Raw genomic sequence first — 72,089 nt, 5'->3', positions numbered from 1 at the left:
CAATCGTTATGCATGGTAATGTATTCATTACACTTAAAAATAAGTAGAGGATGCTCGGAAAATAACTTTAAATGTCCAAATTGTATGATATATTAGTTTGTAGTTGAATAATGAACGATCTGGGTACACATGATTGATAACTGGTAGTGAAGTATGACAGTAGATTAATTATCCAAAACTGGCTCTCACAGTAGATATCGATTGTGTGCGATCAAGCGATACCTACAAGCGATATCTACATTGTGGATATCGCAACAATTGAACCGTCATAATGCTATTACATCATCAGTTAATGACCTCATAATGTTTTGACATCGCTAAGAACACAGCTGACAATGCTATGACGTCACAAAGTTGATGACGTCACAAATGCTGACGTGACCTCCTCACTGCTCAAGAAGAATACATTGCCATTTCTTACAAATTTGATGTCAAGAATTAACATAACGGGTATCAGGGTAGGGTAGGGTAATAGGGGGTGGGGTACTCAGGCAGAAAAATTTGACCCGTCCCAGCCCTACTTAGTAGTCAATCACTAAAAATATACTCTTCAAATAAAGAAACTTGACATGCTGTTTTGGAGTTTACTTACTGAGTGCTTATAACTGATTCAAACATGACATCATTGCTCAGTTACAGTAAAATCATCACTTTTCAAATTTCCAAAACATGAGTATCCAGAAAGTGTTTGGTAAATCCACAGAGGGCTATCAAAGCCACTCGGTCAGAGTAAAATGTCAGTATCTGGTGTGACCACCATGAGCCTCGATAACAGCTTGGCAGCGGTGACCCATAGAAGAAAGGAGATGCCGAATGCTGTCTTGAGGAATGTGATCGAGAAGGCCAAGGTAACAACTGAACATTGTTTTGCTGGAGGAAGACCTGTCAAACACGTGCAGCGTGAGGTCGAGCATTGTCATGCTCCAAAGTTCACGTTGATGTAGGGAACGACGTAACGTTGAAGTGGTCTTCTGGCAAAAAGTTTGGCTTTCCATAGCCAGTTGCGCACTGTCTGGTCGGAGATTCGGCGCAGCCCAGGGATTTGGATTGTTGCGGATGATGCGTCCGTGGTGTTTGAACGACAATGTCTCAACCGGATCACGCGATCCTGGGTGGAGGTGGCAGGTAGACCTGACCTGGGTCTGTCATTAACACTCCCAGTATTTTTGTATCGGGTCCATAGGTTTGAGATGGTTTGTCTGGACACGCTGAAGTTTCTTGCCACATCATGCTGCGATGTCCGTCCTTGTAACGGCCGATGGCGTTGTGCCGTTGAGCTTCTGTCAGGCTTTTCATTCTCTTGTCGTCCATAGTGGCTCAAAGCAATGCATGTGGAGAACCATTGATGTGGCTTTTTAAAGCCTACAGTCTTAGGCTTCAGCTCAGGGTGATGATGCTCGTGCATTTCATGTAGGGTGCGTTTTAGCGATTCACAACAGACGTGAGTGTAACGTTACGTTTTCGTTAAACGTTTCTTTTTTCAAACGTTTTGTCGTCGGCAACCATTCCCCCACAGGCTGGGATTCAGCATGGATAGGTTTGTGTCAAATATTTTCCTAAAATTCAAATTTGTCCTATGTCAAGTTTTTAGTATAGTATATTGGTCTCGCTTAAATTAGTAGTCGGTCATTTTATTATGTTAGTCTATTTATTATGTCTTAGAAACGATTCCCAAGTCCCAAACATAGGGGAATAAAGTATCATTTCACTGTACTATAATTCATAAAAGGATTATTGAAAGCTAAAAAACTGGTTGGGATTGACTTTTTACTGAAGTTACTTTTACAGATTTGAACCAATATCAACTCACAACAAATTCATGACCAGATACATATACAGCAGATGTTGACACTGTTTTATAACGTGGGGGTGTCTGATTATGATAAATATGGAGTAGCATGTATAATGTGAATGACAACTCCCCCCTAAAATTTAGGTACAAAGTATAACCCTCTTGCATGTCAAGTACAAAATCAATTTCCCCAGTACAAAATTGACACCCCACCCCCAACAACAAAATGGTCTCCCCACAAAAATCATAAACCCCACCCCACCCCCAAGCCATAAATTATGAACGGTCCCTTACGTACATAATAAATTTGTAATATCCGTTGTGGGATTGACAAGGTTAGGTAGGTATATCAAACAGATATTTATCATCAGACGCATATATACAACCAAGCGCAATTTGAAAACATGATGACTATATGAACCTTTCATTCACAATTATTAAAGCTGAAATACAGAAATGTACCCTGGCCATAATCAGAATACAGAAATGTACCCTAGGACGATTCCATTCTGCATTGTGGAGTTTTCTTGATCGGAACTGTCACACTGTTGTATTAGATGCATTTGACTGCGTTATATAAGAGCATACACAGTATAACGAATATTTCACGGTGCACAACGTACACCACTCGTCGTTTAGGGTACCGGGTACGTTTCTGTAGTTTGACTTTGTTTAGGGTACATGTCAGTATACAGAAACGTACCTGGGGTACATATCTGTAGTACCTGTGCCGACAACGACCCCTTCAGCATTATTAAAGGAGAGCGATCTATTCGGTATGTTTGTGAAACGTCTCAACCGTATAGTCGAGCTTCACAAGCAGATAAAGCAATCCGCACCGCGGGTTATTGACCACCTATAGCTGCTGTACAACGGTCATTTCTATAGCCAAACTGGTCCAAGGTCGAAACCCCAGGCTCACATGGGCAAAAACGTGCCCGCTGCCTGGAGCTGTCGTCATTTTCCGCCAATCGTGCACAAGGTCACATGACCATAGTTTTGGATTCTGATTGGTTGAACCTATAGTGGTAAGAACACGTACAGTCTGTTGAGGGTGGAAGGATACGCTTGCGGAGACAGAAAACTCGCAAAAATGGCAAATTACGGAATGTTTAATAGCGGGTTGACCCTCAAGGCACTGCTAGAAAACCCCGAGCTTCAAAGCCCACCAGTAGCAAACAGTGAGTATTACTGCCAGTTGGTGTGTGTGTGTCTACAAGATCGACCTGGTTTACATCTCCTTGCCCCTTCGCTCATGTGTTATGACAGTGGTGTATAAATGATATATTCTCACAGATCGATGTACTTCGGTGTGTGTCAGTTTCAGCATTCAAAGCGGTTCACATTTCTACGCAACATATACTACAAGGGGTTCCTACTCTTCGGATCCGGGAATGAATTTGCAATTTTGTTTAGTTGTTTACATTCACACTTCTGCCAACGTGACTTGGGACGGATATAGGTCATAACAGTGCACATGTACCCTAAAGGGTATTGCCCGATGGGAAACTTCATACCTCTAACAGCGTACTTTCAAGGAGAGAGATTACTGTATGTCTTCCCGTGACCAAGAACACTGCTTCTCTTTATTACTAACATCAGTGGTATGGTTGTGTTATCATGGGGTAGCGCTGTACGACCCATATATTGACCTATATAGTCTGTTTGCAGTGACAACGTACCGATGAATTTCACGTTAAACAAAAACGTAAATCAAATAAAGTGAAATTGGAATTGCGAATCCTCATGATTATACCTTGCCAATTGAACATTTAAATCTCAGAATTTTATTCAACTTAGGATAAAAGTTGTTTAACAAACGGTCATAGTTTCAAGTCGCTATTATTGGTTTGTATTACAAGGGGGTATGCACCATTTTCAGTGGTGCATTCAGATTGTGACAGAAAAAGCTCACGTTACAACATACCACTACATGCCACCAAGGGCTGCCATCTAAGAATATAGGCCTTTGCAGTTTATTCCAGTCGTAATAAGCAGATAAATCGACTTAGTGGCTTAGCGGATTGCATATTATTATATCCCAGTTGTGTGAATTAATCGTCCAGCTGTGAATCACTGGAGTTTCGGGTCCAGATTTGGATTATTTCGGCAGAATATTGCAGAGTCTTGCCAAGAACAAACAAGTAACAAGTGTGTTATCTTTTCACTTGTTCTATCAACTTAGTTTATTGTTGAAACTAAAAGAAGGAATAAAATGCTTTAAGTACCTGCCTACCGGTACCTATCTCCCACATGACTGTCAAGTATTTTTTTAATGAACTATACATATAAAGAACATTTTTTTGCTTTCTGTCCTGGTCACTTACTATGTATTTTTGGGGTGATGCGGTAGCCTTTAGTAGTGGTTGAAGGGTACAATGTGTGTTGTACCGATGATCGAAAATAATCGAAAATCGATTGAAAGAAGGATTAAAAATAATGATCGATTGTCAAAAACATATTTTCAACATGTTCAATTAATCAGAAATTTTGTTGTTTCAGTATAACGCACTTGAATGAAGTGAACTAACCATTAAATTTGACGAACAAACATGCGCTCAACAGCTTAAAGCTATGCGCATTGTAAAATATTGACCACTATTATTGTTTAATTACCATTCCAGTGTCATTCTTGCATGCGTGCATTTCACTGCATGACAGGATTAGTTATTAAAAAAAACCTAAAAATTGGTGATTACATTAAAAATGTATATATTTCGATTATAATCAATAATTGTTCACCACAATTCCTCCGATAATCGATAGTGGATTTGGTTTCCGATTCCCACATGAAGTACAATGTGTGAAGCCCATACCAGTGTGCCCATCCATGATATTGCTAGAATTACTGGTAAAAGCGGCGTAAAACCATACTCGCTCACTACTATGTATTTTGTTAAAATGCTCATGTCAAACTGTGGTTGTAAAAGACTAGAATTTGTGATCCCTTTGTTTGAGCATGTTTAGTAGTCCTGCCTGGCACAGACAGAAATGTCTTCTGTGTATAATTACATATTTATTCTATCAGTTTCATTGTATTCCCGTTAATTATAGTTAATGCCTAATCATGCTAATTGAAGCATTGAAATTAGTTCAGAGTTTTAACCACCCTGCTACTTAGTACTAGTCAATGAGGACTACGATTATTGGATTTTCGTTTGTCCTTGGCTCAATTTAGCTGTCTTCGACTTGCAAACTAACATTGAAACACAGGTTGATGATGATGAGGGCAAGTAAATATTTTAGGGTAAATTCCATCCTTGCACTGGCACAAAAAATGGAGACGTGTGGAACTGTGATGGTCAAGCATGTCACTTATCATGTTCATGATGATATGTGTCAAATTATGGCCAATGCAGGGTGCGATTTAGTTTGCCTTGAAGAGATTGCACCAGGTGCAACCTGATAGATAATTTTGGTTGCACTTTTAAAAAATTGGTTGCAGTCCAAAGTATTATAAGAAAATAGGTATCTTACCAAATTTAGGAGAACTGAAGAGTAACTTATGCACTGTGCAACAGATTAATTTATTCCTATTTTCATAATAAAACTTTCAATGAGAGAAAGACCATAAATTCACCTTTAAAAAGATTTAATGAAATAAATGAACATCTTAAGTTTCGTTATTAACACAGTTTATTATGCACTGGGTGCAACCTGCTGGTAATTGTTACTTGCACCAGCTAGAGAGTAACTTGCAAAGGTGCATCCTGTTAATGGCTAAATCATACCCTGCCTATATATCATGATATGTGTCATATTGTGACCTATGTATCGTGAAATGTGTCATATTGTGACCTATGTATCGTGAAATGTGTCATATTGTGACCTATGTATCGTGATATGTGTTTCACGAGTTTCGTATAATTATGTTATGAGACCAAGTGTGGTATTTTATTTATTACCCATGTCTGACAAGCATTAAATTGACAAAATAGTGTATTTTTGTTATTTTTATGGTTTCAAACCGAAACCGGTTTCATAAAGAGGTTGCGGAAGAATTTTGTTCTGTAGTACACTTTTTGCATGATGTCACACTGTAATGATGTCACTGTGCCTTGCTCGTCTGCCCCCTTGGTCACCGACGTCACGATGCATGTCAGTTGTCATCGCCTCGTACAGCTTCCTACATTAAACTACTCTGTAGCACCCCGTTTCTTAGTTCGCATTTGCTTCACTCGGCTAACATCACTAGTGGAAACATTGCGTTTATGTTTTTCAACGGATATAATGTCTCAGACTCACAATTAAACAGCGATACCGCAACGTTCGTAATGTTTACTTCCCACAATGCATATAAGTTATAGAATGAATGAATTCACCTGTTTTTTATGAATGAAAAAGTAGTTCCGTCACAACGTGACCTAATTGAGAGATCATCGATTATCCAATCAAATCGTTAGAATCTCAGGTCAAGTCATTATGACACAGGTCAACGCGACAATCAAGTGACGTACGAGATCAGTATGTTACTACCAATAGGTTGACCACGTGGGTAATAATGTGACCTATGTATCGTGATATGTGTCATATTGTGACCTATGTATCATGATATGTGTGATATTGTGACCTATGTATCGTGATATCTGTCATATTGTATCTATCACAGAAAATAAATAATTATTGCAATATTTTCAATTTGAAATACAAGCCAGTACTCATCACTAGTACTGACAGACTTGAAATGTTAGTTGGCAGAGCATGATCTCAGATATTGGTTGCTTGCAGAGCTACAGATAACTCTTTGGGTCATTGAGTTATGTACTCGCTTCTGTTCATCTCAATTTGGTATCCTAATTTTCCTTTGAGTGACCAAATAAATTGTACTCATTTCACTCTGGCTCAATTGCCATTTTCCATTAATTTTTTAAATATAATAAAGTTTAAATGTTATTGTTTGTTATTTATATTTGATCTGTAATATGAGAAACGCTAAGAAAGACTGCAAGTTGTCAAGTTCATGTCCTGAATTAGAACTTCTCAATATACCTCAGTTATTTTATCTATCCACACGTACACAAGCTAAGATTTGATATTTTTGTGTGTATGCATGCAAGATAAAATTTATTGAGTATTTACAAAAATTCAAGCATACTTGTACGCAACAGTCTTAATAGGAATTGAGTTTTCACATAAATATTTACGTAATTTACGCAGATACGCAGCTTATCTGTACCTCTGTGGTTGGTTGGTAAGTTGGTTTGTTGATAAACACCACTCTCAGCAATATTCCAGCTAACTAGCGTCGGCCTGTAAATAATTGAGTCTCAATCCAGTGATCATCAGCATGAGCATCGATCAGCAATTTGGATACGATGACATGTGTCAACCAAACCAGTGAGCTTGGCCACCCGGTCCTGTTAGTCGCCTCGTATGACATGCATGGGTATCTGAAGACCAATTCTTCCCCGGATCTTCATGGGTAGAGCTCAGATATTACTTGCTTGTGAGGTGTAATATTTGTTATTCAGTAAGTTGTCAGTTAAATTGTAAATATATTGAGCATGGTAAGTAAGTAGGAGTATGGCGTTGAAAGGCGGTTTGTAGAGTGTGCTGTTTCCCAAAGTCAGTTATGTCCCACATTCTGTCATGATACGAGGGTTGTCATCAACATACCCACGGTGCCTATCAGGTCAAACAACATTATATTTTTGTCCATGAAAATCAATCCTATTTGAAGATTCCGATACAAGAAAATGTTAAAATGATCAGAACACACATTGGATGATCTAAACATGTAAAAGGTTTAACATCATGCTGATGGAGGTGGGGCAGCCTAGTGGTTAAATCATTGGCTCAACATGCCAAGGCCTGGTTTCAATTCCCCATGGGTACAGTGTGTGAAGCCCATTCCTGGTGTCCCCCGTCATGATATTGCTGGAGTATTACTAAAATCAGGGCTTGACATTCACCCAAATTCCTGAACAAGACCACAGGACCAGTAACTTATAAAAATCACTGGTCCTTACAGATTCTTACTGGTCCTGCCAAGGGACTCTTATTGACAGCCTTAAATTTCTACTAGACCGTCGGGATAGCACTTATCACTGTCCACATATAGCACTGGTCCTGTCAACATTTTTTTTACTAGACCTGGGCCAGTGGGATAGCATGAATGTCGAGACCAGTAAAAGCGCTGTAAGTTTAACATCCAACTCACTAACATGCCCATGATAATTTGGTATGTAATTTTGAACCATTTTGACTGTTTCAGCAGCAGAGAAGGACAAGAAAGTTGGCAAAGATGGCATGTATGATTCTGGGTCAGCCTTCCTTGGCCCAAACTTGTGGGACAAGACCTATGACAGTACAGACTTCAACTTGGAGTACATGGATCTGGATGAGTTCCTTTCCCGAGAATGGCATCCCGATCAATCTGGACAATGTCTTGAATGGGACTGATGTGACTAGTCCTGAAGCGTCCAAGAGCCCACCCAGTAATGGCCAGCGGAGCCCCAAAGCATCACCTTTGCCCTTTGTATCACGATCACCTCCGCCGAGTCAGATTCAGCCATCGCCGAGTCAGATTCAGCCATCGCCGCAACCGTCTCCACTTCCATCACCTCCACAGTCACCGCCACAGCCCGTGACCCCCGTTGCCACGTATGACAACCTACCAGCATCACCTGCATCAGGTATCTGTTGTGTGTAGCTGCATCGTCAGAAATGGACTGAGATAAAGGGGTTAACATCTAAAACCCATTACGACCAGCATAACTTGCTGGGGACTTATCCTGGAAATTCCTGCAATGTCTTGAAATTAAGATGAGGGAGTCATGTCATCACTGTTAATAATGAGATTTATCTCGGATTCATAACCAGGTGCCATTGCCTGACAAATTGGAATTTTTACATATTCCTATTTTCATAAATTCTCAGAAATTGGGAATATTAAGTTCTTTGGGGCAATTTTTACTGTTGCTTGCTGCAGATTTGGGATCTGTGGGCCTCAGCAATTCCAGAGGATTCTCTAAAATATCTAAGATTTGGGGAGTTTTGATTCAAATGCAAATCCAACAAAATAAATTATGAACAGTCCTTAGGAGATATTTCAATTTGGGTTTTCCTCCCACAATAAGCTCATACACAATAACGCCACTGGAATACAGTTCAAGGTGGAGTTAAACCACTCACCTGTATCAAGTCATAGAGTTCCTGATCCTCTGCAGCCACTAAGATGTATATTACATCCTTTTCAGCTCTAGCAGAAAGTAAGCTTGGTGAGTCGAAGGCCCCTGAATCGCCCCTGTCGAGTGAGTGTCAGCCTAAAGTAGACTTTGAGCTTTCACCTACTGATTTGGCTTTGGTGAGCATACCAGGTGTGTATGTTATTTCTGACCAATGTTTTCCTACTTTGTAGTGACCTCTTCAACAGCTTACAGTCCTGTAGGAAGTCCAGCTGCCAGTCCTAAATCTATTGACTTTTCTGTGTCTCAAGATGATTTGACTCTCGTTAATGTCGAAGGTAAAACAGATGCATTTTATCATGGTTGCTTTATGCTTTAGATTATGAGATGAACTTTGTTTCTATGGTAAGACATGGACAATAAATAGTCTGTAGGTCAGAGACTTTGGAACAGCCGGAAGGAATAATAGGTTTTGTACAAAGCGTATATATGTATATAACAACTGGGATGGGCGGGCTTGACAGGTTGTATGATAGTCATTATGTGTATTCCTGTACCAGTGTGTACCACGATAGGCATAATGTATAACCATGGGTCTCCAATTTAGGGAGAAGATGTCACAAGACCATTTACTGAGTTCTGAAGATTGTTTCTACTCTTTTGTTTGTTTAAATATCTTTTTGTTGAAAATCCCTTATTTTCCTCACTTGTGAAAATGCAGGCGACCCTGTCAACATTATTCTGTAGGCCGTTGTACCCTTTATCTGGGAGTTCTGTACAAACATCTGGGAGTTCTGACAGAAAATCCCATATTAAGACATAAGAACGCTAATCATGACAGAAGAACTCAGATCATGACATAAGAACCCATATCATGACATAAGAACCCATATCATGACATAAGAACCCACATCATGACAGAAGAACCCATATCATGACAAAAGAACCCTCATCATGACATAAGAACCCATATCATGACAAAAGAACCCTCATCATGACATAAGAACCCATATCATGACATAAGAACTCATATCATGACATAACCCACATCATGACATAAGAACCCATATCAAGACATAAGAACCAATTCATGACATAAGAACCCATATCATGACAGAAGAACTCATATCATGACAGAAGAACCCTCATCATGACATAAGAACTCATATCATGACAGAAGAACTCATAGCATGACATAACCCACATCATGACAGAAGAACTCATGTCATGACATAAGAACTCATATCATGACATAAAAACCCACATCATGACAGAAGAACCCACATCATGACAGAACTCATATCATGACATAAGAACTCATATCATGACATAAGAACCCATATCATGATATAAGAACTCATATCATGACATAAGAACCCACATCATGACATAAGAACTCATATCATGACAGAAGAAGCCATATCATGACAGAAGAACCCATTTCATGACAGAACTCATATCATGACATAAGAACTCATACCATGACATAAGAACCCATATCATGACATAAGAACTCATACCATGACATAAGAACCCACATCATGACAGAAAAACCCATATCATGACTTTTGAACTCATATCATGACTTTTGAACTCATATCATGACAGAAGAACCCACATCATGACAGAAGAACTCATATCATGACAGAACAACTCATACCATGACAGAAGAACCCATATCATGACTTAAGAACCCATATCATGACATAAGAACCCATATAATGACATAAGAACCCACATCATGACAGAAGAACCCACATCATGACAGAAGTCATATCATGACATAAGAACTCATATCATGACATAAGAACCCATATCATGACATAAGAACCCATATCAAGACATAAGAACCAATTCATGACATAAGAACCCATATCATGACAGAAGAACTCATATCATGACAGAAGAACCCTCATCATGACATAAGAACTCATATCATGACAGAAGAACTCATAGCATGACATAACCCACATCATGACAGAAGAACTCATGTCATGACATAAGAACTCATATCATGACATAAAAACCCACATCATGACAGAAGAACCCACATCATGACAGAACTCATATCATGACATAAGAACTCATATCATGACATAAGAACCCATATCATGATATAAGAACTCATATCATGACATAAGAACCCACATCATGACATAAGAACTCATATCATGACAGAAGAAGCCATATCATGACAGAAGAACCCATTTCATGACAGAACTCATATCATGACATAAGAACTCATACCATGACATAAGAACCCATATCATGACATAAGAACTCATACCATGACATAAGAACCCACATCATGACAGAAAAACCCATATCATGTCTTTTGAACTCATATCATGACTTTTGAACTCATATCATGACAGAAGAACCCACATCATGACAGAAGAACCCACATCATGACTTAAGAACCCATATCATGACATAAGAACCCATATGACATAAGAACCCATATCATGACAGAAGAACTTATATCATGACAGAATAACCCATATCATGGCATAAGAACCCATATCATGACATAAGAACTCATGTCATGACATAAGAACCCATATCATGACAGAAGAACTCATATCATGACAGAAGAACCCATATCATGACAGAATAACCCATATCATGACATAAGAACCCATATCATGACATAAGAACTTATATCATGACAAGAACCCATATCATGACATAAGAACCCATATGACAGAAGAACTTATATCATGACAGAATAACCCATATCATGACATAAGAACCCATATCATGACATCAGAACTCATATCATGATATAAGAACTCATATCATGACAGAAGAACCCATATCATGACATAAGAACCCATATCATGACATAAGAACCCATATCATGACAGAAGAACTTATATCATGACAGAATAACCCATATCATGACATAAGAACTCATATCATGACATAAGAACCCATATCATGACAGAAGAACCCATATCATGACATAAGAACCCATATCATGAAATAGGAACTCATTTCGAACACATTTTAAGATGTGAGAATGTGGTTACTGGGTAGGTAAGTACTATGAAACTTGCATTAGTTCCGACCTGGACAGGCTTGCCGCATGCATGCTGCTTTGTCAGTGCAATAATCCTCAATAGGGCATTAAAGACCATTTCACGTCCTCAACGTGTGTTTGAATACCAATTAACATAACAGATCATGGGATTCATGGTACTTCTCTTTTTTGTGTCAGGTCAAGAGAACTTCGATCCTCGTAAGAGGGCATTTTCAGAGGAGGAGTTGAAACCTCAGCCAATGATAAAGAAATCAAGAAAGGTAAACCCAGCCTTTTTTATTAGTGACAATTAAATGTCAAATTAAGTGTACAAGTTCTTTGATTGTGTGATCTGGGTTATTGATTGTGTGGCCTGATAAGTTGACTGTATGTGCCAGTCGGTTGATTATGTGTCCTTTGCCGGTTGATTGTATGATCTAGCGGGTTGATTGTCTGAATTAGCCTGTTTATTGTATGATCTACCTGGTTCATTGTTTGACCTAGTTTGTTGATTGTTTGACCCAGTTCGTTCATTGTGTGACCAAGTTGGTGGAATGTGTGATCTAGCACTTTTATTGTGTGACTCGTTAGGTCACCTGAAAGCATTAGTGTATGATTACCCCTTTGTCAACCTGGTCAGATGACCTGACCACGTTTTGGAGTGTATGCTTACTTCTTCAATATTTCTTAAATTTCACACGTTTTTATCTCTTCATTTTAAATAATGTTATTTTGTTTCAATGTTATTTCATTGCAATTTCCAGATCTTTGTCCCTGACGACAATAAGGACGACAAGTACTGGTGTCGGAGGAAGAAGAACAATGTGGCAGCTAAACGGTCCCGGGACGCCAGGCGCATCAAGGAGAACCAGATAGCCATGAGAGCTTCATTCTTGGAGAAGGAAAACTCAGTTCTTCGCACCGAACTTGAAAAAATTAAAAAAGAAAACTCACAATTGAAGCACTCACTGGCCAAGTACGAGCCTGGAAAATCATAAGTATGATGAGAGAAAGCTGATCAGTCTCTGCGAAGATTGTACAGTGTTGAGTGATTGGTTGTGGATGTGTCCACTGTATGATGCTGTGATGAGGAGGATGGCGTGAGACTGTTGGTCATCAGTGCTTAACCTCACGTGGTGAGCTAGTTCGACACAGTTTCAGACGAGTAGCTGTTACACGTTGTGCCTTGTCTTGTTGTTTGTTTCTTGGCCTCTCAAGTGCATCATCATTCCAAGAGTACATGTTGCATTAAACATAGCCACTACAGTTCAACATTTACCTTGTGGTTGATATTTTATTCTGTTTTTCTTGTGTATAGTGCTTGATTTGTGTTAAGAAGAGACACAGCTGTAATTTGGGTGTGCATAGTACACATGGAATGAATTTTTATGGACATTTCTCAACCAAAACACAAGTTTGTGTTTTTTGTCAACAAACCAGAACTGAAGTACTCATGATAGTTCTGTCACTGCCTTGGTTTGAAAATTATTTATCTGTACTTAATATATTGTATTAATTTCATTCAAGATATGTTTATTAAAAAAACAACCATGATGACATCACCAGTACTGAAACTCAAACAGCCAGAGTGTGGTTAACAATTTTCTTCCAAAACAAGGAGGGTGAATATTATACACAAGAAAAAAAGGTTTGATTTACGGATTGTTACATCAAAACTTCACGATCATGGTAAAAAATTAAATAACAGCAAGATTCTTCAGCTGATGCCATGATATAACTGACTTCCTGTCCAAGGTAACCATGGTTACTGAAGTCCATATCTTTTGTGCAATTTGTATTCTTAATTTCCTTTTATTCGTACCATTTTGCCGCTTAGCTAATATAGTATGACACTGTGTTTCCATTGCTGAGAGTACATATGGCGAATGTGGGTCTCTTACAGCAATAATTGTATGATGCTGTGTAACTCGAGGTTGTGGAATGTGGCTTTAAGATAGACTCCACACACTGTGTGAACCCTATCATTGAAACAATGTGTGGAGCAGATACCACATGGGTACAGAATATAAAAGACTTTGCTTTTAACATATGTTATCTCATCTCTTAATGGTTTGTTTCCCACTTTGTCAAACAAGGCCATTACGTGATGTGTTGGTTAAGAAAACGACTAAAATTGCGATCAGCTGTATGTATTCATGGCGATGGAGGAATATAGTGTACACAATCCGTTAAGTGGTGATTCAATGGAAGATCAAAAGATTAGTTGTGCGACAAGCAGCACCATCTGTTATGTGATCTAGTTATTGTTATCTTGAAAACATTGAAAGCAGAGTAATCTGTGATCTATGACTATTTTTGTAGTTATAAAAAAGATGTCCAATGTTCAAATATGAATATGCATGTACTGCCAGTAATGTGTGTCACATTAATTGCCACGCTTGTGTTTAGCCATAGAACTATGTCAGTGTTCATGAATAGCGTCTGACCCTCTGACAAATCCGGCAGATTCGCCGATGGTCTGGTGGAAGTCTACCACCTGCCGGCCCCAGTGTCCGACTGTATATTTCACAATGACTTTGACTGAAGTTGTCGTATGTGACACATCACACTTGTTTGCTGTTTACAAATTTTACGTTTGTAAATAATTTCAATGCCACTTATAAGAAGTGTTAAATCTGAAATGTGTGTTTAATTTTTGTTCTATGGGTCCTGTGAATTTTCAGTGGGTCAGACAGACCTCTGAAACTTACAGGATGCAATGCCCTGTTACTTGGAAACACCTTTCGTGAACACTGCTATGTTGCATTTGGATGTATATATTTCAGTCGCTGACAACGACTTAACAGGGATTATTTTGATTTGATTTGTACTATCCGGTCCAGTTGGTAATTGAATAAATAATTTATGAGTGATATCTTGGTATTTGATTCACTAATTAGGCAGTATTTGATGCATTTGGCCATAAACCCAAAAAGAATTCAGCAACCAACTACCAGTTTTTGATAGGTGGATATAATGGGTTCAATGTAGTGTTGAATCAAGTGTTGTCTACAGTTATCTATGGCAGAGATTAGATAAGCAGTCTCTGAAATTATTATAGGTGGCATACATATATTTATAAGAAATGGTGTGAAGTTAATGGATTTTAAAACATATAAACTTGTGTGCCCAATTTGCATGAATCCTGTATTAGGATATATTCATGCACATATTTTGTGGTTCTGACTCCATAAACACAAGACTGTATCTTAGTCAAGCCTTAATTAAAACATTTTCCTGTCTAGGTTTGTTGAAATATACTTTTGTAATTCATGAACTACGTGTTTTGACTATGATTTAAACAGGGCTACAGATAAGGGACGTATCGGCGTATGTACGGATAAAAAATATACACGATACGGTAGGAAATAATTTAGAAAACGTAGCAGATACACACCCCAGCAATTGTGTACGGTCTTAGAATCACTTACAGACATATTTATCTGAAAAAGTATTGTTTAATTGTTTATTGACCGTTTACACCAGAGTAGCAATGCTGTCATGCATATATGAAATGAAGCACAAGTTTAATGATACACCATTAAATTCCATTCAGTACTCAAAATGTACTCTTATTGTTTTCCAGTACTCATATATTGAAAAAATAAGGAGTATGTACTCCTGATGTTGAAAAATTATCTGGAGCCCTGATTTAAATATTATCTTAACTTTTTGCTGTTAAATGATTTGTTAGGATTGAAATGTTTGAGAGTGCCTGTGGCCATCAAACAACATGACCACATCAATGTTTTCAAAATGAACCCGTTTCATCTGCATAAGTAATGAGGAACTGACCATTATCACCCACTCACTCACTCACGGGAAATCAAAAAGTGTTTTATTGAGACATAATGAACTATGCTGTTTCTTGTTCTTGCTGGTTAAGACAAGTTAAAAGACGAATAAATGGCATGCATTCATTTATATGTTTTGAAAATATAGATATTATTTTTCTCTATTGTAAGCATGAATGCAGAAGATTTGTGATTAAACTGTGTTCCAGTTAAATTTTTGAATTTTAAGAAGTATATAAAAATATATATAGTATACAGTTGTCATTGATATTTTTGTTCAGTGTTCGTGGTAGCCATTCATTTTAATGTATAGAAGTCATGTGAAGAATGATTCATTAAAAATGAGCCTCTCCTTGTTGACAAAGGGAGTTGTTTGGTCAGGCGGGCATTATGAGAGTTATAGACTCCGACAAGGATCTTCTCTACCCCCTGCTTATCGTTACGTTCTCCAGATATGTGTTGTATGCTACATAGGATATGTGTTTGCTGTTACATATTCTATTTTTCATGGAAATGCTGTCCTTTGTCTTTCTTGACATAATATTTTTCTCTTTGGCCATATATATTTTCTTAGCTGGTTTACAGACTAATTGACCAATAAAACAACAAATTAAAAAACCTAAATTATTTTGACTTTCATTCTTTGACTGTCTGACAATTAGATAAATAGAAAAAGACCTTGAGATTAAATCACAGTTTGGAAGAAAGGTGTGAATAATGTGTGTAAAATCTTTATTCTCATTATGAAATCTTCTGTATCTTGCCATGTTAAAACTTTATTTTCATCTTTTTGTAGAAGGCAAATCAGGATGTTTATGTGTGTTTTTTTCTGACAACCTTGATTGAATTTTAGGCCAACATTTTGTAAACCAACTAATAAATAGGCCTTGTAGACATATCATTTTTATTGTTTTGTTGTTTTGTGAAATATTTCTTTAACTTGATGTATACTTGGTACATTTGTTGTCTGTTAGCATTTGAGGGTGACAGTTCTCGTAGGGGTTGATCACATAAGAAAAAAAGATTAATTTCACTCAGCATAAACTCCAACACTGCAATTGAACAATTTGGGATTAATCTATTTCCGATAAGATTTCTATGTATTCAGAACCTTTCCCAGTTTCAAGTCATCACAAGGAACTGTGTATGTGCTCTGTCATTCAGTTGTTATGATAAAGAGATCTTATCACATCACTATCATTCACATATGTTTATCATTAATGACACAGCATTCTACACCTTAGTGTGTTCCTGTTGCAGTGTAGTTGTGGTACATTGGTTTCATCTCCACTCTAGTGGTGTAATGTTACGGCAGTGCAGTATTGTACAGGTTTGTTTTAGAACCCTTGTAATCCATACATAAGATAGAGTTAAATGTTACATTGATCTAAAATCAACAACTGAAACTGTTTCAGAACCAGTTGATGCAGATTCTCGTGTAGTTCCTGGCTGGTTATGAATAGAATCTGCCGAGTGCTCCCAAGACTTTGTTTCTCCACTACAAGTTCCCATTTTGCTACCTGAACATTTGGAAACATATGCAGGGCTGTAATTCACCTGCTAAATGGGAAAGAATATAAACTATGAAATAAAACTAATGTATTGGGATACCGTATTGCACGCATATCATTGGCATACCTGTCATATCACAGCATCATGGTATTGTCCCTCTAATGGACTTACTTGTATGGTAGATTGATGCAGAGAAATGGTTACATTTTCTTGATCAAACACACAGACTTCAGAAATTTGCTCTTATAGCAGATTTAACCATCATTTTATCTAAGCCTTGACATTCGAAGAAGGAGAAGGGGTACTGGGTGTGTAGATTTTAGTAAAATGCATTGTACAGGATTACGGTTGATCAAAGTAATGGTTGTCGAAACTTGGTCTTGGCCCTTACAAATATGAATCTAAAATTCCTTGGCTTAGATTAATCTTTTCAGTCAGTGGTATGAAAAAAGTCTTATCTGTTTTTTTTTACTTAATAATTTAGATCAGTATGTCTGTAATTGCCCCCTCTCAAATGTAACTCATGAAGTAAGAACTATTTAATTGGAAAAAAATAACATGGGTTGTCATACAGAACCTGATTTACGAAGCTACCTGATTTATCGACTATATCCGTCTATTGCAGTATATCATCTAAGATTCTGTCACTATGATCATTTTGATTTGTGTGTATAGTGAAATAATGTTGTCAACTCTCTATAGTCATGGAGTGTCCATTAGCATAATGTTCTAAGCATACATATTTAATACTAAAGCAATATAATTTTGGAAAAATAGCTAATTTGAATATTTGTAAAATGTTTAGATATCTTTGAAAGGTCATCACTGAGAGAAAAGTAGAGAACAAAGAAAAGAAATATCTAAATATATAAATGATAGTTATGTAATGAGTCTTATGCCAAGATAGTTCCCTTCAACATGTTTTATTGACCTTTCAATCTATGGAAATATTCTTTTTAAGAGTTGCTCACATTTTTTGTTGATTTGTGTATATATTGATATTATGTTGTCAATAAACACCATGTACTCATGTGTCATTTGTATGTACTTTGTATTTATTGGGAAATAACAAAATACTATGATTCACTTGCACGCACTAGTCCGTCTCAGTCCATGAATCACATTATTTTGCCTACCGCCGAGCCCTCCCTGCAATGCTAAAGCCCTAAATAAAGCAAGTTGAGATTTACCCCAGGTTCTGAATCTCCCATCTCACTGAGGCTCCTTTTCAATTTAAATGTGATTATTTGTTACTATCAAAATTTAATATATTCAGGTACTAAGTGTTGTCTATCACATGCACATATTCATTGAATTGAATGGTATCCCTTCATAAATTCAAGACATTATTTGTGATTGCTGGAATTAAATTTAGAGTTTTTTTTGTGGGTAAAATGCAGTGTCTTTACTTGAAATTGGGTGTGATACTTAAAATGTAATATATCCACAAGGGACATGATAATAACATTCTAATATATATAGTTATTTAATAGTGATATGGTCACTAGTCATGAAAGATAACTGTCAGTGGTGGGAACAAGTGTGAAATTTTAGGTTCATTGGTCAGAGGTGTCGGAGGAAGTGTTTATAATGAAGGATGCACTTTGAAAGAATTTACATGGTCTAAAGTGCAATACATCCTTGATAATCTCCAGGGTATACGTTACGATCACTCTCCACTATACCCTGGATGTGTCCACGGTTTGGCCTGATAATTATATTACCTCCCTTTGCTGGCTCCGCATTCTCACAGTAGCCAATCAGCTAAGCCACCGTTACATCCAAGCTTGCCAGTGTCAACAAAGATAGCGGTCGCAGTCTCGAAGGTTTGTTCTCAGTGCCACTCAGACTTTTTGGGAAATAATACAGACAAATTAACAGTTCTGAAACTTAAAAAATATATGAAAGAACTCTTTCAGAGTACCTTCTGCATCAATTGTGTTGCCAAGTTTAAACGGTTAGATAATTTAAGAAGCGAAAGTGAGTTGTGATTGGTTCACTCAACTTCCCAGCGTAGACACCTGATTGGATAAAATGCCAGCCAAGGGAGGTAATAAAATCATCAGGCCAAGCCGTGGATGCATCCAGGGTATAGTGGAGAGTGATCGTAACGTATACCCTGGAGATTATCGAGGATGAAGTGCAATAGTGACAATTGATAAATTTAAAATATGTTTGAGCCCACCAAGGTACATCTAAAAAATTCTTAAACGCAACTGAGTACTTGAGAATAAAAAGAAGATGTAACCCAGAAAAATCTCTATGTTCATCAAATATCATCTTCTAAAATGCCAATCAAGCATGCAACTGAATAAAATGTGAAAAATGCAAGTAGACATAGCAGGCAAAAATTAAACTTCGCCCTGTGATTTCTGAGATATCGTAATTTAAAAGATGTCGGCAAAGGTCAATGGGCTTTGACATGTAACTTCCCTTTTTGTCCGATGAATTGTACACCATTTGGTGCCCTTTTGGAGTGGATTAGCAGAGACTTCAGCAGGAAATAAACTGATGGCACAGACAGGAATAATATATGTTGTATTACCCGTTTCCTTACTCAGGGCCAACAGGTCAAAGGAATTTTGCACTTGTACCTAAACTAATCAGGTACTTCTGATTGCTTTCTTCCATCATCAAAGTGATGGAGTGTCTTCTCCAAGGGACCACATACCATTTTGTGTTTCCTTACTTTTGCTGTTGTTTCCACACCAGGATTCCAATATTCACCACTCCAAGTAAAGTGGCCATGAGTGAGAACATTCCTTAATTTCTTTTGACTCGTGTAGTTCATGTTCAGTGAGTGCATGTGGACTTTGGTGGCTGCCAGACAGACAACATCAAACAATTTTTAAGTATAATTCTTGCTCTTTATCTTTTTGATAACTTACAAATAAATTATGGATTATCTACAATTGATTTCACATATATACAAAGGTAAAAATGAGACGATGAGTGATTGACACAGTATACATTGCATGGTAAAACATGAACAACTAAATAGAGTCCCCGAAGTAACAGGAAAGGTACATTATCACACATCTCAGCTCTAAACAAGAGAAACATCACACAAATACAGTAAAAACACATTGGATCTTATGACATTTGACACAACACTTGTCCATGTCTAGTACTTTATTATGAAACGAGTAAAAGTAAAATTAATGGTAATTTGGGGGATGAGTGAGTTTGGTTTTACACCGCTTTTAGCAATATTCCATCAATATGGCGGGGACACCAGAAATGGGCTTCACACATTGTACCCAAATGAGGATTCGAACCCTAGTCTTCAGCGTGACAAGCACATGCTTTACCTACGGCCCCATTTGGGGGAATGATCAAAGCTGTGTAGGTTTGTATGGTATATGAAATCAGCAATTAAAGGTTTTACGTTCTTTATTGGTTTCTCGTACTAATTCCACATGTTTACTTGTTTTTGGGACCACTGAATGTGTTTAAAATACCATCTGGAAAAGGTGAAAGGTTTACCTGTTACAAACTGACCTCTGCAGTTTACCATTATGAACTTTATCATATATTACTACGATGAAGTAAACCATTTGAAACAATGATTTAAGCTCCACTGCATCCAGTTGAGATCCAACAGGACCTGTAGGTTGTTTATTGTACTGGGGCCTGAGCAACAAAATGTTTGTAGCTCTATACCATTCATATGCCTGTGATAAGTTATAGTGTTACGATAGGTCGTAACATTACGAACATGTGGTGGATTGGGACCCTGGTCCTTTGGACCCTTGACAACTTGGACAGCATCATACACATCAGGAGCAAACTGGCACCTTGCTTCAGGAATCAATTAAAAAGGCTCAGTAGGCCAGTAGGATATTACTAATAAATTAGTTCAACTATTGCTTTCATCAGGTGCCAGAAAACCAAGAGTTGCAGTTGACTTAACATTGCCTAAACCACAGAAATTCATATCATATTAATCAGGCATCAACACTATGAATAATGTGACATTTTTGCACCAACATTAACAGATTAGAATCTGTTCTAAATTCTCGTCATTCTGATGGCATGCAAATATGTATTCTACCTAATACATCATTTTTGTAACGCCATTAGAATATATTTGAAATTCTCTCATAATAATGACACACGAATCTTAATTTTGATATAGAAATGGATTCGAAGTGATGTTTCTGTTGTTCAAATGAAGCATTCCTATTGCAGAAATACTACAAGTACAATATGTCTGTCATCAGATAGTAAACATGATAACAAAGGAATTTCATTATTACTTGAGACAGCTGAATCAAATCAGAATTTTGAATTCAAAATAATTCATTAACACAAAGTTTATTTCTATAACAAGTTATGCTTTCAAAATGTACAAACAAAAATAATTGATATAACTGCCATTTACAACAGATCTGTAAAACAACAATTTCCAAGGTGAAAGCTGTTGAGAAAACTACATCTACCCATGTGAACAGTGTGCATAACAAGGAAGTTAAATAACCATATTGATCCAGTCCCTGTGTAACCATGGTAACACATCACATGCTCCTCACACCTTTCTATTACTCAAATGTGCAGCTGAGTTCCTGTAGATCATGAGACACTAATTCAGATCTTTCAACTGAGATAATCTTTAATACTGAATAGCAGATAATATTTAATACTGAACAGAAAAAAACAACCCCCAAAACATTTTCAAGGTTAATAAAGTGATATCCTAGAGGGAGTAAGTTAGTGAAAATGGGACTTAATCCCTGACAGAAATGAAAGATATTTATCACAAGGATATGTTCATGATAATCATCAACTATGCTCATCTACACGTGAATCTCGTTCTCGTTTCCTTGGTAGCCGTCAGAGCTAGTGTTGAGTTCATTGAAACAAGAAACATACTCAGGCCAAACGTGCATGTCACATGATGGCAAAGGGGAGATAATTTGCAAATGTTTGCCTCCAATGTTTACAGATCAGCAGTGCAACACCTGAAATATTTCTGAAGTCTGGATCAGAACCATTTCACTTTGCAAGCCACTCTGCTGGGAAACTAGAGTGGTTTTCAAATACTTTAAAAAACAACAACAGTCAAGTGAGTATCATTTCCTCAAAGCTTAAGTGTCAAAAGACAACCATGTACTTCCAGTCCTTTGAGGACAATGAAAATCATCACTTGAACATCTTAATGTACCTAAGGATTGTACAAATCAAAGTGTGACTAAAACTGGTCATGGATGTTCCAACCATGTTTCATAACAACTTCAAACATGACCTTGACCTTTGAAATACAATGCTACAACACCTCATTGGTTGGGTGGTATAGATGCATGCAGACATATGGTTGTAATTTTGTTAACATTAACATTATTTTGTTATCACTTTAGTTAACAATTTAAGACAGTGAGCCTCAGGTTCTAGACACAGACTGTAATCAGTCTTGTCTTTTATCATAGCTACATACACAGTCGTAAGTTAAAAGTCATAAAAAAGGTATATGGATAAATGCCACAACGGAATCGGACAACATGAAGATGTTCTGGTGATTTGATGACTGGTGCATGACGTAAGCAAGTTATCACAGTAAACATTGGCCAGAGGTGTTGTCATGGAGATCCAGCCGCGTCAGGAACCGCTGTTCCATGTGTACTGCAGTCTGGCTGGTGGGTTTCAGTGCGCCAGAACTGTGGCTAAAGGCATTCTCCTGGAACTGTTCCCATAGCAACACTGCCTTGAACACAGCCAGGGCGAATGCCCCTGACAATAGTCACTGGAGCAATGTCTCCAGTTCGTTTTCCTTTCGCTTCCTGCAATGGAAAGTTAGTCTAATGTAAAACCAATGCTTTAGAACAGGAGGTGCAGTTATATTCTGAAAATAATGCCATCTTAGACAGTGGTCAAATGTAACATGTTATAATTGGGATTACACTTTCTCAGTAAAGTACAGATATTGTTGGGCACAGGGTATTCATTGCCATGTACCATATTGACATTTACTAGACTATTCCCGATATTTAGTTAATTCATTTTGCTCATTATTAGACAAACAGCATGAAGTGCATGACTTGAAGTGTCATTGAGTGAGATTGACCCAATATTCTAGCAATACTACAGCTAGTGACACCAGGGTGGGTTTCACACAGGGTACCCTTTAGGGACATGAACCCATACCTCAAGCATGATGAGCAAACACTTAAACCATTAGGCTACCAAGCACCCTGACACAGCTTTGGACAGTATTTCAGCCATATCATGCCTGTTCATCATGGGAAGAAAGCCCAAACGGGTTCAGAAAGTAGACGTCTGCCTCTCCAGTCAAACCCCTCAGCTATGGTGTACACAATCCTAGGATGAAGTCAGGGAATCTTGGTTTCAAACCAATGATGATCATACCATCTCTTGAATTTTTTATCCATTACTTACTTCTTTGAACTTTTTGGCCTGTTGGCAGTTTTGGGTCTTCCAGATTTAGATCTTGCAGTTTTTGGCCTCATGGCCTCTGCAGCACCTTCTGCTGTGTAGGCGAGATACACGTGGGACAAGTCCACTTCCTGGAACTGTAGTCACAGAAGATTGTCAGTCAATGGATACCTTGTGCAGTATTTGGTATGGACGAACGTCCACATGGCTGGTAGGTATGTATGTCACATATTTACAGTGCATATTGTCTGTCTAGTTCACTATTTGGATATCTAGAGAAACAAAACTGTTGTTGACATGTACATGAGTTTGTTTATAGTTAGTATGTGTTCATCCCAATATATACAAATACTGACGTAATCCAGCTCCATATACTGTCACATATTCTAACCACATCATCCATCTTGCAATGTGTTCTTTTGCTGAGTTCATTATTGATAACTTAGGCTAAGTACATTACATCCTCGACCGCCTCCGTGGTATAGTGGTTAGAGCGTCCGCCCGGAGAGCGGAAGGTCGCGGGTTCGATCCCCGACCGTGTCATACCAAAAGACGTTAAAATATGGTACTTGTTGGTCCCTGCCTGGCGCTCGGCATTAATGGGTACAACAAGGACTGGTCAGCTCAGAGTCAGTATAATGTGTCTGAGTGGGGTATTCATGCTTCACTGCGGCATGGTATCTCAGTGGACTAGCACTATAAAACCAGCTTAAGTCTGGGCTAGTACAAGCAGCCGCACATACACATACACACGCATGCATGTCGTCATATGAGCGGAATATTTTCAAGCACGACGTTAAACCCAATTTCACCTCACTTCACCTCACACTACGTCCTCCCATTCCTGCAGGGATGGCAACAGGAAAATCTATTTTTAGTGGCAAACTTAATATTGTGTCATCGAGTTTTGAGGGTTTCTCAATGGATTTAGACGATTCACTATTGAACAATCTAAATAACATCTGCGGAAATATGCAGATCAGCGGAAAATTGCCATCCCTGTTCCTGTCCAACAAGACTGCCAGCTGTAGCACTACGCCCCACAGATAGCTAGCACTACTGACCTTTTCCTTCTCCTTCTCTGGCTGTGGTGTCTGTTTTCTCATGTTGTTGCCGGTGTAGGCCACACACCGCAGCTGCCACTCGCCAATGTCATCGTTCCAATGGACGTGCTGCTCTATCATTTCCTGAAAGAAAAAAAATCAAAGTATGGATTATCTGTCCCTGTGGATTTTCTTATCCCAAGACTTGATTTTACAGGAAGATGTCATATAACAATTTTCCTTACATGGAGGTGTAATGATAGTGGGAGTGTGGCTCTACAAACAGTATACTCATGAAAATCTGTTAAAAATGGTCTTCAGCAACCCATGCTTGTTGTAAGAGGTGACTAACGGGATCGGGTGGTCTGGCTTGCTGACTTGGTTGACACATATCTGATTATCATCGTATCCCAATTGCGTAGATCGATGCTCATGATGTCAATCACTGTATTGTTTGGTCCAGACTGCTGCCATACAGCTGGAAAACTGCTGAGTGCAGCATCAAACAACAAACAAACAAACAACAACAGTATGTCCCAAGCACTGGCGGTTATGTTCCGTGACTGACTGCTTGTAGTTGACTATTGTGTGTTCATAACATCAACCACTGGTTGTCTGCTCCTGAATGGATTATTTACATGCTAGCCTAATACATATGACTGCAATAGCAATCAGCTGTGCACACGCTTTCCTGGCGAACAAGTTCAAACATGCACAATAATATAACGGGATGAATTCTGACGCAGTCGTCAGTAAAATATAATACAGAATACTATTATTTAACCCAAAGAAATACATCCTAGCATTGTGTAATTTTATTTACAGTTTTTTATAAAATTTATATAATCAACACTAACGTTATACGGACCCTCATGAACATGGTAAGCACATGGAATGGGGTAAAATACGGAAGCCATTTAAATTCACACATTTTTACCGATGTAACTGTAAACTAGCAGTCAATAGAAAACGAGGCGGTAATCAGTTCGTGATTGTTGAATGGGGTAAAATAAGCAAGCCAGTTTGTTGCTACAATAAATATGATATTTAGAGAAGCAAAATATATTATGCATTTTCTGTCAACTACACTTCGTTTCGATCCATGAGAAGACACAATATATATGACCGTGAATTCTTTGAATAATGTGGACCAAAGTTATAATTATTGGTAACTGCCAGTTGTCTGTGGTCTGTGTTTGCCGCAATTAGGACCCCATCGCGGGGGATCGACATATGCACGAAACATACCATTTTGACACTGATTTTAAGGGTCAAGTTTGGGGGTCGTCTTATCCATGGGGTCTTCTTATAGACGGTCATATACGGTAGCTGGAATATTGCTGCAATCAGTGAAAGATCAATACAACCACAAGCACTATAACAGTATCACCAATGAAGGCTGCTGACCTGGTATTCGGCTGGGATAAAGCTGTCGATGATGGTCATGTGAAGTTTGAGTTCTCGACTCAGTTGGCGGACATTTTCCAGGAGTCCTTCCATCTCCCTCTGGTGTTCCTGCTGCATGTCTGCCAGCTGAAACACACGCACAAACATTACACATACATTTCATGTTACACACAAACATATTACATAAATCACACACACACACACACACACACACACACATTATGTACAGTCACACCTCGTTAATACGAACACTTTGGTTTTTAAAAAAACCCGTTCGGATAGTGAAACGTTCGTACTGCTGAAACCACAGTATATGCACCGAGTTACGTCCCCTTGATACAACTACAACTTAAATAAAATTATTTTTGAATGAAAATGCAAGCTTACATTTATAACGTCCAGATAAACCACGAAAGAAGCAAAAACTATGGCGATTTTTTTCCATTTGTGACATGTCATAACATGCCCGTGCCTTTTTCTTTTATATTTTCATTTTACGTCATCAGAAAAATTATTATAAAAAGATTTCTTAAATAATATGTATGGTCGCCTATTTCCCGATATCATGCGGATTCCGGCTCGGTAACATGACATAACAACGGAAAATACCTGCGTTTTCAAAGCATCGTTATGAATAACATGGGAGGCCGAATCATTTGATGTCGGTATCGTTAAAGCTCTGGAACATGAACAACATCACTGAACCCTTGCGAGTATTTTCACAGTTGTAAGAAGCGATTTTATTGGATACAAATTGGTTTCTCATGACGCTTTTTCACTACAGTCTGCTATAAGGGCCGTGATTGGTCAAAATCAGACACGTGACCTAAGGCAGCCAATCATATTACGGTAATGGATACCGTCCTGGTAAACGAAAACTTTTAGATTTAGATGAAGGTTTTGGGTAAAATAATGCTATTTTGAACATATTAAGCAAAATGCGCTACCTATCACGTAAATTATGGAACTTATTGGACGTGTCGTGGGTGGGTTATGACCTGTTACAAAACTGCTTCATGTATATATTTTGTTGATTTTATTCATTAGTTTACTGAATTTATTTAATGAATTCCTCGAAACATCGTTACTTTTGCTCTTTGACAATGTTATTGTGGACCCGCTGCCGAAGCATGTGTCCGAGTCGCTAAGTCGCTAAACAAACAACGTGTCACTTTGGGTGGACCAGTCAGCAGCGCGGTCAACTTCAATCGTTTGGATTAACGCAGCTGTTTACAACGTAATTAGTCCAATCCGTTCCGACTGACCAGCGTTCGGAGGCGGAAACTGAATCATCGGATTAACGAGGTGTCAATTATATACAATATACAGGGAGATGATTTGGTGCCCAGTGAGTAGCGTTCGGAAGTCGGTGGATTCGGGATTAACGAGGACCGCGGCCTGACTGTATTACACTGACACACGCAAACACACACACACCATATCAACACTCACATTACATAATACACACATTAAGTATTACAAAACCTCACCACAGACACACATTACACACAACACACTTGACATTCTGTTAAGGAAAGGTGACAAGAAATGGTGAAACATCACGATTTATTTTCACAATAAAGTGAAAGTTAACACATGATGTTAAGGCTGATGACTTTCCAGATAATGACCGACCTCTGACTTGGCCTGCATTAACATGGTCCAGACTTTCTTCAGCTTGCGAGACTTGCCCTGTGCCTCCTCCTGGAGGTTGGAGTACTTCTCCTCGATGTCCAGCCGCTCTTGCTGTAACATAAACCATCTCATTAGGGACCGTTCATAATTTATTGGGGGATGATGATGATTTTTATGGAGAAGCATGTACAATGTGAATGACACCCTCCCAAAAAAATTTATGCACAAAGTTAGCGACCCCCCCTGCATGTCATGTACAAAATCAATTTAAAAAAATATTACTTTATGGACAAAATTGCTGATCTTCCCCCCCTCCCCAAATCATCAAAAGCTCCCACCAACCAGCCATAAATAATGAATGGCCCCTTCCTGACAGACTTACTTACTGTGTGTGAAATAGTCTTGAAATACTGAATACACAATATTGATCTACAGAAACGGATAACTTTTATATTCTGATCAGCAAGGGGTGCATAAAACCATTTCTGCTAAAATTTCAGAAATCAGTATTGATAGGATATTTCAGGGACAGAAGATTTGCTGGCCACAGTCAGCGGGCACGAAGCTATTTAGCATAAGGTTAGTGTCAGACTACACACCTCATTACACCAGTCAACAGATCAGTGCAGGGCATGCATCATTCTGAACTTCCTGGGGAGGATCCAAGTTTTACAAGCCAAGCTGCCCATTTGGTGGTAGAAGACTGTATTCACTGTACCCTCTTGACTTACCAACATTTACACCATAATCAAAGACACTTGCCCAATTTGTGATCACAATGGACTAAAGCCTAAAAAACGCTAATGATTCATATTAGAAGGGATGTCAGTGCTCCAAAATGAGCACCATAAGTTACTGCAGCAGAAGCTTCCTCTCACCTCCTTCTCCTCCAGCTGCTTACGCAGGGTGTCCTCAGCCTCCTTCCTCTCATCCAGTTCCCGGGCACTCTCTTCGAGGAGACGCTCTTGCTCCTCGGCCTTCTCCAGCAGGTTTTCCCCACCAACGATGATCTTCTTCTCAATGGCTGACAGTTTCTGGGTTAGCTGGTCCTGCTCTTCTCTGTCAGACAGACAGACAAGAAATTCATTTTAAAGCTTCATTAGAAAATAGTCAAAACTTAAGAATGGGTACACCACAAAAGTTATCCAAGATTCCAAACTAAGTTCCCTCATCAGTTTGGGATGACTTCTTCAGGCAAACAAGCAAGACTTATATTTCCCCTGAGAGGTTGACTTAATATTATTATTGTTGATGGCATACCCTATACCAGTGTGGACCCAACAAACCAGTGACTGACATTATGAACAACAATCCACATCCTCAGGGTACAATGACACATTATCATTTGAATGAGTTGATTGTTTGTTGTTTAACGCCGCACTCAGCACTATTCCAGCTATGGTGGCGGTCTGTAAATAATCGAATCTGGACCAACCAGACAATCCAGTGATCAACAGCATGAGCATCGATCTACATAGTTGGGATAGACACATTATCAACTGTCACTCCATTAAACCACCTGTTATTCTAACCAGAAATACCCACAAATATATTTTCAATCAGAACCTCGAATCACGTGTCAGCAGGTTATGGGCACAATCTTATCCAAAATGTCTGACAACCATCAATGAACATGATAGGATCACTAGAAATCAGTAAGGGAATCTGTCATTTCAACAAGCTGTGGACTCACTGGTATTTCTTGAGCTCAGACTCTTTCTTCTCCAGGTCCATCTTCACTTTGTTCCTCTCCTCCTCGGCCATGTCTTTCTTTGACTCCAGCAGCCGACGGTCCTGCTCGATGCGGGCCTGGATCTCCACCATCTTCTCCTTGGACAGCTTCTTGCCACCTACAGCAGACAACCACATACATATATATCAACTATTCGCTGAATCGAGGCCACAACCAATGTGACAGGATACTAGCGTATGAGTGAAATGAAAAAAATTACAGTTAGCTAACAAAAATTACAAAAGCAGATAAATCTTTTAAAGACTTCAACTACTCCTTTCAACACATGTACATGCTTTGTATTTAGCACATCATGAAAGAAAACTAGAACACAATGGGACACGTTGATCTCTCTTCTTTCTGTAAAATGGGAATGTCATCAATACATATTATTCATTCCGAAGCATTTAAGTAACATGGACTACTGATGGCAGTTCTTATTCCAAGTAGAATAAATAAGAGAACCTCTTTTCAATGCTGTGACTGAAGCCTAAAAAGCTCCAGAAAAAGTCATCAGGTTTGTTTGTATGGCTAGAAAATACAGTGATTGATACTGAGAGCATTGATCCCATTGGAGTGTGAGGACAGGCTATCACCCAAGTCACTGAGTCTGACAATCCTGAATAATTTAGTTACTCTTAGAATCAGCACAGGTTGCTGGGATCTATTCTAACCCTGAATCCCCACAGTAGGACCAGCACAGGTTGCTGGGGACCTATTCTAACCCTGAATCCCAACAGTAATAATAATAATAATAATATAATGTCCATTTGTATGGCGCCGTTTCTACACACTAGTGTATGTTCATGGTGCCCCATGTGTACAGCTAAATAAATGCAGCAATTGTAGAAGTCACTCGTAATATTTCCTGAAAAGATGGGTCTTCAATGAGGGAGGTTGCTGTTTTGATGGTTATGCGAAGACTGTTCCACAGTGAAGGAGCAGCATAGCTGCTACAGTAGGACCAGCACATGTTGCTGGGGATCTATTCTAACCCTGAATCCCCACAGTAGGACCAGCACAGGTTGCTTGGGACCTATTCTAAGCCTGAATCCCCACAGCAGGACCAGTACAGGTTACTGGGGACCTATTCTAACCCTGAATCCCCACAGTAGGACCAGCACAGGTTACTGGGGACCTATTTTAACCCTGAATCCCCACAGTAGGACCAGCACGGGTTGCTGGGGACCTATTCTAACCCTGAATCCCCACAGCAGGACCAGTACAGGTTACTGGCGACCTATTCTAACCCTGAATCCCCACAGCAGGACCAGTACAGGTTGCTGGGGACCTATTCTAACCCTGAATCCCCACAGTAGGACCAGCACAGGTTACTGGGGACCTATTTTAACCCTGAATCCCCACAGTAGGACCAGCACGGGTTGCTGGGGACCTATTCTAACCCTGAATCCCCACAGTAGGACCAGTACATGTTGCTGGGGATCTATTCTAACCCTGAATCCCCACAGCAGGACCAGTACATGTTGCTGGCGACCTATTCTAACCCTGAATCCCCACAGCAGGACCAGCACAGGTTGCTGGGATCTATTCTAACCCTGAATCCCCAAATCATGTTGTCAAGGGGACCATGAAATGTGTCAACTACTCTACAACCATCATCAATACATCATGGGTTTGTATACACCTACAGTCAAATCCCGATGAGTCGAATCGCTGGGGACCAAGTAATAAATTCGACTTATCGATGTATTCGAGACATAAGTATGCCTATGAGGGTAGAAAAAAAGATGATCCAGTCCTTATTTCTCAGCCTAAGCATTTGTTTATTTCTCAGCCTAAGACATTTGTTTATCTAATGATTTCCATATATCTACATAGTTGGGATAGACACATTATCAGTTCAGTCTGATTAGCCACCTAATCTGCCTTTTGAACTCACCCATTTTCAATCAGAACCTCCGAATCCGCGTGTCCAGCTTGGGTTAAAGGGCACAATCTTATCCAAAATGTCTGACAACCATCCGAAATGAACATGATAGGATCCACTAAAAGAAATCGAAGTAAGGGGAATCGTCATTTCCGGGCGCAGAAGAGGGGCTGTCGGACTCACTGGTATTTCTTGAGCTCAGAGCTCTTTCTTCTGCCAGTTATCTTCACTTTGACATATATGGGCCATGTCTTTCTTTGACTCCAGCAGCCCGGCCGGTCCTGCTCGATCAGGGGCCTGGATCTCCACCATCTTCTCGCTTGGGCAGCTTCTTGCCCACCTACAGCCAGACAACCACATACATATATGATCAACTATTAAGCTGAATCGAGGCCAATGACCGAAAGGTGACAGCAGCTACTGGCGTTAGTGAAATGAAAAAAATTACAGTTAGCTAACAAAATTACAACTTCTAAATCTTTTTAGACTGACTTCCTTTCAACACAGTGTATGCTTAGATTGCTGTTACGCACACATCATGAAGAGAAACTAGGACCACAATGGGACACGTTGATCTCCTCGTCTTTCTGTAAAAGTGGGAAATGTCATCAATTACATATTATTCACATTCCGGAAGCATTTACAGTAACATGGACTACTGATGGCAGTTCTTATTCCAAGTAGAATAAATAAGAGAACCTCTTTTCAATGCTGTGACTGAAGCCTAAAAAGCTCCAGAAAAAGTCATCAGGTTTGTTTGTATGGCTAGAAAATACAGTGATTGATACTGAGAGCATTGATCCCATTGGAGTGTGAGGACAGGCTATCACCCAAGTCACTGAGTCTGACAATCCTGAATAATTTAGTTACTCTTAGAATCAGCACAGGTTGCTGGGATCTATTCTAACCCTGAATCCCCACAGTAGGACCAGCACAGGTTGCTGGGGACCTATTCTATCCGTGAATCCCCACAGCAGGACCAGCACAGGTTAGTGGGGACCTATTCTATCCCTGAACCCCCACAGTAGGACCAGCGCAGGTTGCTGTTAACCTATTCTAACCCTGAATCCCCACCGTAGGACCAGCACAGGTTGCTGGGCATCTATTCTAACCCTGATTCCCCACAGTAGGACCAGCACAGGCTGCTGGGGACCTATTCTAACCCTGAATCCCTACAGCAGGACCAGTACAGGTTGCTGGGGACCTATTCTATCCCTGATTCCCCAAATCATGTTGTCAAGGGGACCATGAAATGTGTCAACTACTCTACAGCCATCTTCAATACTTCATGGGTTTGTATACACCTATGTTCCTCCATCAGCTGACAATACATAAAGAAAAATTGCAGTGTTGCTGCTAGTATTAACCAAAGAATCAAGAAATGTCTTAGATCCAGTGGATGAGACCTATTCCCCTCTCCCTGGCCAACTACCCATGACCCATGGATCATTTCCTTGCTAGGCAAATTGTGGGGGAGAGAAATGTCCAGGGGAATTATGTGGAAAATAGCCGGGGCAATATACTAGTATGCCTACATGTTTCACAGCATAGTGGTATTTTCTCCACAAAGTGCTTCAATTTTTGGCGGTGGCAGGGTTCACACAAAGTCCACCCATGGGGAAGGGATCATTAGTGGAAAACAAGGACTCATGATACCACAACACCTCATATTGGCCCAGTATGACAGGTGATGGAAGATACAGGGTATATATACACCCACAAAGTAGTGATGATGCTCTACAATATGACACATGTAATGTTACAAGGGAGATAATCACCCCGGCATGAGCAGGCATTGAGACATGCAATCATCCCATAGGCCTTAAGGTCTGGGAATGTGTGGCGTTACTCTATGGGCACTGATGTATGGGATACCTTGGGAATCTGACCATGCTTATCCTTTACTGAATGATAAAACATTAATCTAATTCACACAACACAATGCAAAACAGATATATTTGATGTCTAACAGAAGTACATCTTATCAGAACCACCTCCCAAAGTGTGAACACAATACTTTCTATCCACAGAACAGACACTACCAAACACACACCCATCACAATCATAAATAAACTCCTACACATGAGGCTACAATAAACTATTACATTCTCATCCTTTTTTTCAGAAAATGTAATGAAAGAGAAAATTCATTTTGTAGTTTTTTCTTCAAAGGCAAACAAACTTCACTCTCAAGGCAGTGAAACAGAAAATGTTGTTCATCAACAATCCACCAAATGGTCAAATGTTATGTTGTTATTTTCTATAATATGACATTCAAACTACTTCATATGAAGCTTGTATACATCAGGTTAACACAAACGAATTGATTCTCATTGTAAAAAAGACAGCACTTCACCAAAATCTGTGTACCAAACAGCTAATATTTTCAACATACTTTCTCCATTGTACCATTCTCTTCCCACAGAGGTTACTTCTGTCATATCTTCCTACGTAACCTCTGTTCTAATACGGCCCTTTCATGGTGTGAGCGTTCAAGACTCGTGATTGGAGGCAATCAGATTTAGTTGTGCAATCAGCGACGTTGTTTCAAAAGTGATCATTTGCAAGGCCTCGGTAATTTCCGTATGCTTCGAGAAAAATATACCTCTTCCCCTGCGCAATGCGCAAACGTTTCTTCTAGACAGAACTCAGTCATGTTATGGCGGATCAGTGGCGTCTCCATCACCCTCGTTGACAACGGACAAGCTAGCCATTAAACGTCTTGTGTGAAATATCAACACAAGTCCCCGGCAGATGGGGGATATTTGTGGCCCCACATTTGCTTGTGTTAGTCAAGTTGGATCTAAGTCGATGTAACACGTGTTCTGATTGGATAGAAAGAAGGGAGATAATTCGTGTTGCGATCTTTTGCCGCTAGGGGATTTTACGAGAACCGGGAAATATGGCCGTATAAGAACAGAGGTTCGTAGGAAGACATGACAAGTAACCTCTGTGGGAAGAGAATGCCATTGTACATGTCCCAACTGAAACTACATGCACTTTAATGGTTGAATAAATCTACGATATTTACACGTCACCAAACCATCCCTCATGCCATCTAAACTGGAGACATTCCTGTGTAAATACTCACTTGCATCTCCACCTGAGCAGCATGGACAAGTAGATAAAAGGGTGTTACCATGGTAACAGAATAAATATGAACTACAAATAATCCTACACATATGAGAGACCTGGCATTCATTGTAACCATTACTTTGAGATACCAACCCCAGTCAAAGCTTTGGAGTAGTTAACAAAGTATAAAAGTGTAATTTAATGTTAACATGTTAACGTTACCTATGTCAACAGTAGCATGTGGCAGGTTTTAAATTGAACATTTTCATTAAGAGAATTAAGAGAAACATGTCGTTTCACTGGTACAAATTCATCAGTTGATACTTATAAACTCAATCTTTTCAGAAAGTCAGGGTAATGTTTTGGGTGCAAAGCTGGTTTCTGTGTAAATGCAATTTGTTCCTTGTCTGCAAGTGGAAAGTGTAAACTAAAAGTGAAATTTTCAGCCCAAAATTGTAACTGGCACATCAAAATTGCATATTGTAACTGCAGCATGTGCAAACAACTTCTGAGAGTATTTGTCTGAACAAGGTGAGGTGAAATTGGGTTTATCGTCGTGCTTAAGAATATTTCGCTCATTAGACGACGTGCATGTGTGTGTATGTGTATGTGCGGCTGCTTGTACTAGCCCAGACTGAAGCTGGTTTTATAGTGCTAGTCCACTGAGATACCATGCCGCAGTGAAACATGAATACCCCACTCAGACACATTATACTGACTCCGAGCCGACCAGGCCTTGTTGTACCCACTAATGCCAAGCGTCAGGCAGGGACCAACAAGTACCATATTTTAGCATCTTTTGGTATGACGCGGTCGGGGATCGAACCCGCGACCTTCCGCTCTCCGGGCGGACGCTCTAACCACTACACCACGGAGGCGGTTTTGTCTGAACAATGTCATCTGGATGATCGTGGTATCCACACATACTTTCACCATCTGAGCTTTCGGAGCCTATAGGTTTGAGATCATCATTGCAGGAAGATGAAACAAATTTAAGTTAAATTACATGAGAGATTTGTCTAACTTTTGTTCGGACAGTAATTCAGTGAAGAAAACAGTTTCAGCTTAATCACAAGTCTAAATAATTGAAAATCAGCACTTTAAACTGATGGACCCTATACAATTAGGCCACTTGAGCTTCTTTGCGCTGACCAGATCGGCCGAAATATGAATATGATGTAATAATGAAGATAGGAAAACATACCTCTCTTCTTCCGCCTTCGCCTTGTTCCTCCTTCACTAGGCTCCCCGTCATCGTCCTCCGAATCATCCTCACTTTCCCCCCTCCTCATCTGTCACACCTGCCGACCAATGAATTATACTCTGTGACAGCTAGCTGGTGAGTGTATGTCGTAGTGTATGCCGTACACCGCAAAATATTAGTGCTGGTTATCGCAATAATCAGATTGATTATCGGAGCTGAGTAATCGATCAATAATCGATTGTAATCATAAATCCCATCACAAACCCATGTGGGCAATAACGGGACACAATCGTAACATCAATCGATAAAGAGCACGATCAAGACAATCGAGGATACTTTACACTGAGACACACACGAGAGTTGTTTACAATGCAGTTTTATGAGACAGGAAACAAACAAAAAGAAACTTTCTGAAGTTTAATGTTATTTTTCAGCTTTTATACATATCGATTAGTCTCCCAAGTTCATTGCTGACACAAGCAAGATCAATCAATTGACTGATTACTGATCAATCGTTCCAGCACTACAAAATAGCATAGAGCAACACAAACAAATCTTGGCACCCAACATATTCTCTGAGGTTTACGCCAGACAAACATGAGGTTGATGAAGTGAGCATCAATTCAATTGTCAAGATTGTGGCAATAGAAACAAATGAAACTAAGTCTGATATAACAAGTAATTAAACGAGCCAGTTCAAGATTCATATCACATTAAATCCTCAGAGAATAAACAGCAGCCTACCATCCTCCAGCTGTTTACGTAGTTCATCAATCTCCTTCTGGAACTGTCTCAGCAATGCATCCTTGGGATCTTCATTGATCTTGGCTCTGTTCTTGATGTTCTTGGCTCTGTTGGCATATCTGAGGGTGCTGATACTCTCATCATAGTTGTAGTCAGCTGGGCCGATGTTGGCCACCTGCAAGACAGTTCGGTTTGAAAAAAAGTTTGTTTGGATTTAAGAAAATTCATGACATGTACAGTACCAGTCATTTAAACACTGTCTGTGTAGTCATCGGCTGTGCGGTCATCCTGCTACACCGAATATGCGAGTGAATTGTAACAGGACTGGGACATACCATGACAGTTTTTGAGTTTCCTCCGAGAGAATCCTGGAGTAGTCGTGTCAGTTTGGAGTTCCTGTAGGGGATGTGACTACTCTTTCCATCTACAAGTGCAGAAATAACATTTCCCAGAGTGGAAAGAGACAGGTTGATCTTCGTAGCCTCCTTCAGGCGCTGACCAGTGGCGCCTGTTTTGGACTGTCTCTCAGAACCCTGAAAATGATAATACACTTCATACATCAGGATTCAAATGTAGAAATTGCGTGTTGTGTGAAATACTAAGGGAGATAATGTGGTAAAACAATGAATTACCTCCCTTGCCTAGTCTGAGTCTCTACGTCTATCTTGTGACGATGTCAATGTTATGTTCAAAAGGTTTAACATTCTTGGACAACTTCGGTTAGAAACACAAAATTAAGAAGTATTACGTCAGTTCATATAAATAATCACGAAATAATCATCAAACATTTGCACTGCTTTCATCAGCTTCCACAACAAATTGTATTCCTTTCTTTGGTCCCCCCTGTTTGAATTAACTTTGAATTCTAAATACGTTAAAGGTTATTCCCAACAAAACATCTAACCTCACAAACATCTTACCTCACAAACATCTTACCTCACAAAAATCTTACACAGTTAAAACTTAGAAACTGCCTTTTGGATGTGTAACAGCAACATCTTTCTTTTTACTGAAAATGCCCCCAAACCATTGTTTTCAGGCATAAATCTTCAACTTACAGCTAAATCAACAAGGTGAAGTTTCCCAACACGGACATGCTGTTGTCCGTCTGCTCCCTTCTCACTGCACTCGATGGTGACAGTGAAGATGGCATGGGACCTGGAGCTGTGCTGGTTCATGTTGGTGCTGCCTACAACCCCTGGAGACAAACAAAGTATAATAAACAACCCAGGGAATAGAGCTGTGACGATATATCGTAGTATCGATAATCGTGATACTTTATCTGACGATAAATATATCGATACTTTTTTCGTATCGTGATATGTATTGTTGACGTTAGATGAACCTGCTCAGGCAAGTAAAGTGTTTCATAGTTATATAAACAGAATCTAGAATCACATTTCTTTCAGACATTAACATTGGGAATTCAGAAACATAATGAAAGCTTCCAAAGTAGTGTGTATGAGCTTTGTTATCAAATTTTTTTCTAAAATTTCACTTGTCATCCATATCTGTAAACAACCATCCCTGCAAAATATTTTCAAAGACCATTGGTTTAGCAATTGGCTAAACTCCTTTTCTTATACCTTGGGTTTGTAAAAAAATTGTGCACCATACCCTATAATTTATGGCAGAAAGTAAGTTGAGTTATATGCCAATGCAAGCAACATCCCCGTATAATCCTCATTTGGAATCTAAACCATCGCCTTCTTTTTGATGAGTAAAAAAGCTTCACCCCACTATCCTACAGCCCTATAAGAGATAAAACTAGAACTCACTGTTTTTGTTGCCGAGCGTCATAATTCGGTCCATGTCATCTGCATTGCTCACTACGAAAGCCGAAAGGTCTTTCACATACACACCAACATCGGGACGTTCCTTGACCTGTGGCAAACAGCAGCAATCAAACAATCAAACACAAGTTTCAATCATGTCAATTTGAAGTAAGATTTCTGACTAAACTTGTCAAAGTCTTGCCAAGAGGTATCCTGTCCTCTGGCCAAATTGAACTTAAGAATTATCATAATACTAAATGAACTACTTTTTGAAAATAAGTTCCTGAAAATAGATAGGTAATGAGCATGGTATGAGAATTTCCCTGGCTGTCAAACCTACCCACCTCCAGTCTGTGTTCCTGGTCTTTCCCCAGCAAGTCCCTCACTTCCTCATTGTAGATCTCCAAGTAGGACACTCTCACTAAAAATCTAAATTTACCCAAAGAAAAATAGAAAATCATAAACAATATTTGAAAAAAACTTCATTTCTGACAATGTAAAAACACAAGGTCTTTGAATGGCATTTATGGATCTAAACTTCTATTATGTGAGGAAGAAGACATTTTTGAACTTACCGGGAAATATGACACGCAGTGGGAAGTAACAGGAATACTTTTTGGATTTATAATTAGTGATTTTGTATAGATATACTGTAATATATCCCCTCACGGGAACTTCATGAAGAGCTTAGACTTAGGATGTTTCCTGTATTAAAAAACCATAGGTTATATAAAGCCATTAAAGGGAATTACATTATTAATATATTGAACAATACATATAATATATATATATATAGAGTGACTCTGATAGAGGCACTGAAATTGAACATATTATAGTATAAGCTTAAGGCTGAATAACTTAAGCTGAACATATATACATAGCCCTAAAACTCGGTAGAGTTATAAGCTAGATAAGTAATGTATATAATACATATTAATCTTGTGAGGGTAATATTTAGCATCTCGAGGGACTGTCAGTTGCTGGCGGGGACCAGTGGTCGAAATGGTGAATACTCAAGAGACATCTTCTGTAGTGATGTCTCTCAGGTAGTGATTAGCAAATACCATGTTAGATTTCCAATAGCATCCTTCCATGTCGTGTTCAAGGAACAGTTACGTGAAGGCTGAGGGTGGAGGTAGAGCTCTGATCTCATGTGATTTGATGCTGTTGGTGGAAGGTCCAACCTGCTGCCTTGTAGGCATGAGGAGAATGACAGTCCTTATCCAAATAGATATTGTGGTCCATTGACACTTCCTTTTTTGATTAAGTAGGCTATAAGGGGATGAATAAACGTTTGAGAAATCTTCTCCTTGTTGTTTTTGGATAAATGCAGTAAATAAACTTTGAAGCTCTTACTGGACACAGTGATAGGTCTTGTGTATCTTGTGATCAGAGAATAGAGGATAGCGCCGGGATATGGGAATAACCTGTCTGGTTGACCTGGCAGTTGATTTTTAGGATGAAATCCCATCTTAGTCTGAGGTCGCGCCAGTGTTATGATTGTCATCAAACTGTATCCTCTGTAATCTAGAGCATTGAATTTCAGACATTCTAGCTGCCGTTGGCTAGAGATGTAAGAAAAAGTGTTTTCTGTGAGAAAATTCAAAAGTTAATGCGATTCCAAAGGTTCATAAACATCACTCGTGAGGTGTTGTAACACTATATTCAGATCCCAAGCTGGGGCGTGGAACTTCTTTTGGTCCTCCAATCGAAGGTCATTAGTAAGGCCAGTAACTCTGGAGATTTTGTCAACTTGACACCCGTTCTCATGGTGATTACAGAACTAAGCCGGCAAGATATGTTGATATCGTTGAACCTTTTTAAATGTTTGTTTTGGCGCAGGTAACACAAATAGTCTGCCACTCTGAGGCTGTGAAGCCTTTCTCGCTGTAAAACCTTTCTTTGCTGCATAATTTTCAAACTGTGCCACTTGTCATTCGCACAAGTTGCGAGTTGAGTAACGTAAAGCGTTGGCGTGACTGCTTTGCTCTGGCAGAATATCCTCTCTTGTTAAACACATTTGTATACAGTCCATACGATGTATTAGTTGGAACATTGCTGGGTTTCCGTGCACTTGTTTGGTGTGAGGATGAATTAACAGGTTTGCTTAGCTTGCAGCTCAGTGCTGGTTGACAGATTTCTTGAATTAGTATGGGAAACTACGTTCTGGCACGCCAGTAGGGCTTTGACCAAAGTGAGTTGTAGGCTCTGTGTTTGTCTGATTTTCTGTAATAATTCTTGAGAGGTATTATTGCTGGTACGGAAACGGCTGCACGCATGAGACTGCTCTTCCAAGATGGAAACTTAGAGCCGTCCAGTTGCCCAAGCTTGAGGGTCTGGGACTGGTGACACGAATGTCGGTAGCTGATTGTTGAATCGTGGCGAATAGGTCTATTAAGCGGGCTCCTAATTGCTTGATTATCTGTGCAAATATTTCCCTGTTGATCATCCACTCTGTAGCCGGTGATGGTAGATGAGGCTGAGAGAGGCGTCTGCTAGTATATTCCTGGCTCGGGAATGTGAACTGCTCTGACATCGTAGATTTAGATCTTGTATTAAATCCCGAACAGTTGGAAAGCTTAGGTTCAAGGTTCAGCGATCTTGTTGAGCCTTGCTTGTTTATGTAGAAGCACCACTGTCGAATTGTCTGTATGGATCATTAGATACGCATTTTGTAGAAATGTGCTGCAATGTAGGATGGCGTTGATTACAGCTTTCATTTCTAGACTGTTAATATGGAGTTTGCATTCTTGCTGATTCCATAATCCTGATATCGTGTGGTTGGTGAGATGAGCTCCCAACCTTGGAGTGACGCGTCTACATATAGATGGGTTTTGAATTCCTGCTCTGCTAAACAAATCCCCTTCGCCAGACATTGATTTCTTGGTCCACCATAGTAGATGAGGTCTGAGATGTTTCGGTAGACTGAATGGTTGTACATCGTTGAGATGTGCGTTGATGAGAACCTGTAGGGGCCGTAACTGTAATCTGCCTATGACAGTCATGTCTTGGGCTGATGTGAGAAGACCTAGTAGGCTCTGTCATTGTCGAAGTGGTAACGGAGAGTAGAAACTGGTGGAATGGTCTGTTGTATCTTGAGCCACGGTCTTCTGGTACAACGACACGGTTCGCGATTTGTGATGAATCGAATACCTAGGAACTGCAGGTCTTGGCGATGGTACTAGGTCCGACTTATGTAAGTTTACTAACCATCCTAGTTGTGTTAGTAGCTTTATGATGTAATTCAACTGTAGTTTGAGACGCTGTGATCTTGATCTACCTGTATCCCGTCGTCGAGGTAAAGACGCGACTCGCGAGCCCTTGACGATGTAGAAAGATGATAATCGGTTTCGTTATCCTCGTGAATAGCCAGGGGCTGATGATATTCGGTCGGGAGTACTTTCCACTGGTAATGTAGCCCTTCTAGAGTAAACCGTAGGTATTTCCTGGAATCGGGATGAATGGGGATGTGCAGGTAGGCATCCTGTAGATCTATGCTGCCCATGTAGTCCATAGGACGAATCACCTGGCGTAACTGAGGTAAATGTATCATCTTGAAACTTCGATGGTTTATGTAGATAATTCTTGTTGAAAAGCTCATGTTTGTATATGAGTCTGTATTTCTCCGTGGAGTTTTTCTTGGGAACTAGGAAAACTGGGGAGTAGAAACCTGGTTCGACGCTTGCTTGATCTATTACTTCTATGGCCTGTTTGGATAGGAGTGATGAAACAGCCTCTCTTATCTTTGGTAGTTGTTGGCTTGTAAATCGAACCTGGGGGTTTGATTGTCAGCGAGGCTTGGCCTGTAGAGGGATCACGAAATCCGTGCTTGAAGAATGTTGGAGACGTAAGGGTCTTGCAATATTCCCCAGTTTTCCCAGTGTAGTTGGAGGCGCCCACCCACTTGTGCTGGCTGTACTGGAACGGCTGGGGTGGAAGACTCCAGTCGTTCCGAACCTGTGTTTCAGCGTATAGTTAAGCGGGAACCTCTGGGTGTCCTGCCTCTTCCTGATCCTCCTCTATAGTTGCCATATGGGCTTAATGCAAAACAATCTTTACCTCTAGAGCTGGCTATCTTCCTGTCTCTTGCTCTTTGTAGGCCCGTGAACTTAGATCTGCCTGAGTATCTTTGTGAAGTCTGACGAATGACGCTGGCTAGTGTGTCCATCGATTTGATCATAAGGACTTCCCTGGAATCCTTAGAGACTTCCTTGGCGACTTTGTCGATTTCTCCGTCAAAGATGGATGTTGTCGACCACGGGGCTGTATAAAGTGGGGCTGTATAAAGTGGGGCTGTATAAAGTGGGGCTGTAAAGTTCTCTCCCCAATTGCAGGAAGCGAGGAGGCCTTGACGACGAACTAAGGTCAGTGCTGCTGAAACAGATGTAAGATGATCCGTTAAAAACTGCTGATCTTTCTTTTGCATAAGTAAGGCAGAATAAATCATTCTATCATCTTCCGTTGTGGAATCCCGGAATCTAGAGATAAGAGTCTCATTGATCGTCCTAGATCTATTTAACCCAAAGAACATACGTCTCGTCATGGTTTCTATATGAGCCAACTTGCGATCATCCATCTTGTAAATCTTGTTCTTGACATCGCTGATGATCTTATAGTTCTCATCGATGTCCTGGGCTTGTAGAAGGAGTCCATGTTATCGCGGGAGAACTTCTTAGCATGAAAGTTGGGCAGAATGTGGTGTCTGAACTTTCGTAGCTTTCTGAAAAGCTGCATCTAGATTCTGTGGCACTGCCGCCGATCGGTCGATCGGGGGTAGAGTGATCGATCTGGATCGTCTTCCCTTCATCAAATACGCTCTGCGCTTGTATTGCCACTTTTAGATGGTGATGAGAGATCTAGGTTATTGACCATCCAATACCGTGATTCTACATCGAGAAAATGATTCCTCCATCATCCTCAATACCATCATCATTAACAATGGTTGATGCAACGAATGGGGACTGCGCGTAGCTGTCTGTATGTCCCATGAGGCTTGTGGTGATCTAGTTGACTTGTGCCGCTTCTATGTGGAGATCTGACGGTGATCGACCTGGTGATGAACGGCGTGGAGATCGCCTATGGGATGAGTTTCTCGAGAGACTTGTGAGGCTTTAACGTTGATAGCTTCACGAAGCTCTTCTATAGTCCTCGATGTCCTTCTAGATGATGAAGATCTGGAATCATATGTCCTTCGCAAATGCCTTGCGAAGCTTCATTTGCGCGGCCCGGTCCGGGGATCGACGATATGACTCTCAGCGGCCTCCGCGGATGTCTGATGGTCCGAGTCCATATCTAGAGATGAAATCGAAGATGGTGATGATCTATCCCGCCGAAGGCTGTACATCTAGGTCCTTCGTCAAGGTGGTCCGGGACTTCCTTCGCGAAGGTGACATCGGCCCTGGCTGCTTCACGCTGACGGGGTGCTCCTCTGGGTGCTGTCTGCGTTGGAGCCTTCCTGCTGGCTCGGACCCTGCTTCTGCAGTTTGTAGTGGTCCTCCATGATGTTCATAATTTGCCGCATCATGTCTTCTGGGATGATCTGTGACGAAGTCGCCGGGCGCGTCTTCTCTGCGATGGGGTCCACATCAATAACGTCTGACGTCAGTGTAGAAGCATCAGGCTGCATGGTGATCTCTGCAGAAGTCACAGTCGCTGACACCGGTCGGCTTCTTGTGCCGTAAGTTAGGGGATGATTATCGGCTGATCATTGTAGAGGCCCAATTCTGCTGCTGGAGCGATCTCGGCTGAGAAAGTTCCCTCGCTTGTCTTCGTGAGATTTTCCTTTGGAAGTCTGCGCTGCCCTGGGGGTCCCTCAGTCTGCGTTGAGACGACGCTTGAGGCCCTCTTAGACTTGGTCTCGCGATGACGGGGATGTCTGGGGAGGCCGGTCGCTTTCTTCGAGGTAACGGACTGCGCCCCACGTTCCTCTGCCGCAGGGGTCTCTAGCAGAACACCAGACGGAGAGGGTCGATCGCTAGCAGCTGACTGGATGGAATATCTGGACTCTCTGCCATGTTTTGCCCTTGTTTGCGGACCTATCTGCAGCACGCCTTAAGACGCAAAGATGATATTTATTAAATGCAGAATGAGATAAATTAATGCAGTAACTGCAACGTGAATTAAACGCACACGGGCGTAGAACAACTAGGGCATATTACATGGATCAGAGGCAGAAAAACGTAATCTAAAAATCGTACAGATTTTCATCACGATAACGCTAGCTGAACAATCACGCAATACATGTGAATAAACAGTAGAAATAATGATAATTAATCAATACAAATTAGTAAAGGATACTAGCTATACCTCTATAGTAACCTAAGAGAGGTAAAACTAAGAGATTATCAAAGGATATGGTGTGTAAGGAGACACGAGGCTCTCACATCCTGCTCACTGGGCTTAAGAAGGAGAGAGTGAAGCACATGGCCAGAGGGTGGCGACACCTTTCCCGCCAGGGGAAACAAAGGGGAGCAACTCGTGGTGAGTACCAATTAGTGATTTTATTTTGAAGGGAGCTTCAAATAAGGAGATACAAGTGTTCCACTATGTTCGCAAGAAGAAGACAAGCAAAAGATATATCTATTCTTTCATCCGGTGAATGAAGGAATAAGAATATACTCTGAAGTTCATCAAAATCTTCACTTTACCGTATGTCCCCCTCAGCCTTTGCGATGGCACCAAAAATATGTGCAAAAGAATTGGGAATGATTCCTCGAAGTTCTGGCACAGATCTCACACCCTCCATGGTAAATGTTTTGCCAGTACCCGTTTGTCCATAGGCGAAAATGGTCCCTGAAAGAATAATAATATTTGATTATGATGAAAAAAACAATCACAAAACACACAATAAATATGGAACTGGAATCCCACCATGGTCATCAGCAGAGGACGTAACGAGTAAGCGAAACGGGTCACATGTGTACATGTCCAATATAATAATTATGTTGAAGGAAAAATCATATACCTGCAAGACCTATAATTTAATGTGCATATATTTGGCCCATACTGATGAAAACATGCTCTTTTATGTCCATTTCAAAATTCCAGCAGCATATGCCTTTGCAATAAACATGATAAACAGTAAAGTACATCTCTTAAATGGTATTCTTTGTCAGATACCATATCTTTGACAATTTCATGTTTTATCTACAAAAAAAGTGACACTACAATTCAAACATACCACCAAAACTTTCAACAATTAATGAAAAAGACATTCAGAATCAAAAGAACAAGTAGAAAGTCTGTTTTTATGTTATTGCTAAAACACGAAAACATGATTTATTAAATTATTTTGATTATTGGATTATGATGGACCTACCATTGTACCCTGCTAGACAACAGTCCACTATAGGCCTGGCCACCTCATTGTAGACGTCTAGCTGTTTACAGTCGGGTCCAAAAACAATGTCGAAAGTGAAGATCTTTGGCGGTTCCCCTGGGGAGGCGTTAGGGTGGTTGACTGTGATAGTCCCTCTCACGGACTCCACCTGATCATGCAAAGCACAGCTGACATTGGATTTGCTGAATGACAGTTTGGATGATTTGAAGACAAACACAAATATGATATGTTCCTGACCTCAAAATGACAGTTTTGAGTTTTGTCATATGGAGTACAGCTGGTTCAGCTTGACCTGATCAAGTGAATACTAATGAATTGTGTGACCGTGTCACAACTGGTTCGATCTATTATTGTGAAGGGGTGCACTTTTGTCAGTTGATTGTCAAAATGTCCGAACAGCTGAGACAAGGTTGCCATTTGACATCTCTGTGTCGAAAAATCATCAGCAATGTCCTAACTTTCTTTAAAAACGAAGCTACAGATGGTTTACTGTTTCCGATTCGGCCTGTAATGAATCCATGCATGCATGTTTTCGCACGAACTCAACATTAATAACATTCTCTGCTTCCCTATTTAATGAAGTTAACTCGACCTGACGTTTGTGCCATTTAACCTCCCGGTCATGCATATGTAAAGCAGCTCAGGTGAAGCTGAACAAGCTGTAGTATTGATACAGGGATAGAAATACTTTTTTTTCTAAGTGTTCCTTAGGGCACCAGACAAACATCTTAGGTGTGTCTTTCAGAAATCGAGTATGCCCACAAGTTTTTAGAATAAATAACAATGATGATGATCATTTGAAATTTATTGTTAAATAAAGAAATCGGTTTATGAGCATTCAAATATGTATGGTATTATTCAATTTGGAAAAAAATAATTGTTTTGGGGATTACATGCCTAAAGGTGAGTCATGTCTCTTAAAAATTAGGAGTGCCATAAGGGCACGGAGAACATTTATTAGCTGTGTCTTTTCAATATTTACTGTGCCATGGCACACTAATATATGGGGTATTTCGAACCCTGTGATATATCGTTGTTTTTTGTTAAGCATGTTACAACTGCACTCAGCAATAATCAAGAAATATGATCATGATGATGGCAACCAATATGCAATAGAATCTGGATCAGGGTATCACAAGATTGACTGACAACTTATGAACATAGACTGTTGGGCACCAATTCTACTTCTAGACCTGCATCCCCACAGAGTTCTACTTATATGTAACCAATTACCTTCTTGTATGCTGAAATGGCACCTTGCCAGAATTGGAAAACACATGTAGCATGGCCATTAATGACACTGGAGCCTTCAACGAGTGACCAATTGTTTCACAGAAATCTATCGTCTAGAATTTCAAAATAGTTGTCCCACATTGTGGAATGGACACATCCTCTCACATCAAGTCAGGCAATACACATTTGTGTATCCTGGGTACATTTGGGTACATTTCAGCAAGCAGTAAGGTGCTGAGGTGCCTATCACTGATACTATACACTAAAACCCTTTCAGCCATACTTATGGCTACAATATATTACCAGCATGGTCAAATTGTTTTGAATCAAAATGTCAAAATGTATTGAAAAATGTGATGTATCATGATACATCAGTAAAACTCATCCCCCTGAAAAAGCACAAAGCTGACAGTTGAAAAGACCTTAATCATGTTGATAAATCATGTTGATAAATTCCAGAAAATCTACTAATTCTCACCTTGACCATTGTCTTACATCCTGAATCTGCTGTGGAGGTTTCCTTCTCATTGAGAGGCCTGTGGAGGTTTCCTTCTCACCTAACCGCCACCCGCACATTATCGGTTTCTTTCATGCTTTTAGTTTTGTTTTCCTGAAACGAACCATTTTGTATATTTCAATGTAGTTTAATTAATTGAAGGATATCAATACATCATCATGATCATGGTACGACATAAGTAATCTTATCATGATGATGATGATATCATATAACAAAATGAACACAATGTGATCAGAGCAAGCAGAAATAATTTTTTTTATAAATATAGAGACCGCAAAAGTAGTGATCATGGTAATTTCACAAAGAATTTTCATAATAGTAATTAACACTAACATAAGTAGAGAAATCGAGAGAATGATATAAAAAATATGCATATATCTGAACACAGGAAAGTTAATTCATAAACAATGATAAACAAAATAAGTATGTGAGAAGTTTTAATCTGAAAACTAATGGAATGTACTGGCTCCTGAACAGTGGGAATTACCAGTGTAAAATGGTCAATGTATCATTGATAATAATAGTAACATAAGTCATGACTGTTTTCGACTGTTTACTTGGAACCATGGTAACCTGGTCATGGGGTAACTGATACCTTTACCTTGAGCACCAGTACCCTCATGACAACATGCTGTTGTCAGTTTAGGATTAGTCAATTTATACTACTCATAATTTAACAGGGATATTTTGAGTTTCTAGGCCACAGATGACTCTGACTAATTGTTCAGAGATATTGTCAAACAAACAGCATAATTTGGGCATGTTAAGCTTCATTTCAAGCAATAACAAACAAACGTAAACATATATATACTTTGAATATGTCTCCTGTTTCATAAGCGTGTGAAATTGCACAGTATTCCTATTGGGAGTTGATTAGCATATATTGACATACAATGACAAAGCACTGAATTCCATGTAAATGTGATGCATTGTGTTAGTAAGGTAGATCTTTCCACTGCAGGGATAGAAATTAATCCAGAAAGTCTAGCCTGAATAATGATAACATATAGTAATATCCCTTTAAAATGTTTTATGTATTACTTACTTTCAGAAAACCTGTAACATTGAAACTGAACCTAGCAAGAGAGGTAGTGCTAATTTCTATCCCTGCAGTACCTGACCCTTGTAGCAATGTTCTGACTGACTTGCAAGTACACGTCTTCCTGCCACAGTAGCTTCAGTGAACAGGCATCTCACACACAAGCAGCATGGGGTATGTGTTTCAGCGTATTTGGTTAGTAAGTTGTCTCACAATGAACATGAACGTGAACAGAATGAAAAGCCCAAGTGAGAAAGCATGAGTTAGTTTCAATGATACTTATAGCAATATTTCATGACAAGGGATGGAGATTGGACATCACACATTGCTACCATTGGGAATCTAGGCAATATAGCAAGCCAGCACTTCCACCAACAGATTTCCATATTGAAAAGCTGAAGAACTGAGATTGAGAATTGGCTGTAGAGTCATCTGTGCAGTGCAGAGTGATAGTGATACTCCAGATATTAGATCATTGAAGGGAATGAGTTAATATTTAATGTCATATAGGCAATATTTCAGCCATATCGTGACGAAGATCATTTGATAACCATCCAAACCCACACCATACTAGACAAAAACAGAGTTCATTCTAGAAATGTTTAGAAGCGGGCCCATGGTCTGAAATGCAAAATCATCACAGTGGAAGACTGTGAGGTAATGATATTTGATCTTAAAATATAAGCAAGTAACCAAGGTAATTTGATCAGTGGTATATTCAACATACGATTAAACTAAACAGAAAGAATATGGCACAGTCTAGGATGAACTCTGCATAAGAATACTAAAAGATTTCCCTTCCCATGGCCTTTGGTGTCAATCAAAGCGTGCTGTGACTAAGATCGCAGATGCAAGTGAAATGAAAGAACTGGATATACCTCAAGATTATACTCCAGATGGGTTAGTTACAGATAACCTGAGAAAGTATATATTTGTATATATTACAAAAATGAAGAATACAAAAGAGAAATAAATGTGTAGTTTGGGACTGATTTGCGACTAAATTCAACAAGTTAACATGTTGCATTCAATTTCATAATATTTAAATTAAAACACAATACATTATGATCATATTACGTCATGATATACAAATTGATCAACACTCGCTATCGATTGACAAAAAACAAGAAATTATCAGAAATGTGCAAACTTTATGTCGGACTCAAAATCTCTGTCCATAGAATGAAAAAGAGCGAAAACTAATATGCCAAACAAAATTTACATTTTTACGCGATGTGATTCTGGTCTTTCTAGGAAATTACACTTACCGGCATCCTGCTTGTTCTATGTAAATCTTAGAATGCAAAGCAGAGTTTCCTGAGCTTGTCTGGCAATTTAGACGGTGAGTATAATCAAATCATGACACACACTAGGCGAGATCTGTCACCCTGCTAAGCATGCGAAATCAAAACATTTCGGTATGTGACAGGGTCGCAGTGACGGCGAGGAAATATTCTGATTGGCTGTTCGGACAGCTACGGCCAATCTCGCGAAACGTCATCTTCCAGATACGTGTAAATCCTAGCTGATACTAAGCTGGGACCCGTCTATCAGACCGGAGTAATATTTGAGCCGGGAACAAGCTTTAAGCTGATACTTGACTGGTAAAAATCTATCAAATAAGGAGAAATTTCGAATCTTCAATAAATTAAGCTTTGTGCAGCGGGTTTCATAACATATGACAGGTAAAATTATATGGAACATTTTGCATGCGGAGTTTACGGCAATTAACAGTTATTACTTAATTAATATTAATAGAAAATATAAAACGTGAATTATAGGCCGAAACAGGTTACAATGGCCGTATATGGCAAATAAGCGGTGAAATTAAATAAACGGATGACAAAATTCAGTTATGCCACTGGTGTTAGCGGAAACGTCCACCCACACAATGCGCATGTGTAAAGGAAGATAAGCTTAAATATACGGGCAAATACAATATATTTACGAACGTGAATATGTAACATTTAATTTGATATGATGAAATTCATTTTTGTTCAGACCAGTGTTGTTAAAAGAGTGACAACTGAGACGTACCGTGGTACCGCGTGGTTACGTATCTGTTCTTGGATCAGTTGGACCCGTGAAGATCCGGGTTAGAATATTGATCTTCAGTAACCCATGCTTGTCGTAAGAGGCGACTGACGGGATCGGGTGGTCAGGCTCGCTGACTTGGTTGACACATGTGATCGGTTCCCAATTGCGCAGATCGATGCCCATGCTGTTGATCACTGGATTGTCTGGTCCATACTCGATTATTTACAGACCGCCGCCATATAGCTGGGATATTGCTGAAGGCCCGGTTCGATTCACCTCATGGGTACAATGTGTGAAGCCCATTTCTGGTTGTCCCCCACCGAATTATTGCTGAAATATTGCTTGAAGCGGCGTAAAACATACACTCACTAGACCGTTCGTAAATCTTATAATTCTCCACAACCAGAATGAACTGGGACAAGATGAGGGACAGGCGTGAAGCGTACGTAGAATCACGGACTACCCTGTCATACAATGCCGAATTAGAATTACCTGATGCAGGTAGGTACATTTTCCTTTCTTTCACAGGTCCCATACTTTTTACACAGGTCATCAAAGACAGTCGACAGCAATACTAAAAGTATATTCTTGTGAAAATCGTCAACTTATCTGTCAAATGAATTTGTTGCTCAAGGACCCAATCGGTGCGGTGGGGTAGCCTAGCGATTAAAGAATTCCATCTCCATGCCGTCGGCCCGGGTTTGAGTCCCCACTAGGATACAGTGTGTGTAGCCCATTTCTTGTGTCCCTCGCCGTGATATTGCTGGGATAGGGCCGAAAGTGGCGCAAAACTATATTCACTCACTCAGTCACTCACTCACTCAAGGAACCGATCACTAAACCATCATTCATCACCGGACAATGGACAATGTGTGCAACTACATCCACGGTGATGGTTAGAACTGCTTCCAGTGTTATTGTATGTAGCTACATCTACAGCATCTATACCACTACAGTATGTGTCTCCAACAACCTTTGATTCCTGCCAACATATATATTTGTAGTTAATAATGCTGCTTTTGTTATCCGCAACTTGGTAGTATGGTTTAAGGACGGGTCTATTGGCACCTAGATTTGGTCTATTTTCATACACAAGTAACAAATAGAAAAAGAAAAGAAAAGTGATTGACCAGTCTGCGTCATCATCTATTATATTTCCCTAGGAAAGCAGACCAGACCATAAGTAAACCTATGTTATATACTTGGGATAACACTTTCTTAGTAAAGTACAAATTCTAGTACTTTTTTGAGTTGAGCCCCATCCGGGATTGGAACTCACACCCTCAGAGTCAGGCACCTAATCGCCAGCACACAAAGTCAGCCGCCTAACCCGCTCAGCCACTGCGACAAAAGTCAGCCGCCTAACCCGCTCAGCCACCGATCAGATCAGCCGCCCAATTTACTAACCCGCTCAGCCACCGCGACTTCCACTACTTGTGGAAGTCGCGGTGGCTGAGCGGGTTAGGCGGCTGACTTTGTGTGCTGGCGATTAGGTGCCTGACTCTGAGGGTGTGAGTTCGAATCCCGGATGGGGCTCAACTAAAAAAAGTACTAGAATTTGTACTTTACTAAGAAAGTGTAATCCCAAATATAACATATGTTACATTTGACCACTTTCTAAATGGCATTGTGTAATCATAAGTAAACCCTAAACTATTTTACATTTAAGAGTCAGTGCAATATGTGAGCATAGTGGCGTTCTATATCACATAAAACCTCCCATAAACATTCAAAGTATGATATAGCCAGCTATATTCAGAGCTGAAGTGAACCATAAATGATTTTTCACCTCCCAATTTCTTTAACAAAAATTAATGTCATTCTCAAGCAGTGCACGTATTAAATTTGATCATGACCTACAGAGAGGCATTCCAGAGTTACCTGCCATTGCCTCTTGGTCAACTTGAGTCGATAATCTCTGGAAACAGTCGAAGAATGAAATGAAAAAAAGACAATATCAGTTAATTTTCTGCTTCAAGAGTTCTGTAGATAACAAATAAGTAAAATAAATGTGAATGCGACGTCGGACAACCATATGCAATGAGCTCACAGTAACCTGAGGGTACTACTGTCCAGCATCCGTACCAGCCCTCACTGAGTATAACGAGCTCTAGTTTGTTAAAAAAGTTTTGCTCATGCTAATCTGAACAAGGCATGATATCGCATACTAACAATGGCTCTCTGAACTGATTAGAAGATGATTTTTTTAAAGAATAAATGTGTATTCAAGTTCCCTGGCGGACAGAATATGATACTCTTACACCTTGTTCTAGGGAGATTTTTAACATCAGTATGAAAATAACTTCAGTATGAAAATGACTATAGTTGTTTAGTCAAGTTTCGTAAATGATGTCAATTAAAATATGTGTGAATATATTATCAATAAAATTCAACAAAAACATCCTTCTTCATACGCAGTTTTAGGCAATATTCCAGCAACATCACGGCGGGGGACACCAGAAATGGGCTTCACACATTGTACCCATGTGGGGAATCAGACCCGGGCGAATGCTTTAAATACCAGCCTACCCCATCGACCCAAGTGAGTGAGTGAGTTTAGTTTTACCCCGCTTTTAGCAATATTCGAGTAATATCATGGCGGAGGACACCATACATGGGCTTCACATATTGTACCCATGTGTTGAATCGGCTTGACCAGCGAACACTTTAACCGCCAGGCCACACCAACGTCAGGCGGCCCAAGTGAAGCTTCTTGATTAGGAAACCCGCAAGACCCTCGATGACTATCGGTAGACCTCATTCCGTAATTATTGTAGAGGTCAAATTAACCTGAACCGAATGTCCTCAGGGAAATGAAGCGAATATTGAAAGGTTTAGTGCTCATTATATGAAAAGCGCATCTCTGTTTTGACGTCACGCCATTCCCTGTGACTCAAAAGATATGACGTCCCTAAAACGCAGGAACAAAGGGAAATAACTCTGAGCGGATTGTGTAACACATTCGAGTAAAATCACCGTAACCTCCCTGACTGGCATCTGGGTTGATGTTATTTAAACTCTTGCTGTACGACAACAGACGATAAATGTGATTCTAATGACATAGTTTCAGAGACATAAACGAAAGAATAATGACACAAGAGAGGACAATAAGTGTCTTGATGGAAAGGAGAGCCTTTGATGAAGACTTTCAATCTTCCTCCTATGTTCCTGGCTAAAATAGACTGGCCATCGACCTTTCTCTGTCTGCATTCCTCGGTCAGCGTGAGAATATCTCACCAATACAAATACCGCCATACCATAAGGAAAATGTCTATGTGAATTCTGAGAAACCTTGAAAACCCTTGGTTCAAGTTCAATACGTTATGAAGGAAGCATTGGTCTCTGAGTGAAAGACGAGCGCGTTTGTTAGATAACTTGGTAATCAGATCCATTATATGGGGGAGCCAAGGCTGTTCGATCGATCGGGTCTCACTTAAAGTTACGTTTGAGGTTGCTTACAGTGATCCAGGTTGGATTATTAAAATCCCCTTTCAATAAGGTTTGTAATGAAACTGAAATAACTTGCACATGTAGGACCTCAAGAAGCAATGAAGTCAATAATAAATATGATGAGTGAGTGAGTTTGATTTTACGCTGCTTGTAGCAATATTCCAGCAATATCACGGCGGGGGACACCATAAATGGGCTTCACACATTTTACCTATGTGGGCAATCGAACCCGGGCCTTCGGCGTGGTGAGCGAACGCTTTAACCACTAGCCTACCCCACCGCCTCAATAATAAATATTAAACGGTGCGCTTTGGTTCCAGACTCATTTCGTAATAACAAAGTTATATGTTAAAAACACCTATTGGTATCTAAATCCTCGTCATCATCAGATTTTTAGGTTAGCACTACATGTATACAATGTTACTACTTGACTAGTAAGTAAATGAATATATAGATTTACACCGTTGTTAGTAATGCTCGAGTAATAACAAGACGGAAGACACCAGACATGGTCTTCACAAATTTTGCAGGCACCAATGTAGGGAAACGAACCCAGGTCTTCGTTTGGACCATCGAACACTTTTACAGCTGGGCGTCTTGCTTCACGGAAAAACACAGCGTCCATTAAAGAGATGACAGCATCATCACCATCCTCATCTCATCACGTCGCTGATGGATACTGACTGAGACAGTTGGCAGGTATGAAGACTAATAGAGTGAGCAAATGAGTTTAGTTTTACGCCGCACTCAGCAATATGCCAGCTATATGGCGGCGGTCTGTAAATAATCGAATCTAGACCAGACAATCCAGTGATCAACAGCAGGAGCATCGATCTGCGCAATTGGGAACCGATGACATGTGTCAACCAAGTCAGCGAGCCTGACCACCCGATCCCGTTAGTCGCCTCTTACGGCAAGCATGGGTTACTGAAGGCTCATTCTAATCCGGGAAGACTAATAGAAGCCCTGTGGAGATAACTGCTGAACACAGGCATTGACTGGAGACAATCACACCACTAACGTGTTTCCACTGATATTGTCTGTTTATATGATTACTATTGAAATATCAAAAGTCAAATCAGAGCGAAGAATCATAATGATTTGTCTTTGACCCTTTGTACGTCTCATGACACGAGTTAAAAGTTTCGACATACATCTTCTGTTTATTGAATCAAAGTTCCGAAATATCGTAAGAACTTGAAGGTTTATGATTCACTTGGGCACCGTTGTGGCTCTTCTATCTCCGTACGTCCGGTGGAATGTTTTCGGTGGAATCAGAGTATGTTGCTCTTTAATTCGCAAGACACTTGCACCAATCGTGATTGTAGACTGTACATGGATGTTTGATTGAACACTGTAATCATTACATCAGTTGCTAACGGGTTACGAATCTTCCCATAAGGTCATATCCCCATGAGGTCATGAGTCCTGCACGTTGTGTTGGAGAAGGAACCGCCTCCGTGGTGTAGTGGTTAGAGCGTCCGCCCGGAGTGCGGAAGGTCGCGGGTTCGATCCCCGACCGCGTCATACTAAAAGACGTTAAAATATGGTACTTGTTGGTCCCTGCCTGGCGCTCGGCATTAATGGGTACAACTAGGACTGGTCGGCTCGGAGTCAGTATAATGTGTCTGAGTGGGGTATTCATGCTTCACTGCGGCATGGTATCTCAGTGGACTAGCACTATAAAACCAGCTTAAGTGTGGGCTAGTACCAGCAGCCGCGCATACACATACACACGCATGCTCGTCGTCATATGAGCGAAATATTCTCAAGCACGACGTTAAACCCAATTCCACCTCACCTCACCTGTGTCGTTTGGAAGTTGAGGCTACAAACACGGTCGGAATATGGTACTTTTAAAGTTTCCACGAACTTGAGTTACTGCATACTACAGACGTATCTACAGACCACGAGACTCTCACACGTTGTCACATTGACAGCTTCCCAGCTTCACTTTGATTGTTTCCCAGTGACTTTACATGTTCTCGTTATTTCAGTTTCATTACAAGCCATATTGAATGCGGATTTTAATTTGCAGACCTGGTTCACTATTAGCTACCTCAAACCTCAAACTCAACTTTAGCTAAGAGGCGTTGGTTCAGACGGCCATGCATGCCCATAGATGAACCCGACTACCCAGTTATCTGACAAACGCGCTGACAGCTGATTACAACATTTCGTCTTTCACTCTGAAATCAATGCTTCATTCCTGATGTATAGAAGTTTAATCAAAGATTTTCAAGGTTGTCAGGTATCGTGCTCTCCTGAATCTTTTGACATCGACCACGGTTTTTATAGTTTGGGTATTTGTTTCGGTGGTAGACTGTATCGCTGTCTTTGCTGTACTCAAATGGCAATGTCCTGGAAATGGGACTGAAGAGAGTAGAATGAAAAAGGTCGAATGTCAGTTTACCTTAGCCATCTACCACAGTACACTCGTAAATAAAAGAAGATTTAAAGTCTTAATCAAAGACACACTTTTCCTACAAGACACTTATTGTCCTCTCTTGTATAATTATCTCTCTGATACAACGTCATTAGAATGACATTTATCGTCTGATGGCGTACAGAACGAGGTTATATACCATGCGGCAAACAGTTGTGATATATTCCAAAATATACACTAGTTGTGAATCGAACTCAGATCGAACGTGCTATACAACCCCTCAGGGGTATTTCCCTTGTTCCCTCCGACTCTATCTATTGAGTCACATTGAACGGTATGACAACAGTTGCTCGCTATAACAAAAAAATAATTTTGCAAGATTTCCTTCATTTCCTTCTGGACCTTCCGGCACAATGAACTAACTCCTCCACCAAAATATTACGGAATAAGGTCAACTGGTATTCTTTGATGGTGTGCAGTGGTTTCCACTTAATGTTTGCTTGCCAAGTAGTTTTGTTATACACGTTCATTATCTACCATACATACAACCTAAGCACGTTCATGGAAATAAATTGTCTGGCTACATACAGAGACATAACCTAGACTAATTACTGGACTCGACTTGTGCCACTTTAGCTAGACTAGCATTTGGTACAATTGAACTAAACAGAAATTTAAACATTGTGAAATTATCTTTATAAAATACACAAACAAGTAGCCCAAATATTCGCTTCATTCTCGGAAAGTGCAAGAATCAAGGCTTGGCAATTATTGTTTACTTGTATTGGTTGTATGTTTTGAATGTCTGCATAGAGATAGTAAGCAGATATGAAGACCAATGGCTGTCCTGTGGAGACATCACACCACAAACATTTTTCGTCTGAGATTGTCTATACAATTAATACTATACACATCTTGAATTCGGGGCGCAAACTCATTGTTGCTTGTCTGGGGAACGTTTGTATGTTTCTTGACACAAATTAAAAGTCTGACACGCTTGTGTTTATTGAATCAAGGTTCCCAAATAACGTAAACACCTTTACATGAATGTTAGTCGACGTCTGTCAAATTGGGAGATAGACATGGGTGGAATCTAATCGGTTTTCCTTGTCTACTGAAGTCTTCTGAAGTTTCAATTGGGCACTACTGTGGCTATTCAATCTCCGTACTTCCGCTTCCTGTCAAGATTGGATAAATACTGTGCATGTATCAAATCGGAATTAAATGCAAACAGTTGACGTTTTTCACATGCGGGTATATTCTTGTTAAACATATGTATGAAACCTGATTGAAAACTGCAGTATTCATATTCAAGTTCTTAAAATAAACTTTAAAAGTACCATATTCCGACCGTGTTTGTAGCCTCAACTTCCAAACGACGTAGGTGAGGTGAGGTGAAATTGGGTTTAACATCGTGCTTGAGAATATTTCGCTCATATGACGACGTGCATGCGTGTGTATGTGTATGTTCGGCTGCTTGTACTAGCCCAGACTTAAGCTGGTTTTATAGTGCTAGCCCACTGAGATACCATGCCGCAGTGAAGCATGAATACCCCACTCAGACACATTATACTGACTCCGAGCCGACCAGTCCTTGTTGTACCCATTAATGCCGAGCGCCAGGCAGGGACCAACAAGTACCATATTTTAACGTCTTTTAGTATGACGCGGTCGGGGATCGAACCCACGACCTTCCGCTCTCCGGGCGGACGCTCTAACCACTACACCACGGAGGTGATCGCTGTCCTGTGGAGACATCACACCACAAACATATTTCGTCTGAGATTGTCTATACAATTAATACTATACACATCTTGAATTCGGTGAGCAAACTCATTGTGGCTTGTCTGGAGAACGTTTCTAGGTCTCTTGACACGAATTAAAAGTCTTACACGCTTGTGTTTATTGAATCAAGGTTCCCAAATAACGTAAACACCTTTACATGAATGTTATTCGACGTCTGTCAAATTGGGAGATAGACATGGGTGGAATCTAATCGGTTTTCCTTGTCTACTGAAGTCTTCTGAAGTTTCAATTGGGCACTACTGTGGCTATTCAATCTCCGTACTTCCGCTTCCTGTCAAGATTGGATAAATACTGTGCATGTATCAAATCGGAATTAAATGCACACAGTTGACTTTTTTCACATGCGGGTATATTGTTGTCAAACATATGTATGAAACCTGATTGAAAACTGCAGTATTCATACTCAAGTTCGTAAAATAAAGTTTAAAAGTACCATATTCCGACCGTGTTTGTTGCCTTAACTTCCAAACGACACACCATCTGTATAGGATCTTATGTGTACTGTTCAGACTAATATATGTGAGCAATGCAGGCTGTCGAACGAACGTAATCAATACAGATGCCTGGGCGAGATGCCTACAGGAAGTATGTAGCTTTCTGGCTTCATATTCACATCTTGAAAATCTTACATTTGTTGGAAATCATCAGAAAGCGGAATCTCGAATAAAGAACTTAATCGAAACAGTTTTGGGGGTTCTCCCAATGTTCAACATATCCCTTGAACAATTTGATGTTGGCCAAAGTTAAAGGGAGTTTACTCTGGAATGCTCAACAGCGGGCCATAATCGTACCAGAGAAAGAAGAAGTAAGAAGTGCAATTCTTCAGAAAGACAGAGTATTTCCTCAAATGCATATTTTGGGTCCAATATCATTTATGGGACAGTAGTTGAGTTCAGTGCTCTGTTATCACTTATATTTTACTTCTGGAATAGAACCTGCACTCAGTTTTTAACAAATCAGGATCATACGGGTCACCAGTTACATTATGGGTAAATGGTGCATATGCAACAATAAAAAACTTCTAATTCAACAAAAACATGATTTCATTTACTTCTTTAGGAAAAGCCCTAACTGAAAACAAGGAATAATATATTTCTTTTACACTGTCGACAGGAAATCAATCATAACTAGAAGCTAGAAAGCTCGTTTACTCAAAGTCTTGGTAACCACTCCCAAATCCTGAGATGATCAAAGCCTATATCGTCGTAATGGACATTTATTTCAAGTTAACGAAGTATAATCATAACACAACCAGCTTGATCAATATATAACCATGTTCAATGAAACATTTCTGTTGCGAGCTGAACTGAGCAGCATTACAGATCAATGCCTCGGGTACTACATAGGTATTATCAAGTGCAGCTTTGGAATATTCGTTAACTGATATTTGTTCGTGCAATCTATAAAACAGCATATTTGACCTTTCAATATAAGGAACGACAATGTTCTTACAAAAATATCGTGGTGTTATCCTTCAATGATATCTAAGCGGAATGCAAATCGCAGTATAGAGTTGCATCCATTGGTGTTTCAAAAAGACATTTTTGATCTTGGGTTCGAATCCCGGTTCCACCTTTTTATACTTTTTAGGCTCTCAGCAAACACCAAGGGCAGCATGGATAATGTCAGTTCTATTAATTACACCTTCAGATGAATACACACCCCTTCATTGTTTCCTGTGAGTCTCGATGTGCAGGTGTTTCGGTAGTACTGTAAGCCTTACTGAATGGGAATTTTATAATGCAAACCTGGATCACGGTGAGCTACCACTGACTTCACTTTAACTCAAATGAGATCGATCAGACAGCCTTGCTCTCATATAATGAATACAATCAACCAGTTATCTACCAAACACGCTGACAGATGATTATACACCTTGTTCAGCTTGACCTGAGCTACTATACAAATGCATGACCCGTGAGGTCAATTGGCACAAACGGCAGGTCGAATTCGAATTAACTTCATAAAATAGGGGAGCAGAGAATGTTAAACGGCGCCCTTGCCTCGGATGTTTGGACATTTTGACTATCAACTGACAAAGGTGCACCCCTTCACAATAATAGAACCAACCAGTTGTGACACGGTCACGCAATGCATTAGTATTCACTTGATCAGGTCAAGCTGAACAAGCTGTAGCATTTCGGCCTCCATTCCCAGACCAAAAGCTTTCTGTATAATGTACGGAAGTTTATTTACGGCTGTTCAAGGTTGACAGGTATTGTGCTCATCTGAATTCTTTCTGACCTGCGTTTCCAGTGTTTATTTTCAGCAACTACAAGAATATAGATCTCCAACTATTGTTAACTTGCATGGGCTCTATAGAATAAATCTGTTTGAAGGTCTGCAGAGCAGACGACGCAACGCTTAATCTTTACTATCAACACACAGTTTATCTTTAAATAGAATTGTGTCAAGATAGAATGGAGACAGACCAACTCTGTGTTTTCAATATGCATTTTTGTTACGCATAGATCTGAAGTTGTTTAAAACATGAAACAGTGCAGATTTGGTTCCACTCTCATTTCACGTATGCTTGTAACTAGATGTAAAACAACACAGTACGCTTAGGGCTCTCAACACTCCACATCATCAGAATGGATAGTTAATTTCTACTTCAAGAGTAAGTGAATGAATATAGTTTTACACCGCTTTTTAACGCGCCCGGAGACACCACAAATGGGCTTCATATTTTACACGTAACCATGGTTGGAAACGTGCCTGACTTAATTCGTTAAAACTTGCATGAAACGTGATGAAAACTGTACATGTATGTTTAATTGAACAATGTAAGCTTTGTCGCTCTTCGAGAGTCAGTTGCAAGAGTTGGAAAAGCCTTCCGGTGTTCTGTAAGTATGACCCAATTGATAGTTACAAGGACCTACAGAAGAAAAAAGAGCGCTCATTGACAGCTTCATTGTTTCCCAGTGGGTTTGCGTGTGCTACGTATATGTACTTCAGTTTTACTACAAGCCTTATTCAAAGGGGATTTTAATGTAAAACTTTAAAAAGCCATATAATCGACAACACATTCCCAAGTTTCCAACCAGTGCAATGGCTGTGCAGAAGATGAAAATGTTTAAGTTTTAATTGTCCAGAACAAAAAATGAATCACATAGTAATTGATTGGTTCTTTCAGTCGTACATAACATTAATGTACGACACACGTTTATAGATGACAAAGTCTAGTTTTTGGCACAGAGAGATGTTTCGGTGTAGATTCTTAACTGTCTTGATAACAGTTGTCATCCATAAGCTTGTATGTTCCATTATGGAGTCCTCCAATGTTTGTACCAGGCTGTGATTCATTAAACTCACAGCATCGTCAATGTGCATCGTCCATAACTATACAAATAAAGTTGTTGGTGTTCATTTCTCATTGACAGATGGTGTTCATTGCCGTGCAATGTGTTTTTCAATACTCCGTTAGCAACAGTTCTAGCTGCCTGTCCTGTACTTAGCCTGTACTGACATGTCAACATTGAAAGGTAACAGAATAAGGCAAGAGTTTATCGTCACTACTTCCTAGTTGGTAGACACTGCATCCATGCATTATCCGAGAATACATATTCCGACTCCGTGGTGTCGCCAGTGTCTTTAACCAAGGAACCTAACAATGTTCTTGTTTTGAGCAGGGCTCGGTATTGACTTCCTTGCGCTGAATGCTCCTTTCAAAGTTGGCCATAGTCCTTTATACAATCAAAGCACGACTTTATTTATAAACACATGCATTTGACGGAATAAATATCCCGTGGATTCTCAGACTAAAAGGAATTGCTTGAATTTGTGCAATCTCAGAAAGGGATCAAGCTCAATTATGTTAAACCGTTTGAATTTTCCACGCTACGCATCACTATCAAACACGAGAAGATTGATACCTTGATCAATGGGACATTGTCACTAAGCATAGTGGCCACAGATGTGATTACAGCTCTGTGTTCAAGGTTCTGGATTAATTGTAAGAAATGAAACCTAAATGTTGTCATCGGAACTTTCGAGACGAGACATTTAGGGCAAAAGTTAGCTTTCCTATGGGAACCAATGCTGCTCCCGTCCATTGTTGATTTGTTTCTCTATGCATATGACTCTGAATTACTGATAAAGCCTAAACATAAATTTTTTATCAGTATTTGTATGGACGATAGATTTAGTGGTTGTTTGCAATACGTCTATCACAAATGACAAAGTTCTGAAATTACATGAGTGGATCATAAGCTGATGGAATGAAGTATCCTTGGTCACGGTTGATGGTGGGTTTGTGGCGTTTGATGTGAATGGCTTCTGTGAGCTTGCGTTTAGTGAAGTCCGTTTGGTTGTTGGCGAGAATGGTGATGTCGGACCACTCTATTTGATGATTGGGGTTAGCTTTGATGTGGTCAGAGATAGCTGACTTGGTGTCGGAATTAGCAACAGAGGTGCGATGTTCTTTGACTCGGGTGTTGATGGGTCGGGATGTTTCACCTATGTAGCATTATCCACAATCACAGTTTATTTTGTAAATAACACATTTCGGGTTGTTGTTGTTGACGGTGGGTTGTTTTCTTCCGTTGGCATGGAGGAGGTTGTTGAGGCTGGAGGACGCTGAGAAGGTTGTGTCTATGCCTGCCTGTTGTTTCAGGAGTCGGCTGATTTGGTGTGATGGTTTACCAATGTAGGGAATGGATATCTTGATGGGGGCTGATTCTGGTTTAGATCTTTTGGCAGGAGGTGAAAGCGTTGCTTCGATGGTTCTGTTGACTATTTCAGATGGGTAGTGGTTGCGTTCTACAAAGACTTTCCTCAGGTGTTCAATTTCTTCCTGTAGGTTTGTTGAGCAGATGTTTTTGGCTCTTCTGGTCAATGTAGAGATGACGCCGGTCTTGACTTTAGGGGGGTGGTTGGAGTTGTAGTGGATGTATTGATCCGTATGAGTTGGTTGCAGGAGGTGCGGGACACAAGGACATCAAGGAAAGGTAGTTGGTTGTTCTGCTCTGTTTCGATGGTGAATTTGATGCGGGGATGTTGGCTGTTGAGATGGGCGAGGAGCTGCTTTGGATCTTGCTGAGGTTGGAGGATGACGATGGTGTCATCCACTTTGCGGTACCAGCAGGACGGTTTGAAGGGTGCAGTTTCTAGGGCCTTCTCTTCCATGTCGGCCATGTAAATTTCTGTTAGGATGGGGGATAGTGGGGAGCCCATGGGAAGTCCGTGGATTTGCTCATAGATGGCATCGCCCCAGGTGAAGTAGGTGGAGTTGATGCAGGCGGAGGTGAGGCTGATGACAGAGTCGGTAGAGGGCTGGTGTTGAGGGTTGTTGGAGGTTTTCACCCTGTGGCGTAGTGCTTGAAGGGCTTTTTCCCGAGGTACATTGGTGAATAGGTCCACAACGTCGTAGCTGATGATGGGACCTGGGTTGGTGATGTCACGGATCTTGCAGCAGAAGTCAGTTGAATCATTGATGAAGGAGTTGGCAGATTTACCTAATGGGAGAGTACTTGGGTAAGGTACTGGGCAGTACTGTAGAATACAGTGTCACGGAACAGACTAGTAGACGAGTTTTAACAACGGGGTTCTTGTGGATTTTGACTGTTGCTCTGGCAGAAGGTGGCTGGGGTTGAGATACTGTGAGTTTACGATACAGATCTGTTGAGAGTTCATATTTATCATGCAGCGTTTTTAGCGTGGCCTTATGCTTACGGTTGAGCTTTGTAGTCGAAATTCTGAAAACATGACTGTGGAGTGTAGACAGAGAAAGGTCTATGGTCAGTTTCAGTTGGTGTAAATTTTAAAGGAATGGAATAACTGTGAAATGCATATGGGTGGATCACTGAAAATCAGTGATGACACCAGGGTTAGCATGTCGCGCCTTAAAGCTAGCACCTGCCATTCACAGCTGCACAGCAGTACTGCTGTCATGCGACGGCGGCCTAACAACAAAACAGACAATTAGGTAATCGAGGAGCCGGAAAGTACATTTAGACAATTTGGAATTACAACTGCTGAGATTCAGACGCACGTTGATGGAAATAAGTTGTTTGCCAACTTACACTAACTGACTGGTCATGACCCATGCCACTTTAATTGTACTAAAACCATGTCCCAAAAATTGAAATATACTCATGCCAATAATGGTTGTCACCCCCTTCAATTTTGTTAATTGGAGAGGGGGTGTGAGGTGTGTGTGGGGTTGGGGTGGGGAGGGGGTGACAACCATTATTGGCATGAGTATATATTGAAAACATATCTTAGCAAACTATAACAGAAATGAGGCCAAATATTCACTTCATTTTCAGAAACTGCAGGAATCCAGACATCTAGACCTGTATTTTCAGTTACTAATATGCTCAATATAAGCACATTCATAATGACGAAGCACATAGCTTTATGGATGACAACTTCTTGTTTATTTCATAGAGCGACGTTTCAGTGTACAATCGGCGAATTTCGATGGTTTCCAAAAGTTTTCTCCTCGTGAAGTCATGATCCTATCATGTGGCATGTGTTATTCAGTCACACATGCTGTTAATGTTAATGTCCTGTTTGACATAACATGCATGTATACTTCTCATCACTTGGTTGTAGGCACTTTTATCTTGACCGCCTCCGTGGTGTAGTGGTAAGAGCGTCCGCCCGGAGAGCGGAAGGTCGCGGGTTCGATCCCCGACCGCGTCATACCAAAAGACGTTAAAATATGGTACTTGTTGGTTCCTGCCTGGCATTTATGGGTACAACAAGGACTGGTCGGCTCGGAGTCAGTATAATGTGTCTGAGTGGGGTATTCATGCTTCACTGCGGCATGGTATCTCAGTGGGCTAGCACTATAAAACCAGCTTAAGTCTGGGCTAGTACAAGCAGCCTCACATACACATACACACGCATGCACGTCGTCATATGAGCGAAATATTCTCAAGCACGACGTTAAACCCAATTTCACCTCACCTCACTTTTATCTTGATGAAGGTGTAAGAAACGTCGTTCTGTGCAAGAAACATCCATAAAGTTGTATGCTTCACCATTGACTCGCCAACTTCTGGTATGCTAATCAAACAGTTACGTTTATAATGAGTGAATATGTCTTAACGCCACTTTAATTAATGTTCAAGAATAAACGAGTGTAGATTACTGGCAAAGTTAAGAACAACGAATTTGGCTAAGAAGTTTGAATTTAGCTACTAGATATTAAAGGCAAAAGACTTAATAATCAGCAAATTGGTACCTGATTGTATGATACTGGTTGTAGTAGCAGTAGTAGATGAGTGAGTGAGTGAGTGAGTGAATGCTTGAAGGAAATGAATGAATGAATTAAGACTGTACATCGCTTCGGCAGTAGCGGTAGTAGAAACAGTCGTGTTAGCAGCAGAAGCAGTTGGTGGTAGTAGTAGTAGTAGCAGTAGTACGCTCGCTCTTCACCCCCAAGTCCTTGTTTCTGCTGTCCCCGTTGTGATATTGCTTGAATATTGCTAAAAGCGGTATAAAACCATTCGCAGTCATTAACTAATGTTGGAGTTACTGCCTAAAAAACTGCAGGTCGCAGACGTTTTACTATTAGGAGAAAGCAACAATCACAGGTTTTATGTTGGCAAAACAATACAAATGTTTAGGCCAATTTGGGATTAAACACACGGTCATAAGATTCTGTCACGTTAAAGGGACGCAATTATACACAACGAAATGTGGCGTCTTAGACAACAGGGACGTCCTTGGCAGACGAGTTATCCTTACACACAGACTAATACACCACTTATTTTCAGAATAAGATTTCGGTCACATACCAGTCCCATCGTTTGTGATGCTAGCTCATAGCTGAAGACAGTTAGACGAAGTCTCGCCGCACAATGTGTATACCACAAATACCCCAGGGGAATTGGCTTACCAGGAGTCAAATTAGTATAAATAAAAGGGAGTCTGTCGGGATCCACGTAAACATGTAACTCAGGTATTCTGGTTGTATGCATTGTGCTAAATATTGGATGGTATAAGCATGAGATATGAATAAATATTAAATGCCAGATCATATGTCTCGTAACATTCCATTCACATTCACTGGAAGTAGATCTCGGCTCTCTCTGTGCTCCCAGTACTTAAGGCGAGGGCCCAATGGATCTGCTGAACAAAAAACTTTGAAATCGATGGGTATGGAATATTTTGAGGTCCGCCAAGAATATAACGAATCACAATGATGATTCATGACAAAATGATGAAATATTTTTCTCATAACTCTTTTAGATCAACATTACCAGCCTCCGGAATCTGGATTTAATAGGACATAGTAATTACATTATGGTTATACGATGCGTACGAATGCACATCAAAGCAAAAGTTCTTAATCCCGATAGTTTCAAGCTGAATTTTTTTCTCACACATATTATTAGTAAAAACAAGTAATTCACACAGACTCGAGTCTATTTCATTGTTAATCACAAAATTACAAAGACAAATTCACAGGAAATGTTCCTATGACTGTTGGACAGAAGTCGTTCATGATCAGTTACATAAAACCTCGGAAACTGGGAATCCTGGGGAACAGTCGACAATTCCGCAATAATCAGAACGTCACAACTTCTTCAATGACAATAAGTTAACGAATATCCAAAGTGTAGCACAACCAGTTTACATGTATATTCTAAGCAGGTGATATGAAACATTTCCGATTTGTGTTGAACTGGATTGCACACAATGTTACTATAACATGCATCTTCTGTTTATTGGGTGACGGATAGTGCACTTTATAACATTCAAACTAGCACACCTAAAACGGTAAATAAATGAATGATTTATGATAATTTCGGTGTGCTCAGATGTGCCGAAACCTTTTGCTGTTCACACCATCCACTCCATACACTACAAACCGAACAAGGCTTGACTTTCCCAAGCACCAGGGAGTTGACGAACCAGCCCAGACATCTAATCATACCTGCAGCTAAATCACGTCCCATTGCATATCATCATTCCTTTGGAGAAGAGCTGGAGTTTTGTAACCATATTGACCTCATAATGTCAGAGTGGTCACAGCTTCGTGGCCTCGTTTCCCAGTCGCTTTACATATTCTAATTATTTCAGTTTCATCACAAGCCTTATTGAAAGGGGATTTCAATATTCCAACCTGGATCATGGTGAGCTACCACAGACTCAGCTTTAGCTAGGGTGCGATCGATCTGAAAGCCTTGCACTTCCATATAATGAATCCAAATACTCAGTTGCTGACAGCTAATTACGGCATTTCGTCGTTCACCAATGCATCCTTCATAATGAAAAGGTGCTTAATCAAAACTTTTGAAGGTTGTCAGCTATCGTGCTCAGCAGAATTCAAATACCCATTTCGGTTTGACTATTTCACCTATTCTGTTTGAAATACGTCTGTCACAAATGGCAATGTCCTTAAAACATGACTGTTGAGTGTAGACAGAAAAGGCCGATGACCGGTTTCTTCCAGCCAGCCATCACACTGCACTGAAATACTAGTATGTAATAGATTCGACCTTGTGTACATTTGCAACCGACTTTGCTTGTGCTCGAGTTGGATGTACACGGTTAAATATTGATACCGGGAGACATAAAAAAAAATTGCAAAGTCTGAAAGGGTATGTACATATTGTAATTTAAACAACGTCGAAGATCTGTACCATTTCACCTTTATATGTCCACCCTTAAAGAACATTCGAAAGAAATACATATCAATTAAATATTTAAATCGCCCTTCAGTACAACAATTTGTTCGCCTCATGGCAACCACAAACTATCAAGACTTAAAATCTGTAATGTTCTATTTCAAATATGCATTCATGAGTAGAAATTAAATGTGAATCTTTTGTTTAATAGATCCTATACTGCACCATGTACACTTCATGTATATGGGCCTATGGCCTTCATACAATAAACATTTGATTTGTAAACAACAAATTGATTCAAAGACTCTGCTTTCCATCAATACACTTATTGTCCTCGCTTGTGTCATTCTTCTTTTTATGTTTCTGAAAATTCCTCCCCTGGAAACACATCTATCGTTTGTGAGAAGTTAAATAAGATCACCCAAAGTACGGATAGTCAGTAGGGATTTACGGTGACTTTAAACCAAACAATGTACCACTGTTGGAATCAACATTCACTTGAGGCAATCACACCACAAACGTGTTTCGTCTGTGATTGTCTGTCTATATGATAAATATTGACACAAAAATATTGCTGTGGTGTTTCCATCTTCGAGCTTCCGTTCTATGTCAAGATCTTGAATATATGCTGGGATAATACCGTGCATGTATGACATGTAAGATGAATTCATACAGCAGACTGAATGTATAAGAATCAGGCTATATTGTTCTTTAATTCATTAGAAACTCCACTGTATTATTGATTAAACGTAGTTACCTTCCTTCTCTTCGAGAAGCGTCAGTTGCCTCCGGGTTTACGAATCTTCCCAAGCATTCAGAATTTCACTTTGAGATCAATGCTTCATTCTTAATGTTTAGAGGTGTAATCAAAGCTATCAGCTATCGTGCTCTCTTTAATCCGTTGATACCGTCGACGTATTGTTTATGGTTTTGTTTCGGTGATAGACTGTAATGATGTCTTTTCTGAACTCAATTGGAATTGTCCTGGAAATGAGTAGACAGTGAAAGGTCAATGGCCAGTTTACTTTTGCCAGCTACCACACTACACTCGTAAATATAAGAAGATTTATAGTCTTCATCAAAGGCACTCTTTGTCCTGACACTTATTGTTCTGTTTTGTGGCATAACGTCTCTGATACAACGTCATTAGAATCACATTTATCGTCTGATGTCGTACAGGAGGAGGTTAAATACCATCAACAAAAATGTGGAAATCAGTTGTGAATTATTCCAAAATGTACTTTAGTTGTGAATCGAACTCGGGTCGAACGTTTTATACAAAGTCAGAGTTATTTCCCCCTGTTGCCGTTTCTCTGTCCTCGACTCAGACGTGATATCTATTGATTTAAACATATTTATTCAAGAGAATGGATTGGGTACAAGTTATGCCAACTTAGTGAAGCCCTCCCCTATTTACAGTGCTTACATGCAAAAGTGAAACAAACTATATGTACAGGGATAGAAAGATATATACAAAATGATATATACAATACAATGAATACATACACATTATATCCAATCACTGAACCTTTTGGAATTTGATATATATTTTTGAACTTCTTTAAAAATTTGAATATTGTCACTATACGGAAGATCTGCACTGCCATTTAATAGTACGTCTAGGTTTGTTGGTGCTTTAATGTTACAAATTCTGCTAATATTTTGAAACATTTCCTGTCTGATAACAGAATACAAAGAACATTCCATAAAATAATGTTGAGAATGAGTAATGTGGAAATCAGTTGTGAATTATTGCAAAATGTACATTAGTTGTGAATCGAACTCGGGTCGAACGTTTTATACAAAGTCAGAGTTATTTCCCCCTGTTGCCGTTTCTCTGTCCTCGACTCAGACGTGACATCTATGGAGTCACATTGAACGGCAGGCTGTCACCACTGTTTCAAAATGAACTTTGCAAGATTTGCTTAATTTCCTTCTGAACCTTCCGACACAATTCACTAACGCTTCCACCAAAATATTAGGGAATAAGGTCAGCTGATAGTCTTTGATGGTGTGCAGTGGTCTCCACTTAATGTATGCTTGCCAAGAAGATTTGTTATAGACATTCATTATCTGTCATACACACAACTAAAGCAAGTTGATGGAAACAAATTGTCCAGCTTATTGACTTCATCAGTACAAGCCCTATCTGGGCAAGGAATCGTGTCTATTACACCGTTGATTAGGAATTAGTCATAACTAAACCTACTGAAAGCCCTTCCCAAATCCCGAGGTGATCAAAGCTTATATCATCGTAATGAACATTTAGGTCAAGTTAACGTTGTGTAATAATTACACAACTAGTTTAGATCAATTTATAAACACGATCAATGAAACATTTCTGTTGTGAGTTAAATTGAACAACACTACAAATCAATGTCTTGGTTACATCAGGCAATTTATAAAACAGCATACATTACCTTTAAGGAGAATGTTCAAACAAAAGTATCACAGTGTTGTCAGTATATTACGGGCAACTTTGAAATGTTTGTGGCATATACTTTCATGCAAATTAAAATACTTTACCTTCAAAGATAACAAAACCCCGAATCTTCAAAAAACTGACTGCGGTGTTATCCTTCAATGGAATCCAAACGGAATGCAAATCGCGGCACATAGGTACATCCCTTAGGCATTGAAAAACCTATGATTTCTGGTTCGAATCCATTCTATCGTTCTTAGGCTGTCATCAAACACCAAGAACAGCATGACTGAGAGTTCTCCAATATGAAGATGGTATTATATGACAACACTGCACTACTGTTCAAATGACCATGACAAGAAACTCACTTGACAACTCACTCTAGACCTTACAACCCCAACAAGATTTACGATAGCTTGAACAATGTAAACCTTGTCTTTCTCCGAGAAGTGCAATCGCCAGCTGGTAAAGGCGCATGTCCTTGCATACTAGGTACGGGTCTTTAGCATTTTAGTCGGACAAGAGCTCCCGAGCTTTGTAGTTACTGATCAGGTAATAATCAGGTAATACTAACGGTCTCTTCCAAAAAGACCCATGAAGATCCATGTTGGAATTGACCGTCAGTAACCCATGCTTGTCGTAAGAGGCGACTAACGGGATCGGGTGGTCAGGCTCGCTGACTTGGTTGACACATGTCATCGTATCCCAATGGCTTAAATTAATTGATGCTCATACTCTACATCACTAATTTGTCTGGTCCAGACTCGATTATTTACAGACCGCCGTCATATAGCTGGAATATTGCTGCGTGCGGCGTAAAACAACACGCCAACCAACATCTTCCAAAATATTACAGAATATGGTCATCCGGCAGATTTCGAAATGATTCTGGAATCATAAGCACACCGTTGAATATTGAAATTTATAGATATAGCTACTTCAGATCTATACGTAACATATATGTATATTTAACAGTTGACAGTTGTATTTAAATAGAAACTGTTTGCTAACGGTAACGCATATGCGCAAGCGTTGTCTGCTATGCAAATCTTCAAACAGTTCTATTTAATACAGCCCATATAAGTAAACAATAGTTTCGAAGTCTAGATTCGTGTAGTCTCTGAAAATATAAAAATGTTTTGGCTTCATTGAATTGTATTGAAATATTTGTATGTTTTTCGATAAAATCTTTCCGAGACTAGACGTCAATCTAGGTGAAGCGGCCTGGGTCGAGTTCGTGAAGGTTATATCGTTGTGTGTAGGCAAACATTATATTTCCACCAACGTGCGTTAGTTGTATGAATGATTGATAATGAAAGTGTGTTGTATATCTACCTGGCAAGCAAACATTAAGTGGAAACAAGCAATACCATCGAAGACTATCCGCTGACCTCATTCAATTATTATTTTGACTGAGGTCAAAGAAAACTAAATGAAGGAAATCTTGCAAAATTATTTTTAAATAGCGAGGAACTGTTCTGACCTTATACCGTTCACTGTGACTCAAACGATATCACGTCTCAGTCGGAGCTAAAGAAACGGGGGTTGTGTAATACGTTCGACCCGAGTTCTATTCACAACTTCTATACATTTTGGTATGTATCACTATTGCCCTACTGCATTTTTTGTTGATCGTATATAAACTCTTCCTGTTCGACATCAGACAATAAATGTCATTCTAATGACGTTGTTCAATGACATAATGACACAAGAGAGGACAATAAGTGTCTTGACGGAAAAGAGAGCCTTTGATGAAGACTATAAATCTTCTTTTATTTACGAGTCTAGTGTGGCAGCTGGCTTTGCCATCTGAGTACAGTAAAGGCAGCGATACAGTCTATCAGTCACACAAATTCCTCAACTAAAAAACGCAGACGGTCCCATGAGAGCAAGATAGCTGACAAACCTGAAAAGCCTTCATTAAACTTCTATACATAATGAAGGAAGCGTTGGTCTGAGAGTGAAGGACGGGATGCTGTAATCAGCTGTCAGCACGTTTGTTAGATAACTGAGTAATCATTTTGGCATGCAAGGCTGCCTGATCGATCGCATCTTATCTGAAGTTAAGTCTGAGGTAGCTTACAGTGATTCAGCTTTGCAAATAAAACCCCCATTTCAATAAGGTAAAATAGCTGG

At 39.8% G+C, this 72,089-nt stretch overlaps 2 protein-coding genes across 2 annotated transcripts; one reads left to right on the top strand and one right to left on the bottom strand.

Annotated features, from left to right (window-relative positions):
- The first annotated feature begins 2,804 nt into the window (after positions 1–2,804).
- LOC124284725 (thyrotroph embryonic factor-like) lies at positions 2,805–14,913 on the top strand. Its single transcript, XM_046720831.1, is given in 7 exon segments — positions 2,805–2,973; positions 8,010–8,146; positions 8,148–8,427; positions 8,992–9,045; positions 9,153–9,257; positions 12,140–12,222; positions 12,706–14,913. Coding segments are annotated over 7 exon segments (981 nt in total). The 5' UTR covers positions 2,805–2,885; the 3' UTR covers positions 12,940–14,913.
- Positions 14,914–20,092: 5,179 nt separating this feature from the next.
- On the bottom strand, positions 20,093–49,709 carry LOC124284724 (kinesin-like protein KIF3A). The gene is given in 19 exon segments (XM_046720829.1): positions 20,093–23,024; positions 23,641–23,774; positions 24,702–24,824; positions 26,088–26,213; positions 27,723–27,833; positions 28,601–28,781; positions 29,416–29,572; positions 35,622–35,701; positions 36,185–36,196; positions 36,362–36,540; positions 36,701–36,898; positions 37,424–37,563; positions 38,144–38,249; positions 38,485–38,569; positions 44,788–44,932; positions 45,459–45,627; positions 47,191–47,322; positions 49,147–49,184; positions 49,537–49,709. Coding segments are annotated over 17 exon segments (2,100 nt in total). The 5' UTR covers positions 47,305–47,322; positions 49,147–49,184; positions 49,537–49,709; the 3' UTR covers positions 20,093–22,984.
- Between the last annotated feature and the right edge of the window lie 22,380 nt (positions 49,710–72,089).

Source organism: Haliotis rubra, unplaced genomic scaffold (genome assembly GCF_003918875.1).
Source record: "Haliotis rubra isolate DU_JTF1 unplaced genomic scaffold, ASM391887v1 Scf343, whole genome shotgun sequence".
NCBI lineage: Eukaryota > Metazoa > Mollusca > Gastropoda > Lepetellida > Haliotidae > Haliotis > Haliotis rubra.
This window is presented reverse-complemented; position numbering and strand designations above follow the sequence as displayed.